Below are 72,089 nucleotides of genomic sequence, written 5' to 3'. Positions count from 1 at the left end.
TGGCAGATTCCTCTACTTCTAATGTTTTCAGGTGCTAGTGCAGCATTTGGAGGTATGAATGGTGCCTTCATTCTTATTTTTATTTTTATCAGGTGCATAGTAGTATAATATAGTTCTTTGCATAGCTAGTGAGAAATTTTCTTTAACTTCTTATTTTGGCTGGAATGGGATTGATTTATGATAAGGAAGCTCTATCACCATTTGATGTGTAACAAGAAGTCGAAGAGAAATATGGGGATCAGGAAAGACAGAAACGTAACCAAAATAAAAATATGATCTACTGCATATAAGCGACTAAAATCGTGCTAAGTAACTATAAGTGTCTCTCCTACTCAAATAAATGGCATTCTTTATTTTCTAGAAAATTAAAGTAAAAGTATGATATTCTTTAAGTATTTCTTATATTCCATCAGAGTTAAATACATAAAAAATGTGATTAATTTATTTAATGTTGAAAATATGCTTCCTTTTGTTCTGCATAGTCCGCCTGATAATGAAAGCTATGAAAATTTGTGGGAATGTCATAGTTCAATGTTTTGCTTTGCAAGGAATCTAGTGGTTTTAGCTGTCAGAAATAGTATTGGAATTTGTAGGGTAACTGAATTAATAATTTTCTTAACACATATGGTGTCTGTTCTGAGTTGTTGCCTTGTATCGTGATCTTACATTGTATAGAAATATGGTGAACTTTTATGGACCATCACCTGGACCTGGACCACCTGGTGATCTAAAATTCTGAGTTAATGGCAAGCTCTCAGTACTTGACAAGCAACATAAGAGTAGGCATAGTTTGCTATCCTCTGTGTGGGTTCCAAATTTCCATGCGAAGTCCACCTGAAAGAAGAGTGGCAGGCAGGACGAGAGCCACCAGGGGATGGGACGGAGTTGACAAGGTTGTCATGTCATTTGGAGGGAGAATAGGTCATAAGCTTATTAGGTGTTATGTCGAATCATCTAAATTGACTACCCTTTTGGGTTGACTGCAAATATCCTTATGTTCTTTAAAGTTCTCCACAACATTCAGCCCATGACACTTGGTATTTAAGGATTGTGAAGGGTCATTGCTTAAACTTGTTTTGGCATTTTGGTGATTTTGTTGTGAAGCATTTCTATCTACTCAGTTGCAATAGATCACTGTTTGTTCAGAAAATGCTGCCTGCTTGTTTTATAATTGATGATGGATGGAGATTCTATATTGAGGGTCTAAGTGGGCTTTTGAAGAATTTTATGCTTAATATTGCTATTATTTCGCCTAATTCTTTCTTTTAAGGAATTTCTTGGGATTCTTTAAATTTTGAAATAATTCCTTCTGGGCCAAAGAAAAGAGAATGGGAAGCCAAAAACTATAATTTAAATCATTTCAGGTTCAACAAGTAATCACTGGTTTTGACCATTGCTATAAATTTCTTGCCCTATAAAACTGTGTAGGTAGATTTGTAGATCTCTGTGTAAAAATTTATTCTATACCATTACGATTTGAGGAATCGATGACCAAGTTACAGTTAAGACAGATATTTCCTTTATTCTTAATTATTCTGGATGATTCCAGAATGTCAGAGCACATGCATTTCTTTCTATTTTTTGACCAATTTTCCTTGCACGACCGCAAATACAGCACATATGGTTTTGAAACTTCATTTATAATACAAGTCATTCTCCTTTTTTTTGATATCATTAGCTTCATCAGTTCTGTTAACAAGCCATCGAGTGGAGTGCTGTTATATTTTTATTTTGAGAAGCTTCAGAGGCTTGACTTGTGCAAAGTTTAAATTGCTTTGTCAAATGTGAATCTGCAGGTTATGCACTTCCAAAGTTTACCCAACTCTCCGTGACTTCATATTATGCTGCCTCCAGTGCCTCACATTATGGGATTTCATTGTTAACTCGAAAAATTGAAGAGGGCCACAATTCTGGAACTTGGCAAGAAAAGCTGAGATGAGTTTCTTTGGGTGCACAGGCTAGAGTGTTTTTCTCATTACTGTAAGCAATGTTATATATGTAATAATCTGTTTATGGTTGTTCTTTATCCAGTTAAATTACATATTTTTGCTTATGCATATCTTTGAATTAGAAAACATGAATATATTTTGTCATGTGATTAGATGATTTATGGTTCTGATTCAACCAATATCTGTGAGTTTAGTGATTAAGTAAAGATTGATGATTGCCTTCTCAGTTGATCAACCAATATCTGTTTTTGTGAAATTGAGATATAGCACGCAATCTTCATTGTCTGACATCTTAGTTGGCGGCTATGTTGATTGCTGATCAGGTTAGATGACCAATTGGTATCCTGCATAACTTTATGGTGCTTGTGTTATAGCCAACATGCTCCAGTGCAAATGTCTGCACGTTTAAAGTATAGATTTGCCTGAATATATCGCTGTTGGTTAAATCTACATTTTAAAATGTGCGTACATCATGTTTATTAATTGTTAATTGTAGACCTATCCCAATAAAGAGTTTTTTTTTGGCCCACCAAAACCTAAAACATGAGTCAAAAGTCAAGTACATAGAGCTAGGGGAAAGCCATTGTTGTAGTCTTTTGTCTGAAATTCTAACGTCTAGGATTATTGGTCCAAGCTGATGGACTAGGCAGGGACCTAACAAACCATTCTATCAAAACTTAGACCTCTTGGGTAACCACGAAATTGGAAAATTGAAAATAATTCAATTTAAACGCAAGAGACGCAGCCATATTGGGGCCCCTGTATGCCCACGTGTATACATAATAAGTTTGACAGGCATGCATTAAAAGAAACTGTTGTGCTGAATGTTAATCCGAGAGGTTGGTTTCTGCTTGCAACTACCTGCTACAAGGCTTCGGCTTCGGCTTTGGGTATGGCTACAGCATATACTGTCAACCTCGTTTTGAAACTTTATAGAGTTGTGGGCCGATGTTTCTTAAATCCCACTGTTCTCTTACTCATTGTGTCAAAAAATTCAAAAAAAGTAAGGAGTTAAAAAAGTGGTCCTAGTGATAATGTGCGTCTACTCTTCATATGTCTTTATTGTTGCCTTCTTTTATCATCTTCTTCATCACATGCCTTCTCTTCTGCATTTACTTGTAGGGTCATTTGATAGCTGGGGTTGATGTTAACACTCAGCTGCATTATTTTCAACGTGAAGGTACCGGATTACTTAGTTCAACTGATAAAATCTTCTGCAAACGACAATGATAAGAATGTGGCTTCGCAGTCATTTGATTTTATTTGCTATAGGACTTTTATTTGATAAAATCTTTTAGAATGGTACAAAAGACCTTTTGGAGTCCAAAAACGAGATCAAAGGTTGAGTTTAATTTTACATGCACTGGAGAATTTGCATTTGTTTTATAAATCTTTTTGTCATAACAATAACATTTTGAGGTTAGAGGTGTCTCTTTCTTCAACAGTTAAATTTACTGAGAAATTTTGTGCATGATTGAGTCACTGGATTGGTACATACAAATGTCTTCATGCACGGGTCAATTTTCGGCCCAAATCTTCATAAATGCTTTATTCTTGTTATTTCCCTTTTGGTGATTTGCAACCACATAAAATGAAATTAATACCTTTCAGGGGTTGCAAATTACTTTACAGTAAAAATTATGTTCTTTTTCCCTTGAGTAAATGTACTCTGTTCGGTGGTGGGCTCACTCTCTCTCTCTCGCTCTCGCTCTCGCTCTCTTTTACTTTCTGCAAATTATTGACCCAAAAATTAAATAAAGTAAACATTTCGTTACTGTGTCTTGTATATGAGACATAATTAGGTAAAAATTCATGGAAAGTTATCTCTCAATGTAGTATATGAGAACCACTATTCCACCTAAACTTATGCTGAATCTGAGAACTCAAATAGTTAAATGGCAATTTATTTTTATGTTCATTTCTCATCTCTGATGTGACTGAAACTTTGCATATTTAAAGATCCGCTGGATCGCATTTACCATATGGTGGTTGATTTGCTTTATAACGCTAAACTAATATTTATATTTCTTTCTGTTTTTGGTTCTTTGCTTCATGGATAGTTGATGCTGCTTGCAATAAAGTTCAATATTCGTCCAGCCTTAAAAGGTTTTTGCACAGGACTTGAATTAATTATCAAAATAATTAATCGGGTTTTGAAGATTACATTCAGCTTTGACTTTGCACAGTTAATTAAAAACTGGCAATCAATTGCAAGAGGAGTTACTTCAACTTATTGAATTGACACCTAATCTATAATTTTGTACTCAAGAAATCTTTATCGCAAGTCAGCTTCCCAAATCTACATTGTCATTTTTTCTGATTTTGTTCTTCAGTTGGCATATCAACACTGTACAAGCAATTGCGGCAACAAGTTTTCAGATCAAGATTTTTTTTTTTTTTAAATATATATATATATATATATAAAGAGTCGTTGATGAACGAAATTAAATTTTCTTTTGACCCATATAAATGAGGTTCGAACCCAAAATCTCTTGTACAACTCAAAAAAATTTTTATCACTTAAATTGAATTGCACTGATAGCTTTTCGTACCATCAAGCTATTGAGGAGATTGGCAGTTTGACTTAGCTTCAACATATACTAAATAGAAGATCATCTTTATGGTGCAAGAGTTTAGTTATGATGAGATCAAATACCTCAGTCAGCGGAGTTGTTTTATATTTTATATAATATTTAAATGACTTTTTAAAAGAATGATTAAAAGTCCGTAGTCCTCATTTTTCATTGTAAAACAGGGATTATTTTACTTTTATGCTTGAGTTAATCAAGCTGTTAATTTGAAGCTGTAAGTAAATTCATATTATAATCATTTCTCCAGAGCCTAAAATATTCAGCTGGAAAGTGTTTAGAGAGTACAATGCATACAGTACCTAACCTCAGTTAAATCAGTTTACTTTTTAAGAGTACTTTTTTATGCAAGCATTGGAATTAATGCATAATAAGTTGGCTTTGGGCATTTTCTAACCATGAGTGAGTACTGCTACTGCATGCACATGTGCATTAGTAGAAAGTGTTTTAGGTACTGCGACGTAGCAGATGCCAATTATTTTTCCCTTGATCGTAGAACTGTAGTGTCCTTTAGAAGCACTCTAAAAGAGACCCAGAAGCGTTTAAAAAGAAGAAAATAATAATAATAATAATAATAATAATAATAATAATAAGCCCTTTTTTCTTTCTTTTTCATATATATAAACCCTAGCTCTGAGTGCAGCAGAACAAGCCAATTTCAACATTTTCTTCTTCAATTAATCAAGCAAGCAACTTATTGCAATGGGGATGACTGGTGAGACAAAACACAAATCCCAACAAGAAGCTGAAGAGCACAATTTTACAAATCTTGTAATTCAGCGCTTTCTGCTCTGGTGTTTTGTTAATAATTCATTGAATGATGTCCATGCACTATCATCTTATGAGAAATAACTCTGACCTCTTTTGCTGTCACAGCAACTGATACATTAGAGAACAAGACATATGCATGGTATCATCTGTACTGTCACTCAAATTTATATTATTCTTTAAATTAAAAAAATAAATAAAGAAAAAGTTTCCACTACTAGTTAGTTAATTAATTAATTAATTATTCACTTAAATTCTCTTTCTATTTTCTCTCACTTTGTAGCAATCACATAAGAGCTAAGGGATAAAGAAAATAAAGGATGGTATCAGTCTATATATATAGCTGTACCAAGTTTCTTGTGTCCCTTCAAATCTCTTATCATAGAGCAAATGAAAGTTTTGGTTCTGTTCCCTTCTTGTGACTCATGACTGAACAAATTGAATATAAATTATCATGTTTCACAAAGGTGAAAAGTAATAATGTGCCTGCATATAAGCATTTAATTATTACTTTAAAAAAAAAAAGTGAAATGTATTTTCTTATCAACCAAAGGACCCACAATTAAGACACACAAGATCAAAGATTGTACGGTTCTCGTGTTGTGGCCATAAAATTGCCAACCTTGTTTCCTCAGCTGCAGGTCTCAATTAAAATTGCCACCTTTGTTTCCAGCTCAATCTTTTAAGTTCATATCAAAGTTATTTAAAGTTTGAATATTGACTACGGATCCAGTAAAACTATATTGTTGACATTATGATGAGTGATCATGTACTGTTATTGATTAACTAATTTTAAATATTATTACAAAACAGTTACAGAATTGTGTCATGGACGTGTTTAGATGCTCACTATATAGTGGGTAAAATTGCCGATTTTTAAAAGTGTTATTACACCATATATATTATAAATAAAAATTAAAAAAATCACATTTTTTTTTTCTTTTTATTTCTCAAAAATATTGGTCGGAACTGAGAATTGGGAAAAAGAGAGAATATACATTAGAGTTTAATGAGCTTATTATATGAATATGTTACCAGAAAATGCCATGGAAATATCATTTTCTTTCTGCAAATTATGCAAAGAAATTAAAAAAGAAACGACGTTAAAAGTTTTCAAACCTTATCACCCCGATCATCATCATCATTTTCAAATTTTCTCTGTGTTGCAGTACTGAATCAAAAACTAAACTCACCTATTTCATCAACCCACCTGTCAATACAATGTAATAGGTGTATGCACACATGTGTAACCTACAGATGCTCATTCCAAGTTTCTAACACATCCAGTTCTCTATATTACATTCCTCGCACGTGTGAACTAAAAATTAACTCTGAAGCAGATCATAGATTTTGCACTGAACCGTATGATCTATCTTAGCTTCTGTGTACAACTCATGGATCTTAAAAGGAAAACAGATTTTTTGCTTTCTGGAAACACAAAATCTGCTTCCAAATTGAAACACTAGCATGATAACAAGTACATATAAAACATACTGAAATTCGATACATTTATATTAAATATCAATGAAAACGGTGGCCTCTCATTTTCCTCAGATTCTCATTCATTAAATTTGATATAATAATAATAATAATAATAATAATAATAATAATAATAATTTTAAAGTAATATTACTATAGGTGTAGATCCAAGCTTACATGGTCTTGCGTGGTTGGTTTTGACTCGTGATAAACAAACCTGCTGCTTTGTGATGAGCTGCTAGAGCCACCACCCCCACCACCACTAACAACAACTTGATGGAGATGGGAAGGTTTCATCAATTCTTGATCAGATGCAAACAATGGCAAAGGATGCTGCATCATCGACCGGTCACGATTAAAACTAGCGTTATGAGTTTGAACGGTGGGGATTCGCCATAACCCTAAAGGGCTACCATTGATGGGAGGAGCAGCCGGTTGATGATGATGAGAGTAAGAGCTGTGATATTGGCTTCCATAAAACCTAGTACTACCACTAGCAGCACTACTAGTACTAGCAGTCCACGAAGGGTAAGTGATATTTGGAGCCGAAGCCGGAGCCGGAGCAGCCGCGGAGCCGAGCCTGGTGTACTTCACAAGGCCGTAGAAATGATGATGAGCATCAGCGAGGGAGTTATGGACCATAGCTGCTGACTGAAGATGGGCGCGCTTTGCGTGTTGGCGCTCTCTTTTGTGTGCGTTTTGATGGCCACCGAGGGCTTGTGAAGTTGGGAAGTTTCTGCAGCAATAATGACACTCAAATCTTCGGTTAGTATCGACATTATTATTGGTTTCATTTTCTTTGATTGCAGCACTACTTTCTTCACTAACAACATTGGCCGTCTCAGCTGATGACTCAGCAGAGCACTCTTCGCCGGCAGTGGCGCCCGTGCCGCCGAATTCGATGCCGAAAAGCCGAATGGCCGACTTTTCTTTAACGGGGGTGCCATGAGGGCGGATAAAGGGGAGTTGAGAGAAAGATTCAACGTTCATGAAGTCATGAGTCTCTTTCTCGGTAGGAGAACTAGTACTCTTGTCCATGGCTGGCACTGGCCGCTGACTAGGGTTAGGGCTTAGCTAGATTGCTAGGTTAAGGTGTGAACCGACGAAGAACTGTGTGCGAAGATTGAATTAAGGAGAGAAAGGGAGAGGAGGAATTAAAATTGGTGGGGGAATGGATAGTGGGGCCTACAAATTAGAGAGAAGGGATGCAGAGGAAGAGGAAGAGGAAGAGGAAGAGGAAGAGGTCTGATTATTCATGGGGGGGATGACCCATAGAGCCTGCTGATGACCCATTATATTATCTGAGAGTGAGAGCTGACAAAGCCACAAGTTCTGCTCAGATTGAGTTTGGCTCATGCCAGTTGAATTGTTTTGGCTTCTTAAACTACCCTACCATCTATGCAGCTTCCTTTTTCAAAAAAATAAATTAAAAAATTAAAAAAATTATATAAATATATATCTTTCTATTTTACTTTTTTTTTCCCCCTCAATTTTGCTATCACAAAATTTTGGGTGCTATTTTGGTGGATATTGGATTAATTGTAACATGCGTATTCATTCTTATTTTTAGATACTTTGTTAAGAGGTACATGTGACAAGAATTTGATAATGAAATTATAGAATGAACGAAATATTTAAGACTGTCTCACCATGCTAAGAATTAGAAAAATCATGTTTATGTACAACTTGAATGGTCTAAATGATATGAGCTTTTATCTGAACAAACTCCAGCTTATGATTGATTAGTACGTTAATCTATTTTGATGATTGACTGGCTTTAAATAAATGGAATATGACCAAATTTTATTGAATAAATATTCTGATAATCCTTCAAAAATCAAGATATTATGAGAATCAAGTGAGCGTAGTTATTTGTATTGAGTGCTACTTGATTCAACTAATAAAATTTTTTATTTATGTTCATAAAATTTCAATTTTGCGCAGAATTGATATGGAGAGGAATGGTTTATGTCGTTGCAATACCAATTAAAACAATCATTACAAGAACTAATTAATTAAAGCACCCATCTAGACATTATCATGTATCATTCGAAAAATTAATTGTACTTTTAATTGTATGATAATAACAAAAACAACATTATTGACATTAATTAACCAAATGATCATACCGTTACTCGTATCGTTAACAAATTTTTTTTTTTTTCCATTTGAAACATTAGATATGATTAAAAGAAATGGAGGATTTTTTTCCTTAATTTTCAGTTTTACTTAAATTTATTTTTTAATTCTTTATTTTTTTAAAAAAAATTTGAACTTGGGTGACCAACCAAATAAAATTACTTGAAAACCATTCAATCTTAGGGCAATATATTAAAATTAATATCAAACAATAAAGACGTGCTAATTATGAGGTCATGAAATGCTTAAGTATTATTAGATAATTCTAGCAAATTATGTAAATTTGTGAGCTATCGACAAATAAATAACGTTATTCTCACACTGTTTTCAAATATTAATGCGGGCAATTTTCTCCTTTATTATGACACAACACAGGTTCTCTCTAGTACTTATTATGGTGTAAGTAGAAGAGCCCGTTATCAATTCAATGAGGTCACAGCTCATAGGAAAGACATTGAACGGCAAAACATTTACATCAATAATAAATAATGTGGCTTAGTTTAGGTGTGGAAATTGAAACTCCCCCACGTCTACATTTTTCATGATTTTATTATATGACTCCTACCCAACATATGTACGTGTATGGGTTTCTATGCAACATAATGACATAATTTTTTTATTTATTTTAGATTTTCACCGTAGTATGATTTTTTTAATTATTTTTTTTATTTTTAATTTATAAGGTGATCAGAGGTGAACAAGATTTAAATCAAAATTTTTAATCCCTTTCTTTACTAAGATTTGGACTTGATGGCCAAACAAAAGACTAAGTGCCAATTGAAATTTTCATTATATATTTACATTTTTATATATTGCTAGTTTACTTTGACCATCATAAAATTTACTTCTGCTCAAAAGTAAATTTGACATGTAAACAACGAATAACTAGCTAATTGAACAAGCAAGACAAGACGTTGAATATAGATAGGTTTGATATATAAGTAACAAAAGTAATGTAGATAAAGTAAGCATAAATGATCAACAATTATTATCATCACAATCATCTCATGATCATCAGCCAAATGTATGCATGCATATTTTATTGTTTTGTTATATGAGAATAAATCCAAAAAGAAGCACCTTTCACGATTTCATATTATCAATTATTAAAATTATTATTTTTTATTTTTGAAAGCGAAGGAGCATAACACTCTTTTTTCTGTAAACATCCGACTTCTTCCTCTCAAACTCTAATAGTTTATGACATGTACTTGTGTCCATCAATCAGCCAACAACCCACGTTAGTTAAAAAGAAAAATGGTAATTTTCTCTCCTTTAATTTCCGAAGGAAATGATCGTGGCTTTGATTTCTCTCTCTCAGGGACCAGGGACCAGGTACCAGTAGTTGGTGTTGGTTCTTTATAGTTGTTGGCTGTTTTATATCTGTTACAGGGATTCTGCAGCAATGTGGTCCTGAAGAAAGTAAAAATGCTAATAGCCATTAGCCGGATTGTTGTACAAATGGAGAAGATACAATTGCAATCATCCTCCATTTCTTTCTCTTAATTCTATGGATAGCTAGCTAACAAAAGTACAACTTACACTCTCTCCTTTTTCTTTTATCCATTGCTTTTATTTCTTTCTTCATCAACATCAAAGAATATAGATTATTAGATTATATATATACAGTATATATATTAGGACAGCCCTTATTTAGTGCAGAAGTACCATGTTTGAGATGCTGATTCGTCACTATACCTACAGTATATGTTCAATTTGAGCTAGAGGGCTATAGCTACAGTATAGTGAATCAATTTATACAACAATATAGAGAAATTAATTATCACTCTTATTATTTAATGTGGTTTAAAAATTCAACATGTACAACAACATAAAGATATAAAAGTAACTGGATAATTTTTCTTTTTGGAGATTTTTGTTGGATCTTTAATCCAACGCTGGGCTTGTATGTGAATAATTATGTGTTGCAGACTGTCATTTAAGGTTAAGGCTAATTAAAAATGATCTATTAAAGTTTTCGGTAATATGCGCTTTAATGTATCTAATATGATGCCTTTAATAGACTTAAGAGTAATCTCTATTTCTATGATGGGTTGTAATAGAAATACCAAAAGATAACATGAAAAGTTGTCTGTATAAATGGTTATGGTCTCCAAGTCACACATATCGTTTTATTCTTTCTGACATCCCATCATTAGAGAGAGCACAGAGAAACTTAAAGGATTATCTAAGAGAACGTGTTGATCTGAAAGACAAATCATACTACTCCAAAGAGCAGTTAAAGCATTATGGATTTAGGTGCACTTTCGTATATTCGTTTGTTGATTCTTAGTGATACAACATAAATGTTTCCTGAATTATAGGTGATGATTTTCACCAAAAGGTTATTATTCTAACAATTTTTGCCTATTTTATAATTCATAATGGCCATTATAATTATCACTTTTATATATCATATTGAACATGAAAATTATCAACTATATACCCTTAAATTATTTTGTTATAAAAAAACACTACAACACTTTCAAGTTGTATTATTCATCTATCCTAAATGTACAATTAGTATCATTCATCAACCAAATCGTTAGTTGCCATTATAAAATTAACAAAATTGTTGCAAATTGACCATTTTTGCCTTGACAATCAATTTAATATAAAAATACAGGGAAATTATCCGTCATACCCTAAGTTTATCCTGTTACACAAAATGTTAGAAATATTTGAATTTATTGGATTTTCCATCCTAAGTTTATAATTTATATCAACCATTCAACAAAAAATTAACATTGTTAGAATATTTATCATAATTTAAGTAAACTGGTCATTTTACCCTTGAATTCAAGAGCATTTTTGACTTTGCACCATAAATAATCAAATAAAATTTATCTTTTTTAATTATGAAATCGAATTTAAGGATTGAATTGATTGGTGTTTATGAATTAGGGTTTAGGCTGACTTGTGGATTCATTTTGATTTTGTAAATTTGTGAAGATAAATTAAGAAGACCAATTAGATTTTTTTTTAGATTAAGGAAAATAGAGTTTTAACTACATTTAATTGTATATTGGTTATAAAAACTATTTTTTTAATATTTAAAACTATTGTCTTGTTTGTTTTTAGCAAGTTAAATGTCTAAATTACCATTATGACATCATTAATTATAATCAACCGTTAATGTTTTGGCGGACAATTGATACAAATTACAAACTTAGAGTGACAAATTGAACAAATTCAAACTTTTGTACTATTTTTAATAACAAGGTTAACTTTAGGTAGATGACCGATAATTTCTCCTTTATTTTTTATTTAGCATGTTATATATCTAAATTATTCTTGGGACATCATCACTTTTTAATGGAAGCTAACAATTTGGCGGATGAATGATACTGATTGTAAATTTAGAGTGGATGAATGATACAACTTAAAAGTATTGTAGTATTTTTTATAAGTGCAACTTAAGGGTGGATAACTAATAATTTCTCTAATGAATATGATTATTTTTATTTATTCTATATTTAGCTTAATGATAACTAAAAAATCTCCCCTCAATCTTGTGAAAATTTGAACCTCGGACCTCTTATTTTTAACTTGATAAATTTACAAACTAACATCCACATCACAATGACTATGATTCTTGTCGTATAGATGTGAAATAATGGTGTTAATTATATTCATTCAGAAGGATCTTCAATATTACATGTGATTTTTATAGACGACAGGATCTATTGATAAAATTCACATTTTATATCCTCCACTTTTATATTAATTTGATAATATTCATACTTTAGTGTTAATTTTCTTCTCAAATATTACGTAGTTAATGCTCTTATTCATTTTTAACTCGAGAAGCATGAAAATATCGAAAGAGCATAAAAATTATCGGTAAGCTTTTCAAGTTAATCATTCTAGAAAAAAGAAGAATAACAATAAATAAAAAGTACATAAGAAAAGAAGTGAAAGACGTGAGAGATAAAAGCATCTATTAACTTGTTGATCAAAAGCAAGTAAAATAATTATTTGTCATGTATGTACAAAAAGGGAATGACATACATTTATATTATGATCAACTCTTTCTTCGTTTCACTTCCTCCAACAACAAACCATTTCAGTAACTTTTTTTTTTCTTTTACCGTTAGGTTAAATGACTCTTTCTTCCAATTTAAGGTACAAGGAACGAGAGAGAAATTTTGAAAGGGATGTAATTCATGGTATCCTCTAGATTTGCATGGGAATTATTTGAAATGGGTAATTTTAATGATTTTTATTTGAAGTAAGCTCTGCAAATTCAGACTGCTTTATTCGTGCATGCTTGACTCGTTTTGCAATTATTCTCGGCCCCAGCAGCCTCACAATTGTTCATAATTCTTCTTCCTTTTTCTTTGCCATCCCAAGACAAGTCACTCTCTCTCTCCCTCTCTCTCATTTAATAATTTCTAGGGCTAGCTTTTTCATTTGAGTGCTTTTCTTATACGACTTGCTCTGAGCCCCATTTGAGCATTTTTTAGTTTTGGATTTAATGGAAGTACTTCTTTGATTGATTGCACCATCTCAGTATACGGTGGCCCCCCTTACCCACCACCATCATCACCCAAATATGCCATTTAAGTTTTCCTTTTATTTTTCTAACATAGTTCGTGCCCTAGTACAGATGAGATCTCTACACGTTTTAAATAATATTATCCAATTATAATATAATATCAAATCATCAGTAGATGATGGCGTCTAATTTTAAATCTGTATTTTATATGTAGATATATATGTTTACTACTTTTTAATTATTTTTTTTATAAACCCTAAGACACTTATTAAAACTCAGAAAGACTGAATTTTAAATTTTAAATTTTAAATTTAAGACTAGACACCATCGTTTAATTATAGTACTATCTATCTAGTATCTTCATACGTGTGTACCTAATAATTTGATACATATATCCTTTTTTTAATATATTTTATAAACCCTAAGAAGACGATAAATAAGAAAGAAACAACAATTGCTATACCTCTTTCATTCATTATTCTTGCAATTGTGAACTCTCTTTATTTGCCATTAAAGTCATATTCACAGAGGTTGTGGGCTGGAAAGGGGACCATTTTAGCTATCAATTACTACTTCAATGCAACTGAACCACTTTATATGCCCATCATAAATTAAGCACTATTTTATCTGATGTGAACCCCAACTTGCTGTTTCTTTTGCCCCATGATGTGGTAACATCCTAAACGCGACGTTTCATAGGCTTTAGATAAACTACCATTTTTCTTCATAATAATAACTAAAAGCTTCTTCTATTTGCTCAAATATGTCATCATATTCTGATGAATTTTGACTCTGTAATAAGAACTTGTTGAATTGTTGATTCTTTTCCGACTTTTACATTAACACAAGTTACAAGTCAATGATAACGTCCACTTTTGGCCGTACTTTTTGTTAATTTTGTGGAGTAATTGTCTAATTCAATAACGCAACACAGTTAATGGTCGGCCAATTCCCCCCCCCCAACACACGCACACATTATGTTTTTACCACATTTCTTTCAAAAATTAGTTGTAAATTTTTTTTTTTAATTTTCCACCATGGTCATTAGGGTTTAAAAGATATCTTGACCCCACTTCACCAATTCATTATTTTGCCATGCATTCATTTTCTTTTTCTATGGTTGGTAATTTTTAAGTTGAAAAAAAAATACTGATTTTATTGAATTAGCGAGTATATACAAAATGCATTTTTTTTTCATTGGCCATTATAAAAATCAATGGCACCCACAAAAATTTGAATGGACAGCAGAGGTGAAGTTAAAGGTGGGCTAACCTAGGCTACAGCCCGGGTTAGCTTTTTGAAAAAAAAAATAATTATAATTTATAAATTTACTTTATTAATATTTATAAAAAATAAAAACAAATCTAATATTTGGTAATATTTTTCTTATTTACATTGTATTTTTATAGTTTTATGGTTAGATTTTTACTTATGTAATGTGTTTAATTTTGTTTGTATTAAACAAATTTTTTGAGAAGTAAATTTTATTTTAAAAAAAAATATAGCCCACCCAAAAAAATGATGCTGGCTTCGCCACTGATGGACAGTGATCATGAAATCACTACGAAGACATTCTAGGAATTGAACAAGTGTCATTAAATGTTAGGTATCTAATAGTATCGGATTCGGATGCCTTCACTCATTTTGAAACTTAAAAGGCATGTGATGTTGCACATGTCCAACGAAAGTCACCATCTTAAGAAACCCTAATTCTCAATCAGCAACACTATTTAAACAAGCTTTTGGTTTGTCTGGTTTGTAATCTTAACATTGCGTCATCTTCCTAATCTGTCTCTCTGTAACTTGATCTACATATATACTGCTGTGTTCTTGCAGCGGCATCGTTTGATGATAATTGTCTGGTTTTGGAATTGGGCACAAAGAGAAGGCAGAAAAGAGTCGCTATCTAGTTGTTCATCATCTGTCTTTCCCTTCACATTAGGTGGCTTGATAGCAACATTGCCTCTCAGAACTAATGTTTTGAGCCTCCCACTTTGCTGTCTCTCTCTCTCTCTCTCTCTTTTCATGTGTGGACCAAATTAGATTGATGTGGAGACTTTCAAAGTTCTTTGTACATGTGTGTGTATAGTGTTACAGTAATACATTTAACAATAGATGATGCTGTTCAATGGTGTAAAATATTCGTATAATAAAAATATAAATTCTTTAAAAATATTATAATTAGTTGACAAATTAGTTAAAAAGATTATTTATAAATTTAAAAGAAGAAAAATAATAGAGTTATAATGGATTACAACCTATCTCTTTCATATTGAGTTCATAAATCTCTCAATTTAATTCAAATTCATCAACTTAATTTTAAAAATTATTTATTGCTTATTAATTAACTGATATTTATTTATTCACTAAAATAAATATTTTAAATCCAATGGTCTAAAAAACCCCATTATTAATTCCATAAAAAATATACAATATCATAAAAAGAATCTTATCAATATTGCTTTTAGTTTTTAAATTTTTTTAAAAATTTCTTTTAAGATTTTTTTATCGTGCCCATAATGAAACATAACCAAAATTTGTTTCCGAACTATAATTTTTATTTGAGCAAATACAAGTTGGCGATTGATTGGTAATAAAATTTGAAAATAATAAATTAAAAAAACTTTGACCGTAAGGAGAGAGCTCTTATCTAATGAAAAATATAGATTAAACAAAAGGTTATTTATACATCATGCATGCGTCATTTGTAACATACGTTGACATGGTTGTGTTGTGTGATACAATTTTGAAGTCCTGTGCCATTAGCACACGTGTCAATTGGCTATTGGTTGGAACTCCGGCGAATCCTGCAGTTGGACTGCAGTAGATTTGAACAAATTAATTTAGAGATGGGGATGTTGCTAGAAGTGAAAGGTTATGATCAGAGTTCAGACATTCTTGTTGGCCCTTTCATCACATGTGCATGACTTCACTTTCTGAGTTACAACTTACAAAACCTAACTTAATGTTTGGTTTTGGAAAAAGATATTTTAAGCAGATGAGAACAGAAAGGAAGAATGTGGATACCAAATTTCCAAATGTGTGCATATTTGCAAGTGGAGCTGAGATTTGAGAGCATAAGAGCCCACCATTTGTTTGCTTTTTGGTTGATAAATGTTGGATTTATTTAAGGGAAAATATCATTTTCCCACCAAGTTATTTTGACATATCAAATCATTACTATGGTTTGTTAAAAAATTTATTTTACCACCAAATGTTTGCTCTATTATCGTTTTACCGCCATTTCATTAGATCATTTAAAAAGTTGTTGATGGTTTGCTGATATCGTAAGGGTATTTAAGGTATTTCTCTTTGAAGTCAAAACATTGTGTTTGTAATGGTAAAATAAATAATAAACAAATTATTAGATAAATAATTAAAAAAAAAAAGAAATTTGCAACCTTAAAAATTGGCCTCTCTCTCTCTCTCTCTCTCACTCCATCTCCGATTTGTCTTTCTCTCACTCGTTGCTAAGGGGCGGAGTTAGTATATTGATTGACTGGGAGCTTATTCAACGATAATATAAAAAAATTTAAAAAGTAATAAATATATAAATTTAAAAGATTTTTCATACTTCAAAATATGTTTACAATTGTCCTTTATGAGTTTTCATACATTGATAACGTTGCATTACAACATCATTATCAATATCATTAAATAAGTTTTTTTTCTATGTGACAACCAAACTATCATTCATCCATTACTCTCTCATTTGGCTTCGTGACCGATTCTTCAAAATGTTCATGGCTGAAAATGCTCTCTCTACACTAATACTAATATTTATGTTTAAAAATTTAATTAATATTGATGTTTTTGGGCTTGATTTTAGTTTGTAAAGTCCATCTCTTTTGATTTGTTTTAAAAATTTAGAGTGTCAGAATTTGAGCGTAATTATGTATTAGGGACTTGAATATAAATTATTGAGGGTTTAAGAAAAATTTATTAGAAATTTTAAGATAATTAAATTAACTATTAAAAGAATTTTTTTTTTCAGTGGGGACTTAAGTCCCCACTGGTCCCAAGGGGAATCCGCCCCTGGCTCTATCCACTATAGTGCCATCATTGGCTCTTTGCCGTCTCCACTGCCGTTTGCTCTCTCCACCGCATGTTATTGATTTCTTTTTTTTTTTTCTGGCTTATTGTCCATTACATTTTTTTCTCTAATTAAATTGTTTTGAGTTGTGATTAATACTTGAATTTAGCATATTATGATTTTATGCTCCAGGGGCAAAATGGACTTTTAACTCATTTTCTGTTAAATATTAACGTACTTTTAACGGAATAATGGTAAAACGATAAAAGAGTAAACATTTTGTGGTAAAATACACTTTTCAGCAAACCATAGTAATGACTTGATAATTCAAAATAACTTTAGTGGGAAAATGATAATTACCCTTTATATAACTCTAACCATTCAGGTTATGAGTCTAAAGTAAAAATAAAAAGTTGTAAGTTTAAAATTTAAGCAATGCCAGAAATCCCAATTATTATTGCTGCAATTTATATGTAAATGTCATATCAGATTAATTATTAATGTTTATTATGAGTCAAATGCTGCAAAAATCGAACAATTAAAATTACACTGTGTTTTTTTTTAACTGTGAATGCTCACAGATTACCTAAATTTATATAGTTTTATTTATTATTTTAACCCCACCAATAAAATACATTTATGCGTAGTTTAGTCCATGTTAGTGTAATTGTTCGATTTTTTATTTTTTTTTTAAATAATTGTTCGACGTTATTTACCCTAAATTTACGTAGACTCATTTTAAAAGTAGAAACACAAATGCACTAGAAAACTGTCATGAGATGACAAAATCTGACATGTCAAATTATAAATCTAACGAATCTGAATGATCATCACCTTTATCTAGATGATAGCCATTCCTCAAGACACACAATAAAATGCAATGGGGCCAGCACATAAACATTAGCATGATGGGATTTATTGGCTTTTCTACTTGTAAAGACCTTAACTGTCAATGTAAGGATGTATATATCTCTTTGAACTCCATAAAAGCTTGGTGGGTTTGATCATTGTTGTCTGGAACTGAAGGTTTATGGACCACATTCGGGCATCTTTTCAGATGTTGCATTAAAAATTTGTGGGGCATTGTGAAATTATGTGACATCTTTGGTCCCTTTCTCTTCTTTTTTATGCAAGTGTTGGATAATTAGTTAATGACATCAATTAGTATCTAGCAAATCGGTTATGGTTCTACTGTTTGGACCATCCTAATAACATTCACATTAATTTCTTGATCAAAAACCCTTCAATTATTCCTAGTTACCTCTCAATCGCTCAGTGCAAAGTAACGAGGCAAATTTATTGTAGAAAGAAACGCTTACAGCCTATAGGGAACATAACTAGTTCGGTAGTTCCTAGCTAGATTTTTATTAGAAAATGAAGTGAAATGGATGTGCAGTTAATAGTTAATTTGACTAAGCTTAATTAACTACTAAATAATTATATACATGCTGCATTTTTATTGTGTTGATGAAGTAAGTATTCAATAATTAATTATAGATATATTTTGATATGCTTTACAAGAATACATGAAACAACTTTAGCAAATTAATAAAGAATATGTACATTATTAAAGAGCATATTATATCTAATTGAACTCATCTCTAATGAAAATTAAAGTTGAGGTTGCTTTCATTTCTTCAAATTAACTCCGGCTTCTTCGTTACACAATTTATGTGGACAAATAAGTTTGCTTGTGTCCATGACATCTAATAATGAAAGAGAGAGAAAATTTGCAAAAGAGATTTATTCAAATTATTATTATTCTTATTATATATATATGATGAGTTCGAAATTAATTTAAATTAAGGGTCTAGTCTTATTGGTATCAGAATTTGGTAGTTGTAAGTTAATGACGATCACATGAATAATGTTTCCCCCACTAAATTCAATGACTGAATTATTGGTCCACACACATCTTTGATTTTCTTTTGTTGATGGTGACATGAGAGACCATGTATATTGATTGATCTCTTATTGTAGACATAGCTTTGAATTTGAAGCAACATTTATTTTCTTAAACATTATATTATAAGTTTCTTTCTTAATTTTGAATGATAAACTATTGACTGACATTTTATTCAAAACTTTATCACATATGTAGTTGCATTTATCATATTAAATAAATTCATTTAGACCCCGTATGTAATAAACTCATTTAAGCTCGTAGCAATATTCTTTCTTACTTTCCTGTATCATAAGTCTTTCTTTCTTTAAATGAATTAAAAAGTTTAGTCCCCCACAAGCCAGTTTTAAATCTAATCAAAAATCGACTTTAATAGTAGTTTCCACTTGTAAATTTATTTCCCAATTTAATCAATTTAAAGTTTATATATTTAATTAATTAATTTTTTTTGGGCTAAAGTTGTTATTTAAATTTAGTACCTTATTTAATAAGAGAAACTTCCTCTAAATAAATTCTCTGGTCCATCACTGCTATTAGTCAAAATGGTGTAAAGAAATTACCCATCCCAACACTTAAAAAGAAAAGTTATTTAAGTAACAGAACTTTCATGAACAATCACTTATTACTTACATAGTTGAATGAATCATTAAAATGAAGATAAGTTTTATGATCGGGCAAGAAAATTTAACATGATTAAATGAGAAATTCTAAATCATAGAAGCAAAAATTTAAAAATATGGTGGATGAGAAATTGTAAGACAAACTTACTCAAAACATTTTAAAAATTAATCTGTGTTTTTTTAGCACTAGATCTGCTTCTCATGTTTAAAATTAAGGCTCCGTTTGGTACAATTTTTCAAATAAAACTTATTTAAGTAGAACTTTTATAAATAAGAGCTTTTACCAAAAAGATTTTAATTATTTGGTTGTCAATAAGAGATTTTATTAAAAATTTATGAAATTACTTTAATAGGTAAGTTTTTTAAAGTCATATTATGAAAAGAATAAAATACGATTGTTAAACAAGTAAATGATATTTTAGATATTTTAACATTTAAAACAAATTCAACCTCTATTCCCAAAAATCTAAAATTTGAGCTTTTACTAGTAGAGGCAAAATAACTTATTTAACCTTCAAAAGCTCTATTAGAAAAACAACCAAACAACAACAAAAATTATTATAAGAGCTTATGAGATTAAATAAACACTTATGTTTATTAAATTAGTTATACCAAACAAGCCTAAAACAAAAACCATATGAAGAAAAAAATGTTGAGTGCTAGAAAGTGTATATTTATAAAGGAGAAAATCGTTATTTTACACTTCAAGTCTCACTAACATCCATACTTTTATGTATTTAAGTCATTTGTGATTTAATTATGTGTGTTTTATTATATTAAGTATTTTATGTATTTTAGGAGACATCATGGCCATTTCACAATGAAGGAGAGATTATATAGCAAAACAGACAACAATTTTAAACTCAGAACAGTCGAAAACCTTAGGAGGAGCATAAAATGATAAACGACATTGTTCACATGTACAATATTGTTCATGACACTGTTCACATATACGGTACGATGATGTGGCACTGACCAATGATGTGGCAGTATTCGATTGGACGAATGATGTGACATTGACTGCTTATATGGTGTTGACTGATGATGTGGCGTTGACCAGTGACGTGACAGTATGTTAGTGGACCGAAAAACGTGCATACGGTACATGCATATACACGAAATGCCAGCCCTAATAATGTGTTATATCCAATTCGAACTTGCCACGTGTCGCAATCCTAAGCATCCAAATTATTTTAATCAAATGGTCATGATTTACTCATTATATCTATAAATAAGGGGCTCCCCCCTAATTTGGCACCCTAAATTCATTTTTGAGCTCTATTTTCTGTAATTCCTTCTTTATCTTGTATTTTCTACGTATTTTAATAATTTTCATTTTACCCATAGTTTACTTATGAGTAACTAATTTTCTTTTAAGTTTGGATTGAAAGTGAAGTCTCAACATGTTCTATGGGCTTAATTTGGTAAATTTACTTTCTCTTCCCCTCTAATTTTTTTGGATGTTTTGACTTTTCATCGACATATAGTAATAATCTTGTTTAGCTATTGTACTAGTATAACCGTCTCCGTAGTGCAAGGTTATTACTATTTGGCACGATAAGCACTTAGCACCATATTTATTGGAGCGAGGTTCATGAGGAGTGGAAACCCTACTCATGATTTAATTGGCACTAATAAGGAATATTAATCTCATGGTGCATGTTGAGTGCAGATCCAGAAACCCAAACGCTTCATTTTAATAGTTTTCGCTTCAACTTATTCTCACCATTCTAATTTAAATTTTAAGATAATTTAAATCATTTTCACCACAAATCCAACCACCCACTTAGAAAATTAACTCTACACGCAATTAAAATCCACCTCCTCGTGGGATCGACACTCGTGACTGTTGATATATTCTACAATAGATTCATGCACTTGCGAGTTCAATAAAATTTACACAACAGAGAGCACCATTCACCACTTTCTTTCTGCATATGTTCACTTCCTACTAAGGACATTCACATACTCAATGTTCCTTTTTGTGACACAATAACACCAGATTTTTCTACTCTTAGACTCTTGTGAACAACACTGAGCCTTACAATAAATGTTCAACATATTGAGTTGCTTAAACAAAAAAAAAAAAATTAATGATTTTTTGTGTTATAATCTGAAAATTTTCTAACATATCGAGTTGTTTTTTTTTTAATGGTTAGATTAACAAATTTTAGAGTTTAAAGGTAAGAGAATTGGACATTAAATTGAGCTTCGTTCGTGCGAGTAAATTTTTTATGATTTACTCAATTTTTCTCTTCTTTTCTCTTTATTTGATGCCGCCTCCAACACAACCCCCTTAACACCTAGACACCAGGACAAAAAGCACAAAACCTTACCACTGCCACCATTTCTCAGCTTTCAACACGCTTGACGCCACCACAAATCAATCGTTTACAAATTCCAAGTCGTTGCCTCTGAAAGTCGACCACCTACAAACCGTAAATGCCACTGCCACCCACAACCTAACTCCAAGCTGCAAGTCCTATTAACTACCTATCAACACTCAGCAACGCCCTAAGCCAAACATAGCCACATCTTTCCCCCAACCACCACTGCGACAGAGGCCCAAAAACAAACAAATTCCAACCGATTTTCATTTTTATTGTTTTAACTTTTCTATAGATTTTTCTTTTTTATTTTTGTTATTCGTAAAATTTGACAGTATCTGATTATCCGATATGAACATGACACAAATAAATAGATATGAGTCATCAAATTTGATACAATTATTAAATGGAACATGTTCCAGTTGACAAGATTTTTTCCGTGTTGGGTGGGGGTTAAGTTTTTGATTTATTTATGCTATTAATGACATAATTATATTTTCTATTCTAAATCAATTTGTAGGTTCTCATCATCAAAACTCAAATATTGAGACATGATTTTTTTTTAAAGATGATTGTATATATGATGTTTTATTTATATAATTTTGAGTAATAATATAGCTACAAACTCTTGTACAAATTTATTTTGTACAAACTGATGTGGTATGATAAAATTGGTTAAATTAAATATCTCTTGACCCACGTGATTTATTTTTATTATTTTGTATTTTCATTCACCCAATAAATTAATGCCAAATCAATTTGTACAAAATAAGTTTGTATAAAAATTTGTGGTTGTATCATCACTCTAATAGTGAAAATGTGTAAAATATTGGTAGACATATATATTTTATAATATCAATATATAATATTAATTTTGTATATATATATATATATATATATATATATATATATATATATTGTGATAGATATGTATATTTTATAACATCAATAAATAATATTATATGTGTGTGTGTGTGTGTGTGTTGTAAATCTCGTTAAATTAAATATCTTTTTTTTTTGTTGGGTTAGGGTCTCAATGTTTGACATGATTTTAAATGGGTTATGTCTAGGTTACCCTGAATTTGACATCATACGAAGTTGACTCAATGACTTATTTTGCCAACTCTAATTATTAGTATTAGTTTTAATGTTAGTAATAGTGTTAGTGTTACTATTAGTGTGTTGCTACTGATGATGCTGCTATTGTTGCCGCCACTGTTGTTTGATTGTTTGCTGCCATTTTAATTGTTATGGTGTCTTTGCTCAAGGAGGTTGTTCTTGGTATCCATAATGTTGCTACAGTGTCCAAATCGAGAAAGTAAACTTGTTTTAGAGTTAGAATTGGCTTTAAAAGTGGTGCTTCAACGACCTGATGGCCTCATAAGAAATTCATTGAGTAGATTATCCAAGTAGTCACCTTGTTTTAGTGTCTCTATGTGGTTTGTTGTGTTTTCTTTTGTAATTTTTTTCGTTTTGTTTTGATGTTTTTTTTCATGTTTGTATTGTGTTGTTGGTGTTTATGTTGTGTTGTTGATGGTAGTATGTGTTGTTACGAACACTGAACTATATCATTTTTCCGATTGGAAAGTGATTTTTATTTACAACAGCTAAGGTAGGTAGGCTAGTCCCTTAAAATTCCCCAGTTTTTCATGAGACTTTAATGTGTGGAGCTTTTTATTTTCCTTTTGGTTTTAGTTCTTAATAGTATTCATAATCATATTTTTTTGTTAGACATTACCCTAATTTAGGCTTGGGGTTCAGACAATGTCCTAATTTATAATACTTAGGGCTTGTTTGAGATTACTTTTGAGAGGTTTAAAAGTGATTTTGAAAATATAAAAGCTAATTTTAGTGTTTGATAAAAAAAAATCACTTCTGTCAAAATCAGCCCCTCCTACAACTGATTCTGAAAAATAGGGAAGAGTAACTTTTAGATTTTGATTTTGAAAATCAATTTTATCCTTTAATACAATTCTATAAAGGGAAAAAGATATTTTCATCCCTAGGGTTTAATGTAATAACCCATTTCATCCCTACTTTTCAAACAATAGCCCAAAATATCCTTCCGTTAACTCACCATCAGTGAAAAACCGTTAACTAGTAATCCATTGAGGGCAAAATATGATTTTTCATTATAGTGATACAAACTATATTAAAATAATTTTTTACACAATTAAATAACACTATAAAGCATGCAAAATTCATTAATATTTTCTTAAATGAAATTAACAATGATATAGTTTAATATAGCCATTGAATAATTTCCATGAGGAACAAACTGTAATTAAAAACTAAAAAATACTACCAATTTTTATGTGCTTGCATGTGCCGAATATCTTCTTTATCTTCAACTCAATTCAAGCCATTTTATAGTATAATTAGAGAGTATACTTATATGAATAAGAAAATTGTGATATTTTTTGTACTTAGATCTAGGGTTTATAGGGCTTTCATACCGTCGAAATAGAAAGAAGTGAAAAAAGAATTGCTTGAAATACAAGTTTTTCATCTTTTTCGGTATTTCCTGTTTAGTGGGATTAGATAAAATTATTTTTAATTATATGTCAACTTTTGTTTATTTTTCTAATTTTCTCTTTGATGGAAAATCATTTTTTACCCTTAATGAATTACTAACAAACAACATTCAACTAACGGTGAGTTAACGGAATGATGTTTTGGACTATTGTTTAAAAAGTGAGGATGAAATAGGGTATTACATGAAACCCTATGGATGAGAATGGCTTTTTCGCTTCTATAAATATCCTTAAAATTATTACCTAAATCCAAAATTATCCTTATTCAAACTGGAAATAAAATCAATATTTTAATAAATTTTTGTTATAATTCATCAATATAAATTTATTAATATCAATTTTGGGGTCAAATTATTATCACTATATTATAAAATGGATTATCAATGGTTTTAGGGGAAAAAAATAAAAAAATTAAAATCAATATATTATAGATTTTATTTTTAGTTAAAATTATTTTAATAAATAATTAAAAATATTCTTTTATCGGTATAAGTAAATTTTATTCTATATTAGGGGTATTTTAGTCATTGGTTTTCTCTCAGTAGTTTAATAGTAAAATTTACTAAACGTCTATAACTACTTTCAAAACTCACAGTACTTCTAAAAATAAAGTTTATCAAACACTTAACTGATTCTCTTCACAGTTAATTATTTCTACAACATAGCTAGTAACAATTATTTTAAAAGCTACAGCATTCCCAAACCGACTCTTAAGCTAAATATAGCCTTATTTTTTAGCGTATTAGGCGATGTATTATTGGTAATTATTGACTATTTAATACTTATTATTATTTTTTTAAAAAAAAAAAAAAGAGAATTGGATATTGAATGAGTGTGCTAAATAGGTGTTTGAAATTTTTTATGTCACGAGTTTTTTTTATAATAAATAAAATTTTTACAATATAAGTACTCGGAATAACTTTTAAAGTATAAATAACTCTATATCTAAAATTAATTTAAATTCTACCCATCTCCTCCTTTTTAATAAGAAATAATAATAGCGAGCGTACTATTTTTATTAGATAATAAAAGTGCTCATGGACCCTAGTGAAAAATTTCCTCGACAAGAGAATCTTTCCTCGACCGGCTAAACATTATTATTGTTTTGGTACAATCTTTTTCTTTTTCGTAAGTTGTATGAACATATACCTAATTGGTAACTGTACAAACTTCTTACACGGAATTATTATTGCACAATTTAGCATTAATTTTTCTTTTTTTTTTATTTTCGTATTTTCTGAAAATGTACGAAACATGAATGACTTGACATTTCTCTCTTGTTTGCAGCGGTACGTTGTTATTATTGGTACTTGGTTCATAATAGAACCCCCACAAATTTAGTTGCATGTGGGCCAAAGTACTTTCTTTGATAATTAACTACCGCTTGCTCTTTATTAGGGTTTCTCATTTTCTTTTGCCTCTTTTGTTTTCAATTTTTGAATGGTCCTCAAAACAAGTACTGCCCAGTGCCCACTCCTTTTTCATATGGCTTGTGAAAAACAAGTACTCTCCTATGTTTATTGTTTGTATCTCCTTTTGTTTGCCCATCTTCGACCACACATATATAAAAAACCTAATTGACTTTTTCTTCTAATGTGTTAAGAGTAGGGGCCCTTGATTTGCCCTGGTTGATGGAAAGCATTGCAACCCCCAAAAGATAAGACATCTAGCATTCATAACTTTGGCCGCGTACCCTTACATTTTGTGTATTATATTACAAATACAAAAAAAAAAAAAAAAAACCAAATTTGTTACATCGAAATTTACATTTTTGACGTTTTATATTTCAAGTTTCATGGTTTAGGCAGTGTGAATCAGATCGTACAAGTTTAGTTTTCTTTATCAAAGTCCGTCAATGCGGTATCTTGATAAATCTGTATATGCTAATACTTTGAATCTAACATATTATGCAACTTTAATTAACTAGTTCTAGATACTTAAGTTAGTAATCCTTTTGACTCATAATACCAATTTTTATGTCAAAGGTTGATATGACTCTAGCCAATTTTTTGATTGATCATTACTAGTGAACTACTTCATCAACTGCAAGTCGAGTGAAATCTCCATATGCGGCCCCCGATTTTGATGTATTAGTTTTGGTTGAGCAATTCCATCGTAATAATTATTTGCTTTCTCTGGGCATTGTAAGATACGTAAGATAACCTAAATTAAGACTTTTGATTGGAAATTTTAACCAATTAATACAAATTAATAATACATTTTCCTTATTTGTCTCTTTCTTAAACCTAAATTAAGACTTTTGATTGGAAATTTTAACCAATTAGTACAAATTAATAATACATTTTCCTTATTTGTCTCTTTCTTAGATAACCCGTAAACAATTCTTCTTGTGTTTGAGTAAACTAAGGTATTAGTTAATTTAGGAAACATTTCATATTCTAGGAAAAAAAAGAGAAAAAAAAATCTATGAGATGATGATCATTTTCGAACTTTTTATAGCTGGAAATCCAACAGGTTCTGATTTTAAGATTTGTTATTTAAAGTAATATTACAACTGCAAACCCTAATTATTTGCTTTGATGGCATGGCTTTGGATGTTTCAAGGTATAAATGGTGAATGATCAAATGTAGATTAAATATATTTCTAACTAGGGAATTGAGTGCTACTTAAACGTTCATATACAATAACAAGGGAAATCTTATTAGGTGATATTAATTATTTCAATCTTTTGGCAATTAACCAAAAAAAAAAAAAATCCTATTATTAACCTAGAGTCCCACTCCCATAGGATTAATTATAAGGACATATGGACAGAAACCAAATATTGATCATGAGACTACAACTCTAGAAAAGGGGAAAAAATGTAATATAGTATATCCTCTATATATTAATAGTATTGAAAACAATAATTAGTTAATCGAATTACAACGTAGTACATTAATCCCGTTGAGATTGGTAAAACCCATTATTTAATCAAGATTTTTATTATAAGTATGGTATAACTTTGTCTTGTCCTTCATCTGAGGATATTTAGTGTAGGGTTGACAAATTAAGGGCTTGATTTGCGCTTTTTCAAACCCAGACCCAAGCTTATTAGATAAGAGTGTAAGGTTGGGCTTGGACATGGTTCATTACGGGTCTTGGCTGGGCTTGGGCTTTTACTCTTTTTTTAATTTTTTTTTAAATTGTTGTAAACTTGAAATGGTTTAATAATAATCAAGTTGTTATAATCAATAATAAATTAAAAAAATATTTCATAATAAAATAATAAATAAATAAAATAAAGTAAATAAAAGTTTAGAGATTTAAATTTTTAATATTAGATTCTCTAATTGAAACACTCTCTTAATTAATTAACACTTAAAAGAGAGTTTAATATTATAATTATAATTTTTTATTCATTATTGACATATAAATTAGGAAATTTAAGCTTACTTTTTTATTTTTCCATTATTTTTCAAATTTAAATTTATTATTATAATTTATAAATTTATTTAAAAAAAAAAAAGAGGACTTGCGACTAATTCAGACTTCTTTTTCTAAATTCTTATTCAAGCCCTCATGTGGGTAGATCGAGTCAAAACTCGTGAGAATGGGCCGGACCAACCCGAATTTTTTTACCATCTCTAATCTAGTGAGCATTATCTTGTGGGTGCAGTTCACTTGTGTTTTAAAGGGGGGTTTAATTGCAAAGTGACGGTTATAAAAGTAAATATAAAAAAAGAAAAAAATTATTATTGTATATACCATTGGAAGTACAGCATCACTCCTATTTATAAGAAAAGTATTGGGCTTAAAGCAATTTAAGTAGCCAACAAGTTGGACTGCTGTAGATAGAGTTAGAAAGATACTGGGGTGAAATAGAAACTCTCTAACAAGCCCATTTTTGTTAGAGTAGACAAACCCACAGATGATAGGCCAATAGCGATTCTATTTTGGGCTTATTTATGATATGGGTCGAGATGCCACAATTACAAAGGGCCCGAACTGCTACGTGGCAGTTTTACGAGTCAGCTGCAAATCCGCAGTTCAAACACGATTTCACAAAGCAAGACTGTTAGGTATACAGAAAACAGCATCGAACTCTCTGATTCCAGTAACAAAATCACAAACGCTTTCTAAATTTCAAAAGCCAAGAATTAATCAAGTCTACGAAATCCCTATATGACCCATTTCCAGGTATTTTAATTGAAATTCTGAAAATCTTTTGGCTGTTAGTTTTGGATTTTTTTTGTTCGGAAGTTTAATGATAATCTGTTAATTTGTGTTACAGTTCTGTTGCAATGAAGGAAAAGAAAACACAGTCTGTGCTTAATCGAATCTTAGTGAATTGTGCTGCCCAGGTTTGTTTTCGCCACGTGGCAGGGAATAAGCTTTTTGAAATCTGCCTAGTGCTGTCTTTGGTTGATGATTATTTTGAAAAAATAAAAAATTAATTCTTTGCAGGCGAAAGAATACGGAGGTTGTGTCGCTGCAAAAGTCCCGGAAGTTGAGTGTGATATGTGCTTGAAACAATTTCTCGCATTAAAGAATTGCATGCAAAATACGGTATCACATTGTGTTTCTTTAATTACAAGATATGTTTTTAGTGTATGGAAGGAGGAATTATCTTGCATTATGCGTGAGAAAGCATGATGCTCACGCGTTTGTACTGTTTTAGAAGATGTTGCTCTTAACATCATGCTTTTTGTTCTTGCTTATTAGCTTCGAGGAAAGGCTTAATCGTCCGCTTCACTTCTGTTAATATCTGGAGGAGTAAACTGATTACGTCGAGTAACTTAGAAACATGTCTGGAAAGGCATCATCAAGTTCGCAGCCTAGTATTGGTTTAAGTGGTTCTGGTGCACTTTCACATGTTTATATACAATACCCGCCTCTGCGTTGCAGCATTCCTGAATCAAGGGGTTTACATTACGATGATGGAACTAAGTTACTCATCCCCTCGACATCGAATCAGGTAAAGTGTTGATTTTGCAATTTAACTTGAATTCGAAGTGCATTTTAGTTATTGTTTAATGAGCATTTATGTTTAATGAGCATTTATTTTGTTATTGCTGTTTGATTAGTTTGTCCTGTTTACTCAACAGATCTTTTCATGGAAAACTGTTCCCTTCAATCCTCTTGCCACTTCTACCTCTGATTCAATACCTGAAGGGCCAATTTTAAGCATTAGATTTTCTCTAGATACAAAGCTTATAGCAATTCAGCGGTCCAGCTCTGAGATACAGTTTTGGATAAGAGAAACTTCAGAAGCTTTTAGCCATAGGTGTAGGTCTGATTCGGAGAATATATTGGGATTTTTCTGGACGGACTGCCCATTGTGTGACTTTGTCGTTGTAAAGAACAGGTAAAGGGAAGTTTCTATGCAGTTTCTGGAATTGTCTAGAAATTTTTTTTTTTTTTTAATTTTTGGGTTGAAATGGTTACATATAGATATGTTTACCAATAATTTGGTGCTAACTTTGTTATGGCGTGTTAGAGGAACAAGTGTCGTGTCTATAAAATTGTTACCCATGTTCTAGGTTGATGCTTACAAGCCATTGGAATGGCTTATTTGTTTATAAGAACACTTCAACGTCTTAATGACTGGGTGATCGCTTACTTTTAATCTTGTAATTGCATTTTGATTTTATCCTAGCCTGACACTCACCTTTCACTAAAATGGAGTCAATTACAGTGGGCTGGACTTGTTTGCTTATGATTCTGTTGCAAAATCACTTGACTTGGTGGAGATGCGGAAATTGAATGTGTGTTGGTATGTCTACACTCATGAAAGTCGATTGGTTCTTCTTGCTTCTGGCATGCAGTGCAGGACTTTCACTGGTTTTCAGGTACGGCCGTCAACTCTGTAATTAGCTCAATTTTGTTTGTACCCTTTCTGATAAAGATTATATCTTTGTTAAGTTATATTTCCATATCAGAGAAAAGGGGCCTGAAAATCGTTTTATGAATACTGTAAACGTCTTCAGTTGTTGTCAAGTTCTTTCATTGGTTTGATGCAGATGTTATTTCTTTGTGCAGCTTTCATCTGCTGGGATAGTTCGCTTGCCAAAGTTTGATATGGCAATGGCTAAGCCTGAGGCTAACAGTAAGCCGGTCCTAGCTGCTGAAGATGTCTATATTGTCACTGTGTAGGTTATTTATGTTTTGTATTTAGTTAATCCCATTCTTTGCTGAGAGCAAATCTTAAGCCTTCTTGATTTTTACAGCTATGGTAGAATATATTGCTTACAAGTTGATAGAGTTGCAATGCTACTCCACTCATATAGATTTTACCGTGATGCTGTCGTACAACAGGTACAGTCTCGCTTAGATTTCTTGTATTCAGAACTTGTGCCTTTCTTCAAGTTGATTATGAGACTTGTTTCTGTGGTAGCGGCTGGTTTTCAATTAATATGCATTTCCTAGGTCTCAGTTACTACGTAAATTTACTTTAAAATCTGCAATTTTGCAATAGATATTATAGGATTTTAAATGTTAATTTGAGGACCTGAAGAGTCTTAGAATTGAAATGTTGGGTGATTGACACTTCTGTGTAAAGTGAATCACGGCCATTAGGCACAAATGGAGCTTATTGATGTCACCAAATTTTGGACAATCCTTGGAATATATTGTCATTTAGACTGTGGGCACTAGGTACAAACTACAAAGCAAACATTCATGTTGAAATCCGTGGATATCTGATCTATTTTTTGTTCCTTCCCTGTTTCCTCATTGTAAGCAAAATTGGAAGACAGTTGAAATTTGTGTAAGAGTAGTAAGTTTTTTGATGCACTTTAATTTATGCCGACATCTCTTTGTTGGGCCACAAATTCTTGCATAATTCAATGTCACATTGTATCTGTTCTGGAATTATTTTTCTCATTTTTCATCTCAATATGTAGGGATCTCTGCCAATTTATTCAAGGAAGATTGCTGTGAGTGTGGTTGATAACGTACTACTCGTTCATCAAATAGATGCGAAGGTTGTTATACTGTATGACATATTTGCAGATTCTCGGGCTCCCATATCTGCTCCACTTCCTCTACAGTCGAGGGGATTCCCGAGGTCTTATTCTTCTTCCTCTCGATCCAGTGGCAAAGATGGTGAATGTTCAGAAGTCAATAATAAGATTGATCATGAAGGAATCATTTATGGAGATAACTGGACTTTTATTGTCCCTGACCTCATTTGCGATGTTTCTAATAATTTTTTGTGGAAGATCCATTTAGATTTAGAGGCAAGTGCAATCAGTTATCTAGTACCTCATTTCTTATTATCAATCAGTTAACTATTGTAAGAATTGCCCCTTTCTTTTCCTGCAGGCGATTGCTGCAAGTAGCTCAGAAACGCCATCCGTATTAGAATTCTTGCAACGGAGAAAACTGGAGGCCATTAAGGTTTAATGCATTTTATGTTTTGATATTTGTTTTGTTTTCTTTTACGTCCCATTCTCCACCTAATGAAAATTAATTACTCTTATTTGTACCACAGCATACTAGGCACATTCATAAATAAGACTGCAATCAATTTCCCATTAAAAATGTAGATCTCGTCATATGAGTGTTAAAAATTTAAAAATATGTTGGTTCTCTGAAGTAATGATACTGGAACTAAGGTACGTATAAAAATGAAATTACGACAAGCATCTGTTGCATCTCATGAAATAATTTTGTTTCCATATGTGATTATAGTGTACTCCTCTAATGTGAATCAATAAGATTAAATTATAATTATATATTATTTCTGCTGTTTCAGGCAAAGCAACTGTGCTTGGGCATAGCACGAACTGTTATTTTAGAACGTAGGCCTGTCTCTATGGTTTCCAAGGCCATAGATGTTTTGGTTTCTTCTTACTCACTCTCACTCAAAACAGGCAGTTATTTTAAGGGAATAAAGACCGAGAGCACTTCTTCAGGGGTGGCAAAAACTAGTGTTGCTAGATCGAACACTGATGTGTCCACCAGTAGAATTGACGGAACATCCATCAGACATGAATCTACTGCTGGAGTTGACAGCGAATATCCCAGTAGAGCTTCAACATTTTCAGCTTCAGAGTCTGAGGAAAATGCCAGCTCGGCACCGTTGAGAACAGACTCTAGAGATCTTCAACTTGGTGGTGGTAAAGTGGATAGAGTAAATCTAACAGGTGCTCATAGTTCTGGGCCAACTGACAATCCTGTTTTTGTCAATATTTCGGAGCAGCAGGACTCTGAACTTACTTCACCAGCAATTTCACCTGATGAGATGTACAAGTTTGTGTTTGCTGCTGTAGAGGAGGAGATGGTGGGTGACCCTTCTTACTTAGTTTCCATCATCGTTGAGTTCCTTTGCAGGTATGTTAACAGTTTCCGGTGATCCAGCTCTTTGAAAATATAGCTAGTCCAAGCATTTTTTTAAAAGTGGTACAGCCATGATGTGCTGCCACTTGCTACCAATATCTTAAGCAAGCTGTGCATTGATGCTGGTGCAAAGTTTGACATTTCATATCAATTAGGTTACTGCTCCTTTTTCCCTTAGGCCATTTTTGTGGTTGGTATCAAGTTTTGGGTGCATTATTTCCAGGATTGATTTGGGTTTTGAATGAGCCTTCATGGATCTATGCTTGTTTTGCCTGCGTACTTTGTGACCGAAACTAATGAACAAGCTTAGGCAAAATCCTAGAGATCATATAACCAATGTTACAGAAAAATTTGAAGAAAAGAGTTAGATTCCCAATGTAAACTAATGCGGAACTATTAAGGGAGGAATAATAAGAGTGCATAAAATTGTCACAAGAATGATTCTGGGCATTGGAGGCATAGGGTTTGAATTTTCTACCATTCAATTTGATTTATTGTTTCTGTACAGCACGAATATGGAGAAGATCAAAGTGCATCCAAATCTTTATGTCTTGGCAATTCAACTTCTGGCCCGCAACGAGCGATATGCAGAGCTGGAATCGTTTGTTACAAACAAGGTTTTAAAGTCTCTCTTCTATTGATGTATATTCCTGGCAATTTACTAAAATAATTTGATTTATGAGGAATCTTTTTTTGCTACAGATTCTTGAACCGTCGAAGGAAGTTGCACTGCAGCTTTTAGAGTCAGGGCGGCAGAATATCCAAACTAGGAAGCTCGGTCTTGAAATGCTAAGACAGCTCTCTCTACATCATGACTATGTGTCGTTACTGGTGCAAGACGGACGTTATAATGAAGCTTTACGTTATGCTCGGAAGTACCAGGTAATTGTAGTTTTACAAAAGTGCCAATTGCTTCTCAAAACTATATAGTTCAATTTATGGTTTTTATTAATAGCTTGAAACTTTCAAAATCTAGGTTATGTTTCTTAGCTTTTACTAAAGAACGAGTCTTTCTCAGGTCACTACTGTCCGGCCCGCATTGTTTCTCCAAGCTGCTTGTTCGTCCAACAACTCACAACATCTGGCTGCAGTTCTGAGATTTTTCTCGGATTTTATCCCTGACTTTCGGACTACTTCAGATTTCACCACTTATTACGGCATTTTGAACGAGATGAACACTTCCGTTGCTGCTACAAGTTTCTGATAACTGAATTCCTCCAACAATAGTGGGAATCATGCTTCCAAGTGCTTGTACCAGCTCTCCAAACAACCCCCCCCCCTTCCTTTTTTTTAATGGTTTCTATCTTTGTACAAGAATTTGTTCTTGTTGAGGTATCCCATGTTAAAATTCCCACAACTATTTGAAAACTGAGATCATCATTGATAAGAGGTGGACCAAAAGCGCTTTTGTATAATTAGATTGCTTTTTACGTTACAATCTAAACAAAATGGTCCCAACTCACGCTTTGATTCTCTTTTATTCTTCTTTTGAGGTAAATATACATTATGAAATCGCATTGACCTTATCAATCATTTCATCAATTCGACAACTGAAGCCACAGTGACCTTAAGTTTTGTTCATTTTTTTTTCAAGCCCACCCCCCCCCCCCCCCCCACCCCCCCACAATTTTGCTAAATAAAAGTATAAATCAACTGACCAAAATGTGTTGCATCTTTGGTTTCTTGGCACTAGTAATCACTAATGATGAAGAAAGAGTTGGTTGTGGGGAGTAGGGCCAGCCATATGATTATTACCATCAATTTATCAAGTTGGTGTAGTACCAACCGCAGCTTAACCTCTTTGGATCTTAAATCTTTAAGCCTGTGATGGTCTGGTTTATTCTTTCTAAACCTGCATTCATGCAAAGTTTTATAATATCTTTTTGTATTATTGATGTTGATTTCTTAATACTCATCAACCACCATGATTGATCTCATTTATGAGAAATAACAAATGAGCTAGCAGAATAATCCTTAGATGCATTTGAGATTAATATGTTGTGCTTCTAATAGCCCATACTTTTTTTTCTTCTTTATATGTATGCGATGATTATGACATTGTAATTAGTTTACTCAATGAAGTGGATAAATTATAACTTTTTGTCTTTGGGTAAATTATTCATTAGGGACTGTACCTCTTGAGTAAAAAGAATGTATTAAATCGTCATTCTCTGCTGATATTGGGACGTGATAATTATTATGATAATCAAACTTTAAATAGTTCTTCAGGACAAAGACGTGTAATTAAATTATTTTATACATAGTGAGAAAAAAAATTATAATCAAGAAAGACTCGATAATGATTACACGATGCTTCCCATCTAATGACATGTTATTGCATACTTAGGCCACCGGAAAAGATAGATGTTAGGTCAACTATAATTAATGAAACAGTTTAATTATTTCATTTTGGTCATTAAGTTATGAATTTCCATTTGTTCTTTTGTTCCGTGATAAGGATGGTTAGATGACTAACAAATTTTATTTACTTGTTAGTGCCTAAATTTTAATAATTAATTAATTAATTGATAAGGAAATCTCATGTTAAAATATATGTAATTACAGGTAAGAATGGTCTATTCATCTGTTGAGCTCCAATTTTTTTAGTGAAACATGTACATCTGCTTAATTCAGTCACAATAATATCTATAATTCAAACTACTGATATTAAATAATAGTTATTATTGCTGTGCTTTACAACTACTCTTTTAAATAAACAAAATAACTTTATTCTTCTGTTATTTTTAAAAGGTTCTTATAAACCATGAGCATTTTTATTCATGTATTAATTAATATTAGGAACCCCCTCTCTTGTCATTTGGATAGGCAAAAGATGTTTTTTGTAGTTTAACTTTATAGTGAGCATATTGGCTAAACATAGCAATAATATTCGTTAGAAGATTTCATAGTTTTTTAATTAAGTGAAAATTAATGCGAGAGAATAAAAATTTTGGTCCCCAAACAGTACCTTTAACATGGGAGATGTTAGAGATATGGAGCTTTAGATCCCTAAAGTAAAAAAGAATAAATTTATAAATAGAATAGTGGGTTAGGGATACCAGTTGACTCCGTAGCTGTAGAGGCATCCACTTTTTGTTGGTTTATAAAAATTAGATTCTCAAAATCCTACTCATGAAAAATAAGAACAAAACAAGAAACAATCAGAGTAGCAGTTACCAGCTAGCGAAGACAGGAGGAAAGGAATCCTTTTTGTTCTAAAATGGCCCTTTTCTTTTTCTATCTGGTGGAAGTGCAAGCAGATAAAAGTTAAAAATTAATTAAAAAAAATTAGGGTTTGTAATATGTTAAGTCTCGAACTTCATTCATCTATCTGCTCAAATTATATAAATGGAATACTTAATAAACATGTTGTGACACTATTTATTCATTTAAAGTGTGAAGTTCATGGAAGGATATCCAATAATGCCAAATTTTCTACCTCACATCACTTTCTACGGTCGCCAAAAATTATTTGACATTAATTTAATAATTTTTATTCTTATTTTATTTTTGTATTTTTAAGGAATGCAACTAATTTAATCTTATTTCAATCTGGAGAACAAACCTCTCTTAATATTTTTCTCTCTTACACTCTTCTAGTCCTTTCAAAATTAATAAAAAAAAATTGACTTATTAATTAAGTGAACAACAAAACTGATTTGATTGTCAACATCAAATTTTAAAATTCATATTGCCCCGTAAAAACTTTGGATAAAGATAAATATAGATAGTGTTTAGGCGAAGGAAATTTGGATTCTATAGCGAGTTTATTCTTTAGAAGAAAAATGTTGCTAAGTTTATTCCCATTTCATTTATGATTATAATAACCTTATCCCAAATAAATAAACTAATTAATAAATAAAATTACCTAAATACCCTAACTTGGTGCAACTTGATAGCTACTCTAATTCTTGAGGAACATTTGAAATGAAGTTTCGGGTTCAGTATATTTGCCAAAAGTAAGGGGTTGAGTGAAAATTTCCCATCGTAAATTGACAGCGAAGCAGTTTTGACACCCGTAAACGAAACGTACAAATTGGCCCCATCGTAAATTAACAGTAAAGCAGTTTTCAGCAGGCAGTAAATGACAAAAATAGTCCGTAAGCCAGAAACACCCACTCTGCTGTTGACACGTAGCAAAATTCAACAGGGACCCACCATGACACGAAAGTCCTGTGACCGTGTTTTTCATCGTGCCCGTAGGGTGCACGCCGTAGCTTGACTGTTAAGTCTGTGCGCTCAAAATTAGCAATAAACAAAATAAATAAATAAAAATTTTCTTGGGAGGAATAATTAATTAATTCAATAAGGTAAAATATCAACAAGATGGTACAATATTTCCGTTTCTGTTGGATAAAAACAGTTTACAACAAAAAAAAATTCACTTATCAACTGCTATTTGTTAGGACTCACACAAAATAATAATAAAAAGAATTTTTGCTTTTATTCACTTGAAGAACACATTGATATTTTAATAAAATAATAAAATCGTGCGTCTTATATTATTACATTATTTTGTACTTATATAATTGAGACACTAAGTAAACTTATATTTTGACTAATGTGACATGATATATAATATGATGTTATTGTAATTATTATGTGTCAATAGTTATTTATTTTAATTGTCTTAAAAGGTAAAACATAAAAGGACAAGTAAAATTCGACTTAAATTTTTAAGTATTTACTTCTTTCAAGATTTAAACCCTGGATGGTTAATCAAATGAAATTGTTTAAAAATTACTTGGGACATGGTTAGGTGGTTTTTTATTTTACAGTAATTTTAAAATAATTTAGGAGTTGTAATGGATTTTTCATTTTTGCATTAAAAAGATTTATTAATAAAAAGCTAAAAACAAAGAAGTAAAAACTGAAAAGTAGTTAAAAGAAAAAACAAAAATAACACGGCCCCACGATTCCCGTCCTATTATTATAGGAAGCACACTGTCACTAACCGGGTTAGGCTGCTAGACTGGCAATTTTTGTTTTTGCATTTTTCCATTTTTTTTGGGGTCTAAAATGGCAAAAAGGTGGGTGAATTGCGAATGAGGCATTTTGCCTTTGACGAAGAAGGGGGCATAGGCAGGGCATAGCATCGCATCGCTTCCAAGGCAAGCAATAATTTAACATCTAATTTTACCAAATGAACAAAAAAAATTCTCTCACTGACTCACTTACTACTAATGAGTGACGATGATGATGTTCTTCTTGTTTTTCTGTTTCCATAGATCTACGCTTCTCTAAACTCCAATCTCCATAAAGATTTTTCATTATATATATATGTGTGTGTATATAAATTCACTCACTCATGCATGCTGCCTCCATTTTATCCACAATGCTTTGATTCTCCTCCTCCTTTCTCCTCTTCTCTCTCTTTCTCTCCAGGTGAGCAACCTCCACAAATATATTTGTTCTTTATTATTTTCCCTTTAAAATTGCGCAAAAAGTCAAAATAGAAAAAAAAAAGTAGCTCCTCAAGTGTATTCAAGTATTCAACTCGGTTGATTGACTGGAGATTTACGCTGAAATTTTTGTTTTCTTTTTAGTTTATTGAATTTTCTCGGTAACCAAACAGAGACTGTAGAATTTGTAGAAGTAAGGAAGTCAACTATAATTAAGCTGAGTGCTTGAAGTTGTTTGTTTGTTTGTTTTTAATTTTCTCGGCTACCAAACAGAGAAGAAGAAAATATCTTAAAAGAGAGAAAGTCAACTCGAAATTAAGCAGAGTGTTTTTATTGCTCTTTTCCTGTCTTATTTCCGCGTGAATTTAGGATAATTGATTTTTTCTTTCTAAAAAATAAATTGTCCTAGAAAATGTCTAGATAAAATTTTTAAAAGATTAATTTCTTTTTGGAATTTGCTGACTGACTCGAAAGCCAATTTAAAGTTTCTGACAGTTATTTTTTGTTTTTAGCGTGTTGAAGAAGAATTGATATGTGAGTAGCAATGTCGTCAAGACGCGGATCGAAATCAAAGAGATTACTCGATTCGAGCAGCTTAAAAGCTGCTAATTCTCCATCTTCTTCAACGACGTCGTCTTCCAAGCGGTTTCTAGAAACGTCTATTGATGGTCAGAGTTCACCTGCTTCTTCATCAGCTCGAAGTAAGCCGCAGTACTACTACACTGAAAATCCATCATCCAAAGAAAATGTTACAGTGACTGTCCGGTTCCGTCCACTAAGGTACATTTACATTTTACTTTCATTTTGTCTAGGTTCGGGTAATAAAGTTATATTTAAGTGCTCTTTTAGTGCACTTCTTCTAGAAGTATTGAAGATTCACTAAAAGTTGGTCACTTTAGCTGTAGTGCTTTAAAAAAATTTTAAAATTACGCAGAAGCACAACAACTAAAACATATACCCTTGGTCATGAACTCTTAAGGATTCATGAACTTATTTCTTTTAATTTACTTTGTTGTATTTTTTTGAAGAGTGCTTGAAAATTGATTGTTGTTATTGCATTCTGTAGTCCTAGGGAGATTCGGCAAGGTGAAGAGATTGCGTGGTACGCAGATGGAGAAACTATTTTGCGGAATGAAGATAATCCATCAATAGCGTATGCCTATGGTAAGTTATTAAATAGTCTTCAGTGGAATTATATTTGCATACTGTGGTTGGCCGCATAACTTGTTGATGAAAAGCTTGAAACATGCTCAAGTGACTCACTCATATGCTCAGATGGAATGTTGTCACTCATATGATCTATATCCCGTTATATAATAGATTTTAGTAGAATTACTGTTTCCACTTTCTTTTTCTGGGAGGAAAACAAATGTGGGAATTATGATATATTTAACTTGTTCATATTTGATTTTAAGTTCATTGTTTTTTCTTAAATGCTTCTAGATCGGGTGTTTGGCCCTACTACCACTACCCGTCACGTGTACGATATTGCTGCGCAGCACGTTGTCAGTGGTGCAATGGATGGCATCAATGGTAATTTATGACAATCCTTATGCTTGGCAAACATATATCTTGCAACTCTTTTTTCAATGAATCTTTCTGAGATTTTTGTTTACCTCATGGAATCATTTTGGGTTCTCTTTTGCCACTGCCTCTCATAGTTAACCAGAAAAATGAAATAATTCAATCACTGACCAGGGGCATGATCAGGAATTCAGATTGGCCTGGGCTAAATTGATTTTGTATTTGTGAATTACTTACCTGCAAGTACTACATGGGGTTATCATCATTAATATTTTATAAAGCAAGACAAAGACACAATGATATGCAATAAAAAATTATCGAATTTGTGACATATGATGCTTCAGAGAGTAGAAATAGCCTTGTACTAAATTGCAAAAAAGTTTTTATAGTCTAGAGAGTATTTGATATCAATAAGTAAAATGCCTGGATAGAGAATCAAAAAGTGAATGAAATTTGTTTTGATACTTTAGAAAGGAAAACATAGTCGTACAATAAATGGAGAGAAAATTGATGACAATTCTTTGTTCTTATGATTTTATAAATAAAGAGCATGGCGAATTGAAGTTGTTTTAATCTTTTTGAGAAGTAAAATATTGAAGCCCAAGAAGTAGAAATGGAAATTGATGATAAATCTTTTGTTTTCTAGGATTTTACTTTGTAGAAAGAGGGCATGGTGAATCGGTTTCATTTTTATCCTTCTAAAAAGTAAATTATTAAGTTCCAGAAAAATGGAATTAAAATTAAAGATTAACTTTTTTTTTTCTTTTTTTCAATAACTGGATTTAATAGGACATTGGATATTGGACTTGTTACTTCATAATTTCCACATTTTTTAAATCTTGTAACTTGTAACTTATGTTATGCCTAAATTTACTAAGGGATTTAAGTGGAACAATGGAGGATGTTATCAAATGAAGAAACTAAATAGAAAAAGATCATCCCAAGGCCTCTTGTAATCAGTTTACATCAAAAAGTAAAATCATTGGACCAAATAAGAATTTTGGCTCTGGTCCACCTCTTCCCCAGTTAGGAAGATAGGTCCATTAAAAACCGTTGCCTAAGGTATAGCATTGCCAGATTTAGCAGTATAAAGGAAGTGATGAAGAAAAAGAGGCAGTTGAATTTTGGTTGGAATAATACACATTTCACAGTATAACTGTAGCCCAAGTACCATCTGGTTTCACCGACCTTTGGCTATCATGTACAGTTCATTAATGGTCATGCCATGACAAGTAGTGTTTGAACAACAAGTTGTTCCTCACTAATGAGCTGGGATCTCTGGATTCAACTTCAAATTGGGTTTTCAGATTAGTCTGCAACTAGCTCTTTACCTGGCGTTAGTTTCTCCTAGAAGGTTGTAGTTTTGTTTATATGCCTGCAAAATGCATTATATCACAATTTATATTATTGTGTTATTCATTGTCATATAAGACTGTAACTAATAAACGCTGGTTCTAGTTTTTTCTTGTGGTAGAAATGTCAATTTAATTGACCAAATTCCAGAGGAACACATCTAGAGCTTCAGGAGTGCAGTTATAAATTTTTTTCCTAGTATTTTTATGTTTTCTGCATACTGGATTGTTGGCATTAGTAGATTGGCACCTAATAGTGAATAGGTTCAAATTTAGAAGCTACCTTCTAACCACTAAGCTTGAGGACAAATGTGGCTGAAGTACCAAGTTGGTTGCTTCTGGCCATATTTTGATATGCTACCTATGCACTTAATCCTTTGCTCTGGCAACAACTGTTGACTGATTGTTGCCAAAGGCCTGAGGTGCGGTGGTTTACATGGGCAAGGAGTAAATACAGTTTTTAAAAGTTTTTGCATTCGTCATTTAGTAATCTTCTAAAATAGTACAAAACTTTACGAAGTATTGACTTGGTGTTTCCCCACCTGAACAGGAACCATATTTGCATATGGTGTGACGAGCAGTGGGAAGACTCACACAATGCATGTAAGAATATACAACGGTTTACCTCTTTGTAAAATATGTTGTTTATCTAGTACACATTTGATTTATCTTCCCCTGATGCATAGTAGAACTGCTTTTTCCTGGTAGAAAATAGGTTTAGGTTGACAGCATTGGTTTATGAGTTGGTAAAGAAAAGTAATTTTTTGCCTGAGTCAACTTTTCAAGTTCCTGCACTGCAGCATCTTTTTTCTACCCTATAAGTCATTGATAAAGTTAAAAGTTACAATTTACATTCTTCTCTGAGCCAAATCTTATGAATGAGTCACTTTTGGTCCTTTGTATTTTAACTTTTTTTAATGTTTGTCTTTGCTTCTTATCATTCTTGAACTCTTGAAAAAATATTCTGTATCAATAGTGCATTTACTGAGAGTGATGTTTGTGCTATATTGAAGGTTATTCTGTTTGTAACCCAGTGCATCAAATCCAAACTGATGCTTACAAACTCAGAACTGCATGTATATGGTACCAACGTTGTTAATGTGACATGTGCTGTTGTTCTCTAAATATTTGTTTGCTAATCATATTCTGATGTGGTGGATAGATTTGTTATGTAGTGTCTAGTGACTTGTCAAGCAATGAGTTTGGCTTTCTCAAAAACATTACCATTGTACTTACATTGCTAACATGTTAATGGCAGGGTGATCAGAGGTCCCCTGGAATTATTCCATTGGCAGTGAAAGATGCTTTTAGTATTATTCAAGAGGTACTTTTAATGGGATACTTACTAGAGAACTTAGTGTATTAGTTTCTTTGTTATAATACTGAAGAAAAAAATTGATTTTTCCTAGACTCCAAATCGAGAATTTCTTCTTCGAGTTTCATACTTGGAGATTTATAATGAGGTGAGCTTCTTCCCTGCTCTGCAATTTACTTGTTTAATAATGGTGCTCATTTTTTGTTACAGCCTTTCAAACAACATAGCTGTCATGATTTGTTACTATCCTTTAAGGTTTCCTACATTTTCAGGTTGTAAATGACTTGTTGAATCCAGCAGGACAGAATTTAAGGATTAGAGAGGATTCTCAGGTACCCATTTATCAGTATCTGATCTGTTTCTATTGGTTACTGTCACCTTGTAACTGCACTATACATCATGACTGGTATTTTCTCATTACCTCTCTCTTTTGCTTTGATATCACATACGATGATTCATACAAAATTCTTTTAACCATAGCAAATTGAAGATGGAAACTTTATCAATTGGATATTCCTGTTGGACTTTAGCTACCAACATCAAGTGGATAATGAACTTGAGACCCAGAAAGGTTTATGGTCATATACCTCCATAGTTAAGCGGTGAAAGTAATTGATTTTATTTGTAAGTCATAGTTAGAGTCCTCAGTACTCCTCTTATCTTTCCTTATCTTTCAAAACATTTATGGGAACCTTACAGAAATTAAAAACTGACACTATGCAATTTGTAAGTGATTACCTTATAAAAGCAGCATGAAGTTAGCTTATCTTGGCCTGGGATTATCATTGAAGTTGCATTAAGGATGAATATACCATGCCCAAGGCTTTAGGAACATGCACGGACTATGCATTGTCGGTCTTCAATAGTGCTCTCATATACTGTTTTTCTTCTAAAAGGATGATGCTTTTTTATTTACTTATCATGCTCATGTATGGAAATATACTTGTCTCGAATTCCTCTGTGATAGAGCCTGTGAAATAAAAAAAATCAACATTACTGAGTTTTCTTTATTTAGTTTATATTTCTGTAACAGAAACATTATTTTATCTAAATCCTGGTTGGCTAGATGTAAGAAAGTGTGTGATTCATTTATGAATTAATTGATGGTTGTAGGGAACCTTTGTTGAAGGTGTAAAGGAAGAAGTTGTGTTATCCCCTGCTCATGCGCTGTCCCTTATTGCAGCTGGAGAAGGTAAATTGCTTTCCTATTTTGTTTTGCCACCGGTGGAAATAGATTGAAATAAAAAAGATAAAATGATTAAACAACAGTGGTGTTGGATCATACTTGGATAGAGTTTCTTGCTCACATACTCAACATTTTAGAAAGCCTATTTTGACAGAACTAGTATCAACAATCTTTTTGAAGTAATTTAATATAGAAAGAGTGGTTTATTTTTCTTGTTATCACAGGTTTATATTGTTAGAGCTGTTTAAATAGCTGGTTACCGTGCATTGTTTACTGGTCATAAATCGCATTCCAGTTAATGTTTTTTTTTCCCTTCTATAATACTGTTTGTGAAATTTGCTTCAGACATAGTGATTAGATGTTGGTTTTTGACAACAGAGCACAGACATGTTGGGTCCACAAATTTCAATTTACTAAGCAGTCGGAGCCATACAATATTTACACTGGTACTCGTGCTTTATAATGCTGGAAGCAGAATGTAAATTTGAATTTTTTGGAATTGCTTTTTCCTATTGCCTTTTTAACTTGCTCATCTCACTAAATGAGACTGTTTGCCTCAAGTGACGGTTACAGACATGGACACACACACGTGCATGCATTCGTTCATCCACCCAACCACTCATATGATCATATCTCTCATCCTAGATGCTCTTCCACAAAAAACGTGGTCCAAAACAGACATATTACATACTATGTCATTCATTTCTTTTCATGTGTGCTAATGTGATGGTCATAATATTGCATCATAGGACCCATGACCCTATTATTTGGCATGATAATATACAGTGTATAGTTTCTGTTGGTCCTCTGTTAGTGGTTCCATCTATTGCCCAACTGTTGTTTTGTGTGGCACGAATGTAGTTAATAATTACAACCACTTATTTATTATCTTAGTCTTCACTTGATTACTCTCCCAGAAGATTCAGAATTTGGCTCAAAGATCCAATACCACATTCTTTATGTGTAAGATATAGTGATATTTCTCCATTTATATAACATCATATTGATTTTCTATGATATAAAACATGTTGTTGAGTCTCTCACCATTTGCATAACCTCGGGTGCTTCCCCTCCCCCCCACCCCCCCAAAATAATCAATTACCATGCAACCCACCCCAATATCTCTCTCCAACATTGGTGCGAGGGTCTTTCACTTCAAGAAATGAAGCCAGCTAGGCTGTCCTCTTGTGGACAAACACCAGGTGTTAAAATCCTTTGTTGTTTTTTGAAAGTTTTTGTAGCATTACATTTGCAAATCAATGGATACCAAAACCTTATCTATCGTTAGGTGAGAATATGTCAAGTCATATTTTTAATCAATATCTACATGATATGGAAGTCCTTTGACTTTGTTTTTAGCTTTTAATTACCTGTAGGACATGATGTTCATGTCTTTTTCCTCAGTGCATTTGCTATTACATGTCAGACAGGGTTATCTTGTTCTTGCTATAGTGTTTTGGGACACTTAATCTACCCTTCACCATTTACCAGTGTGCATATTAAATTACTTATTCCTGTCTTCGTATCAACTAATTTTGTTCCCACTTCTTTCTGTAAAGACAATAGAGAGCAGTCCTTGTGGTGAAAATAGTGCAGGGGAAGCTGTAAATTTATCTCAACTGGTAATTTCTAAGGCCTTGTTCTCAACACTGTCTTTGGTTCATTGTTGGTTACCTTTTAAGTTTCTGGTCTCAATCTGCTCTTAATTTTTAAATAACAGACTCTTGTGTTTCCTTTATTTGTATTGATAGAACATTTTTTTTTTATTTGCCATGTATTCCATTTTCAATGATTTTGTTTAACTTTTCCAAACTTTACTTATACCTGCAGCACCTCATCGATCTGGCAGGTTCTGAGAGCTCAAAGGCAGAAACTACTGGTGTGAGGAGGAAAGAAGGATCTTATATTAATAAAAGCCTGCTAACTCTTGGAACTGTGAGTTCTCTCACATTATTCTTATACAAGCAGTGATGGTGGTTATAATTTCCTTGCTTCCTCTGTGCACTTCTTTTTTTATCTGTAAATCGACTATTGACTGTATACGCATAAACAAATATCCAGACGGACACACAGGGAGATAATAAGTGCACAATTGTTGAATAGTTGGATAAATGCTTTCAACGGTTGAGATTGCGTCTAAATTCGTAATTAACGTAACTTGGTAATGACTTATTAAATGAAATTTCTATCATTTAAAGTAAATTTATTTGATGTCTTAATGGACCATTGATGGTAGTCAATATGCATTACTGTATGAATTTACATTTTTTTTTTGTGGATGTTGCATTTATAAATTTTAATGTAACTATAGCAATTTACCATTCCTCACCGCTGTGTCCTTGTAACTTTGTTGCCACAGAAAGTACTTGGATTTGGAAACAAACAGTCAAGAGTAAATTTAAGTGAGAGACAAAGCCATGGTTGATTGATGCATGTTTCCTTTTTATGACATAAGGATGATTGCGAGGCGTTTTATCAATTCATGGAATTAAAACACTGAATACCTTTGTGCTATGTAACAGTAAAATCAGGTTTTAGATGTCAATATGTTTTTCTGTTTTTTTCATTACACCAAATTGATTGAATTGTGACTTTTTCGTGTTGCTTCCTAACTATCTATAGACGATACCATGCTGTAGCTGATGGTCTTGTATGCATTATCTGAGTTTTGATATTATCATAGAAAATAAACTTACCATGGGATATATATGTTGTAATTGTTGTAGGTTATTTCGAAGTTAACAGATGGGAGGGCCGCTCATATACCATATAGGGACTCTAAATTAACCCGGCTCCTACAATCTTCATTGAGTGGTCATGGCCGTGTATCTGTAAGCACTTTTACATTTATCTACTTTTATCCATTTTAAGAAGACATATGGCATGTATTCTGGGTGAATGCAGAACATATAAATACACATGCAGCCTATTCTTTTGGAAAGTTGTTACTTGTCCATGATATCCTTTGTTCATTGGTCTTCATTGTCTGAAATTTCAGCTCATTTGCACTGTTACTCCTTCGTCGAGTAGTTCTGAAGAAACACATAATACGTTGAAATTTGCTCACCGTGCAAAGCATATTGAAATTCTAGCAGCTCAGAACAAGGTACTTTACCTAAAACGATGGATCTCTGAAATATCTACTCAGTAGATTTTGTGATTAACTAAAATGAAACTGCAGATCATCGATGAGAAATCACTTATTAAGAAGTATCAAAATGAGATACGTCTTTTAAAGGAAGAGTTGGAACAATTGAAGAGGGGTATTGTGACAATTCCTCAACTGACAGATCCTCAACTGACAGATATTGGAGAAGACAATATTGTACTCTTAAAGCAAAAGGTAAGCATACCATTAGATGGGCTTGTTGCTTTTGCTACGGTTGAAAAATTAACTTATTGTTCATTTGCAGTTCAAATCTTGCCTGTTAGGGTACCTAAAAAAATTTCTTGCACAAATCATGGTCTTCTTATTTCATGCTTCCTACAGGGCTTTATATGTTCTATGAAGGGGAGACAATATTAATGAGCTTGAGCAAAAGTAAAATGGTCAAGATGAGTGAAGAATTTTTAAGTTCGTATAATATAATAACTCTCAATTTCTAGTCCTAGTAGAAACTTTTGAATGTCAGGTCTCGTGGACCGTCGGGAGAAAAAGGCCAATTTTCTGCCCTTACCCTTATTTTAAATTGCATTTAATGTCCTAGTTTTTCCTTGTTTCCAAAAAACCTTGTATTATGCTGATTAAGATTCAATGAACTGATGACGACATATCATATGGTGAACATTTGAGAATGTATGAGATATCTGAAAAAGAATGAAATGACGTGTATGACCATTCACTTTGAGTACTGTGATGTGTAAAGCTAGAAGATGGTCAAGTCAAGCTGCAATCAAGATTGGAAGAAGAAGAAGATGCTAAATCGGCTTTGTTGAGCAGAATACAACGATTGACAAAATTAATTTTGGTCTCTTCAAAGGCCTCCCAATCACCGAGAGTACCTCACCGCCCTGGTCCAAGGAGGAGACATTCCTTTGGGGAAGAAGAGGTACCATGATTGGTTTTACCCAAATTGTTTGTTATTTGTACCCTCATATTAGAACTTTAATTTACTTGTAATAATATTAGTGGTTTCATTATGGGCTGGATGGTCAGAGTGCTTATCATAAAAAAGATCTTCTCTCAACTTTAATTGGTCTGATTATAGTTATCTAATGCAAAACTTTGCAGCTTGCATACCTACCACACAGAAGGCGGGATTTAATCTTGGATGACGAAAACATTGACTTGTATGTTTCTCTGGAAGGAAATGCTGAAACTGCAGATGATACAAGTAAGGAGGAGAAAAAGACTCGGAAGCATGGACTGCTAAACTGGTTAAAGTTACGGGTATGTATATTGTGGATTGCTATTTTGTATATGTTATGTATCAGTTTATACCCATTGGCAGTCGACAACTTTCTGAGCAAAGAATAACAATCTTAGGGTTTGATCTGGATCTTTACCCTTTAATCATCCAAAATGATAAACAAAGAGACATTGTTTTTCAGCATCTGCTCTTTATACCACATTCAGCAACCATGTCTAGTGTAGCTTTGCTCTTTACTAGCTGCTGTAAATAAGAAAAAACTGACAACTTGAAATTATTGGTGGCATCCATTAAAAATATAATTTGTTTGTTTCTAGATCCCAACCTGTTCAAATGTAGGTAAAAAGGGATTAAATATGATGAATATATCACATTTTTCTCCTGTTTCTATTTCTTCCTATGGGCCTTCCCTGAGGATGAATCATACACAATTAAGAGCTACAGTTGAGTGCAATTTCCACGGCGATTAATCTAGCTCATACTACTTCGGAATTCCTTAAACAGGAGGAACATGGAAATATTAATGTGCTATTATTTATCATTTTTCCTACCAAATCATCATACCTCTTAAACTTTCCTTTTTTTATAGTGGTAAATTTATGAGTTGTGTCCTATTTCCTAGTCATCCTCCAAGCTTATGTGCGTTTTTAAGTTTGATTTAAATTACTTGTGTTTTTTTTTCTTTTGGGGAATTGTACTTTTCTATTTATTTCATAGGTTTGGAACAAGAACTTGAGGCCAACTTTATTGTCGTTTGTTAATGATCTATGTTCTATTTAGTTGCAATTTGTTATTATCTATTAGCTTAAATTATGTGACCTCAATAGTACTTTGGGTTGAATATGCTCGTGGCACTTTCTTTCTTATATTTCCAGGATTTTTATTTTTTATTTTTTTTAGTTTAGCTAATTTTGAACCTGAAGGAATTTAACTGTTTTTTTATCAGAAACGAGATAGTAGCTTGGGGCCATTGACAAGCACCAGTGACAAATCAAGTGGAATTAAATCTACCAGTACACCTTCAACCCCCCGAGCCGAAAGCATTAATTTTCGTACAGAATCCAGACTTTCTCAATCTTTACTTACAGAAACATCCCCATCAGCGGATCTTCTCTCTGATGCTAGACATGATAGAGGAGTTCCTGAAGACAGTTTCCTTGGACAAGAGACGCCTTCGGTAAGCCTAACTTTGTTTTCGTGCGCTACTTGAGAATTTACCTTGCAGCAGATAGGTCTATGATGTCTTCATTTGAATGCTCAGATATTGTTTTAGTCAAATGAGCAGAATACCTGCACTGCTTTCTTGCAACTTCTACTCATTCATCTATGAAAGGGTCTGAAATACTATTACTCGTCCATTTTTGCTGTGTGTGTGCGATGTCATCACATACACTTGCAACTATATGGCTCCACATGTTATGTCTTTGATAATCTCTGTTTAAGCGTTTTAGTTGTAAAATAAGCAGTGACAATTTTTTCCACATTTTTTGAAAAACCTATCAACATAAGGCGTTACCCCACACACCTGAGTATTATGTGGCTTTGTCTATCTGCATACAAAAATGGGATTAATAAGATTTATCCTGAACCACCTGATCCACATTTTTTGAAAAACCTATCAACACAAGGTGTTACCCCCCATGCCTGAGTATTATGTGGCTTTGTCTATCTGCATACAAAAATGGGATTAATAAGATCTATCCTGAACCACCTGATTCCCATACGTAATGATTCTTGAATCTACTGGTTTGGGTTCAAGCCTTGTTTATTTATTTATGTTTTCAGAAGGATGCGTTATGCATTGTCTACTGTCTAAAGTTCCTCCCATTGGTTGTTGCAGACAAGCATTAAAACAATTGACCAAATTGATCTTCTAAGGGAGCAACAGAAGATTTTGGCCGGAGAAGTGGCACTCCATTCAAGTGCCTTGAAACGACTGTCTGAGGAGGCTGCCAGAAACCCTCAGAAAGAACAACTTCAGGTAATATATTGTTCATGTATCATCTTCATTGCTTACTGCTTTGATGTGCCTGAAATATTCATCATTTTGTCTATTTCATTTAAGGTGGAGATCAAGAAGTTGAGAGATGAAATCAAGGGTAAGAATGACCAAATTGCTTTGCTTGAAAAACAAATTGCTGATTCTATCATGACTTCACACAACACGATGGATAACTCAGAAGTATCTCAAGTAAGTTTAGCTTCCTTTATCAGTGATGTGGGTACTTGCCTCTCATTGAAGTCTGTCTTTATTGCCTTCGTTGTTTCGTGCTGTGCAGTCTTTTGCTGAACTGGCTGCACAATTAAATGAGAAGTCCTTTGAACTTGAGGTGATCAATCTTTCCGTACTTTTTACCGCAAGAATATTGTTTCAGTAGCCATTACACATTATGTTGAGAGTGTGTTTCCACAATTCTACAAATTGAAAATAGAAACTTGTGATTAGATGATAAACTTTATTTCTTCAGACTTTACTGATCGTTTTCATCTGTTGTTTCTTATTTTATCTGACCATTGGAGTTTACTTCGCTTTCCAGGTTAAAGCCGCTGATAACCGTATCATTCAAGAGCAGCTGAATGAGAAGGTGCAAATCTTATCTATCAATGTGTACAAAATCAAATGTATAGATATTACTTCCTTGCTGTGGTGATATGTTGCTGACCAGTTCTAACTTGACATAAACATTCTATCAGATCTGCGAATGCGAAGGATTGCAGGAAACAATTGGCTTCTTAAAGCAACAGCTCAATGATGCACTGGAGTTGAGAAATTTCAGCCCTTTAGCCAGTTATTCACAAAGATTCGCTGAGGCAAAAAGCCTCAATGGAGAACATCAAATCGACAAAGAAATTGCATTGTTGAAAGATATAAATGAAGACTCACGTTTACAAGTGCAGGTATATATCATCTCTTGGCCTGTTCATGATATTTATAAACCGTTTGTTAGTCAGTTGGAGTTGTGCCTGACTATTAATTTTGTGGACTCTGTGTGATTGGCTTGAATTTCATTGATTCATGGTGTTCAAAATTTTAAATTGGCATTTCAATCAACATTGCAGCTAAACTCTTGCCTTTTTTTTTTTTTTTGTTCCCTGAATCAGGCTGCTGAGATTGAAGAATTGAATCGAAAAGTCACTGAACTAACAGAGGCAAAAGAACAACTAGAACTTCGGAACCAGAAATTGTCAGAGGAAAGTTCATATGCGAAAGGACTAGCCTCAGCTGCTGCTGTTGAGCTCAAGGCATTGTCAGAAGAAGTTGCTAAGCTTATGAATCATAAAGAGAGACTAACTGCTGAGCTAGCAGCTGCTAAGAGTTCCCCAACACAGCGCAGAACAAGTGCAGTACGGAATGGCCGCAGAGATGGCCAGATCAAGAGACAAAACCAAGATGGCTCATCCTTGGATCTCAAGAGGGAGTTGGCTCTGAGCCGGGAGAGAGAGGTTTCATATGAAGCTGCTCTTTTGGAAAAGGATCAACAAGAGGCTGAGCTGCAAAGAAAGGTCGAGGAATCCAAAAAAAGAGAAGCTTATCTGGAAAATGAACTGGCTAACATGTGGGTTCTTGTGGCAAAGCTGAAGAAGTCTCATGGAGCCGATACTGATGGTTCCGAGACAACAAGAGAAACTCTGTGAGTCGAATGTATTGGGAATTTAAATTAATGAAATCATATATAGCTGTTTGAATGATCCAGCATCATGACATTGGGCTCCCAGTAGGATTCGCTTAAGAGTGGGTGATGTGTAGAAATTTGTGGTTGGTGTGTATTGGAGTCGGGTTGTGTATTCCAAATGAGGGTTCCTTTTTCATGTTCAGATATGTTCACCAATTGGGTCTTCAATTTTCTGTTTTCTTCGTTTCTTTGTTCATATATTTGTAGAGGCATTTATGCACAAGGCAAAGTTGGCTTCACATGACATGCCCATTACGAATGAACTCGGCATTTAACCCGGACAAAAAAAATATAGGAAAAGGCGTGTGTATACACGTGTGTATTTCTTTTCTTTTCTTTTCTTTTCTTTTTTCAATAGCGTTTAGGAGATGGCGTTTCGTTTGCATAATTTGAGTTGATTTTTGAAAATTGATCGAATCAACGATCGAAAAAAGAGAGGGAAAAGCTTAATTACAAGTTAATTACTAGTTGAGTAGTTATTTTATCTCTGTCCTCGTGCATTAAGAGGTTTTTCTTTCTGGGCCTTGAACTTGCGTAACACTAGATTACGGTCCAAAACGAAAAGAGCTTGGTATCGCCGTTTTGTTGTTGTACACTGCGGGCCAATAATCACCTTTGGAAAAAATGAGAAACCAAATTACATAAACAAATTAATAGTTTTAATATAGCAGCATAGTTATTAACCTTTTTAAATATTATATATACTTTTCTATAAATATTATTGTGGAAATTAATGCGTCATATTATAATTAGTTGAATTAAAAATATGATATGACCAATATGATTTATTTTTATTATACATATTTTCAGTCAATCAATCATATTATACCATGTCAATTTTTACAAATATTTGTGGCTCTAGAATTATTCATTACTCATTAAACAATTTTGTTATATATTTCAAGTCTTAGTTGAGCATTTCAATTTTCTTGTTATATTTCTCAAGTGTTACAATTTATTCTTTCAGTTTTATGTTATAATTTGAATAACATATTGTGTAACTTCAGAAGTTTAACCAAAAAATTAAATATTAAAATTTTGATGGTGAAATTAGAAAATTTACGTGGGTTATCTTCACTTTTGAAAACAGAAATCATATAAATCCAATAAATAGACAAATTTTTTTAAAGAAAAAAGTTGCTGTAATTTGGAATTATCCGAATACGAAAACAGGCTGTTTTAAACAGCCCTCTTTCAGTCTCTTGCTTTGTCTAATTTTCCCCCCATTAAGCCATTAGATTAGATTAATCAGCGGGTAAACAACAAATTTGTCTCTCTCTAGTTTGGCTCAAACCCTAAAGCTGATGACACGTGGCCTTAAAACTGAAAGCCAAAACCCGAAAACGTAACCGAAGTTTACAAAACTTGATGACGTTATTTGAAAATCAATTGTCTCTTTCCCAGTTTAAAAATTAAAAAGAAAAAGAAAATACCAAGTTAAAATCTCAAAACTGTCCCCACGTCACATGTAAATGCAATTACGAACCAACCACTGCTGTGTTGTGTCCACTCACTCACTCTGCTAATTTGCTTTGTTGTCTTGGCATAGAATTTGATGAAACAAGCAAATGGGCCCAACTATTTGAAACACTGCACACAGTGAGAGTAGAGGATCATTCTTCGATTTTTGTGTATAAAATAATCGAAAATGGCTTCAAATTCCTCGAAGTACAACCTTTGTGTACTGCAATATTTTCTCAAAGGCAATAAATGCGTAATTAATTTCTATTTAGTTGCTGGGTTTGTTTAATTATGATAGGTAATTAAGATGATGAGTCGCCAATAAATTTCTTAATTATCACTTACTGTTAATGTCTTGATCTCACAATTGATGATTTGTAATAAGACCGACCACCCACAAGGAAGGTGTAAACATATATAGTTATGCAAATTGATGGTAAGTTGAGTATTTATATTAATTCTTTGTATGCAAATTAACAAGGGATGTAGTGGTTGCTAGTTGGTTAAGAGTTTGTTTGGGATTGAGGTGTTGTAACTTTTAAGTTATAGTTATTGTGGAAAAAAAGTTATAATTATAAAATAAAAGTTAATAGTATATAGTAAATATAATTTTTTTAATAATAATTTTGACAAAATTGTTAAAGATATAATAGATTTTTCATCATACAAGTGAAAAATCATATTAATATAGCTTTCAAGATACATCAGATAGTGTTTACCAAACACTTTAGTGTTGTACCTTTTAAGCTACAGCTGTTTAACCACAATCCCAAACGCATCCTAAATTAGCAAAAATTTCTTATGATGTTGTAAGTGATTTGATGTTCAAATGCCGCTTATGAACGATATATTCATTTTAAATCTAAACGAGGCTATTCATAGTGTAAAAAAGTTTAGGTACACACGCACACACATACAAAAGTGTGTTGTGCTAATTCATTGATTATCAAGAACACAACAAATTTACAGTTTGATGATTGTTCAGAGTTCGTTTAGATCACGACAAATTTATACTTTGATAGTTATTGAAATTCAATTTTCTCATGCAGATATACTAAGAGATCGATCTCAAATCTTTTGAAAATATGATGATGTACCCCTTGCATGCTTTTATACTTACGTATGAATTTGTCGTAAATTTTAACTATAATTGATTCCAAATAATTGAATTATCATTACTTTCCAAATCTTTCACAAAAAGTAGATAACTAATTTTATCTATTATAAAAATGGATATAATTGATTTTTTTCATCATCTTTAAGATTTAAATATCTCAATGTAGATTTGTGGCTAGAAATTATTTTGTGATTTTTGTTGAAGAGATGTATTTGAATCACTACAACCATCTCCATCAATTAATTGAATAAGGATACATGCTTATAAGCAGTAGAACATTGACAATTCGAAAATACGCTTCTGTTGTTGAAAGAAACTTCAAAGAGAAGAATGGTTATTAAGTCTCTTTAATCCTTTTATACCGCAGTATGTTAAACCTAGCTAGAATCTGGTGCCCAATTGAGGCACTCATTTAGTGCCATGCATGCTCTTAAAACATTGACAAAGAAGAATTAGGAAGAATTAAATAACATATACATGCTATAATAATAATCAGAACTTATGTGAAGCTTAATTAACGATAGATAATACAATCTAATTCTTAAACAGAAAATGGAGATTTAGACTAGAGATGCCGTAGCCATCAAAGAAGGGCCAATATTACTAATATATTCATATCACTCTTCTTCTTCATCATAGCTGGCTTAGTTGGAGCTCTTTGGGCCTTAATAACGCAGTACTTACTATCACTAGTTATTGTAAGAGAGGGAACTTAATTTACACCATAAATCCTTCTGTAGGTTACTACAATGTTTGGAACTAAAGTTTTATTGTGACATGAAATAATACAATCAACTATGGCAAAAAATTGAGGGCTCATTCATTTCCTTCAACATCTGCTTTGTTGTATGTGACATATATATTTATATATATAGAGCAAGCAACATTGAAAATTTGTGTCTCAAAGATCGTAAAATTTTGATTTTGAGTTGCACAATCATTAATTTAACTACCAAATTAATAAACGAAACACCATTCAATTACTTATAAATTTCTTGCATCAAATGGGAGAAAACATTTCTTTGATTTGAAGACTCATAATTAAAAGAACTGACCACAACTCCAACTTCTAAAGAACACACCATTGAAGAAGACCCTTCATAAAGACAACGACAACTCAAACCCTAGACTCCATTACAACAGAAACTTAAAAATTATTCAAAGCTCACTCCCTATCCCACCAAGAAACGCAGAGCTGGATATGAATAATCGATTTCTTGGTTCCAAACTCGATTGTTTTGTTGGGGATGATAAAGTTTTTGATAGTGCGCAACAGAAGGAAAATTAATTATTGTGACTCAAAAACTAAAACTATCAGAGGGCAGTAGAGATTCTTCTCCCAGAGATTTAAATTCAAAACCCTAGTTTCAACTCCAAGTCCACCTTCTCGTTGTTTTCAGAGCAAAGCTTCAACTCCAAGTCCAGATCATCATTCTTTGCCCCTGAAACCCTAGACACAAGATCCAGGGTCACCTCCCAAGACGAGGCTGAAGCTTCGGCGTTATCCCTTACAACATACATAGGGCTCCATTCTCCTAGTAAATCTTTTGTGCAAAGCTCCTGCTCCTGCTGCGGCTCCGGCAGTGACTGTGGCTTTAGCTTTGGCTGCTGTTGCGGATCAAATTTCTCAAGAACCGGGGCCTCCTTAGGAGTGCTAGTTTTGGCCTTTGGCTTGGCCAGAGGAGCTTTGGCTTTTTGCTTATTAATAGTCACAGGTACAGCAGGTTCTTTTCCTTTTGCATTGATGTTGGTCTGAGCCACCTTGGCCACCTTTGCCGGATTCTGACGAGACCCGGTTCCTTCCTTGGGTGCAGCTACAGGCTCAGCTGATGAAGGTGGCCCATTTACCTCATCTATATCATCATCTGAAGGAATGTGGTGGATTAGGACTGCACCTAACACTGCACCATATGGTTTCAGCCTCATTTCTCTTGCTAGTCGATGATTGTTCTGATGGCTACATCGAGCACGGTTGGTTTTGAATCGTCTTGAACAGTTTTTGCATTTGTAATGAGCAGGGTTTGGAACAGCAGCAGCTGGCGTTGATTTGCTTTCAGCTGATAATGAGCTTGAATCTCCTTGCACCATGATGAATGATGAGCAAAAGAAAGGAGAGAAAGAGAGAAAAAGGCCTGGATGCTGAAATTTTGACGATGAAAACAAGAAAGTGTTTTGAGAGAGAGAAGGTGATGGTGATGAGATGGAATCCAAGTGAAAGCCCTCTATTTAAAGATAATTTTGGACTTCAAAATGGGTTTAATTACATTGAAAATTTGTTTTGTAAATAAATGTGACAGATATGCTTTCCTTAGTAGAACCATTTTTATGTATTTTACTATAAAGTATGTCTCACATAAAAACCATCCACAATATTTCCCCAGTGCATGTGCCCAACATGTTTTGAAATGAGATTTCATGCTATAGACATACGCCATTTAGTTTTATTTTAACAATAACAAAGTTGTCCTAATGTAGACGACCAACACATTTTGAAATGTAACTTTAGGCTATAGAATATATCGTTTAGTTATATTTTAAAACTACATTTTAGCCAACAACACTATTTAATCTCAAATTAATTTAAATTTTAAAATTTACTCACGTCCGCACTAAATAGAGACTCTAGAAATAGAGACTCTAGAAATTATACCTACATAGTTACTCATATATATGTAAATATTACTCATTTAAGAATTTATAAGTAAAATTAATAAAAGTATGTAAGTGTAAGTGTAACACACTTTAAATGCCATTTATGGTAATTATTTTATAGCAATTAGACTCCTTATAAGTGGATAAACATAAGAGTTGGGTTTAGGGTTTCAACTTTTAAACCAGAGGTGTCACCAAAGTTCTATAGTCAGCAATTTTGGATGTTTGTATACTTTTGCCATCATCCAACAATGTTTGTATCATTATTCGGGATTTCTAAGTATAGCATCCTTCTCTTGTAAAGCCAACTGATGTATTCGTTGTCAGGACGTGCTCACAAACAAATAAATTTAAATTTATGTATCGTTAAAATAATTTTATTCACCATTTTAATAATTTTTCATCATTAAAATATCTGTCAATAAATTTACTCAAGAAAAAAAAAAAAAGAGAGAAAGAAAAAACCGTTCAAAGCTTTTTATGTATCGTTTTACTAATTTATTAGAACGATTTTCGGATTAGTTTATGCGCGTTTCAGATTTGTTTCAATAATAGGATGAATGTTTATTATGGTTGGCATATGAAAGCATAATAATATGTAGTTTCTTTTTCTTTTGTATTTGTTAATATTTCGGTCCGAAGCCAATTGGCGATGGATCGTGAATAGTTTTATTTAAGCATAATAAAATTGAATTGGTTGATGGATATATATAGTTGATGAGAATAATTAAGATAAAATGATTGAATTAATTTTACCACACATTGCTACATAATTCTATGACAAAAATGATATTTGGCTTCTACGACAAAAATAAATATGAAAGAGTAGGAAGCAAGCTGTTCAACTCTGTTAGTTTATGAAAAATGATAAACATATATAACAAGCTTAAGCCAGCATATATATTTAAGCTTGTTTGTCCCCATTTTCTGTGCGTTTATTATCTCTTCTAATTAGAACAGTTCTACGTCTTGAAACTAAATTTAGAGTGCACTTTTTTTCTTACATAACGGAGAGGTGCTTAACGTCTGTAGAGGGACAAGATTCATCATAATAGTAATGAAAAATTATAATTCATCACAAGTATATCCGATGGCTTAATTTATAATAAAAAATTAATTAATGAGCTAAGAGTAGTCCCAAGGTTATATATTCAATTCGAGAAATTATTACAATCAACTAATGTTGGATTGTCTCTTTAATATGTACATACATACTCACATCATGATTAGACTCGCGCGTGGATATCACTCATACTCCTAATTCATATACTTGACTCGCCCAAGAAATATTCTGATCAACTTATGTGAAATTATTTCCTTAAAATATGTGATTAGGGAATCACCTAAATTACATTGCTGTCTGGATTAAATAACATATCAGAAAATCCATCGATCTTGAACAAGAAAAAGCTAGCTTCTGATGAATTGTTAATGAAACACAAATATATATACGCTGGTTAACTTCATAAGTATATATTTCAAAGTATGTAAATCTAATTATATCAAAATAGGCTTCATCAATTGGGAACTTCGAAACACTTTTTTTTTTTTTAAGGGTGTCTCCTAATTAATTGGTAACTAATAATAATTATTTTAATTATACGGAAGTCGGACCAATATCTATACTTATTTGGAAAATTCAAGACAAATAAATCTATTGACTCGAAGAATCTTTACTGATTATTCTAGAAGGTTAGATATCAATCAAACTACTGGTAATTAAAGTGAAAAAGGAAACTAAAACAAAATTACAAAACTACTACTAGCTTTTATATATCGATAAGTTATATTACAGTTACATGTCTACATATATAACACCAAAAGCAAGACTTCACTCCCTTTACAAGAACAACAAAAAGGTTACAACAAAGCAAAGCCAACATAAAGAAACCAGAAGAACAAAATGAAACTAAGACTATATATATCCTATATAGACGTTAAAGTTTCTTAATTAAAACATATTTTAATTTCTACAAAGCTTTTTTTTTTTCCATTTTTTCTCATCAAAGCTTCAAAGTTAAGTCCAAGTCTGTCCCGAAAGCTGCATCCGCTGGAAACTGCACGAGCCAGCCACCTTGTTCCTGATCAGCAACACCCATGAAGTCCCTCATCATCACATCACAGCCGCCGCCCCCGCCGCCACCACTCATTACATAATTATTACAATAATTAACATCATTAATATTATTAGGGTAACAATAGTAACAATAACAATTCTCATGATGAGAATTATTATTACCAGCTGCAACAGTACCGCTACCCATGAGGTACTGATCATGGTTGGCCCAGAAATCAATCATCTGGATAGGAGGCGAAGGAGGAGAAAGGTTATCATCATTAGGGCATGGAATCTGCTGCTTCGTTAGGCGCTCCTCCAAACGCTCCTTCCTGTGGGCATTTTGGTGTCCTCCCAAAGCCTGAGTCGTTGGAAAACACTTTGAGCATCGAGAGCAAACGAAAGGGTTTCGCTCTTTGTTGTGCAAGCCGCTTGAACTACGCCTATTTGATGAGCTCCGATCAGCGGCCCTGAATTTGATTGTGTGCATGATAATTTATTATAATAATAATATCCGAATGAAATGAAAACTAAAAAGAGTTGAAAATTGATAGATGAGAGCCAGAGCTGATGAATTAGTTTCAAATCCAAAAAATAGAGATACTTTATGGGTAAAAGAAAGAAAAAAAAAATGTTATCCATTTGACTGAGAGTGAGATCGTGAATTTAATGAAAACGTGGGGGAAATGAGAATCTGCTTTGATACAAAATTGCATGCAGTTGTTATGCGGAAAACAGACACCTGGTTTGATGAGTAAGACAGAGTAACTAGCTTAGGGTTTTTCCTTTTTTCTTTTTCTTTTTTTCAAAAACAGAGAGCCCCAAATGGAGCATTTTGATTCAATGAAATGCATCACCCATGGTTACTTACGTAAATTTGCACTGTTTCTTTGTATGTATTTTTTTCCTTTTAGAAATTTTTTAAAAATTTCAGCATGTGTGTTTCAATTATTTTCCTCACCGACAGACAAGCTTCGTTGATATATGCATGAAAAAAGGATTTTATGTTTAAAAAATCTGGATACAAATACAGGGGAAAAATTGTGTATGTTGGAAGATTTTTGTGTTATTGACGTTTTTGTAATATTTAATGAAGAAAATAATCTAAAATAGCTGGATTAAATATATTGAGACTTAATAAATTGAGTTTGTTATAATATTTAATGGAGAATTTTTTTTTTATCTCTACAATAAAATTTCCCTATTGAAGTTTAATTAGTTTACAAAAGCACAAATCTTCTTATTATAAAATTATTTCTGAGGGCTCTTCTCAGTTTTTATTTCCATACTGATTGCCAAACTTCGAGACCTGCATTGAGGCCTCAGACTATCGATCAAGTTAGTGTTTTATTTAAGTAGAATATGAAAGAAAATGAGAGAATTTGAATTAGAAGTATTTGAATAAATCAGTAAAGGATTTCATATGAATTCAAGATATAATAGAAAACACTATATTTGCACTTAGGTTTTTTTACGGAAAATAATTGTTTTCGCTTTAGTCCTTTCCTAATTGCGCGAATCTCTCACAGTGTCACTTAGGTTTAAGTGAATCACGTGTTTTCCTGGTTATTGCACGTGACCTAATTACCACGTACTCTCAATTTTCTTCCCGCCTTCCATAGTTTAAAAAAGAAGATACTCTAACATTTGAAACTATTGGTACATGTGGCAGAGTATCATTGCCCAAAAGGCTAAAACGAAGCCTGTCTGAAGATCAACCATTTGCATAGGTGGAAATACAATATCCATTTGAGAGATTAGTAATTTTTTCTTGTCGAAATTAATGTCTCATTTATCTCTTTATTATTTTCATAATATCCAAAATTGTCATAGATACCAAGAAAAATACAGGAAGAGAGGAGTAAATATCATTTACTTGATAATTTATATTACAAATATATAATATATACTTATTATAAGAAAAATATATAAATATATAAAAAAGTACAAAAAAGATATCTTATTGTTAATTTTTTTATTTGCACATAACATATATTTCTTATTTTTAGTACTTAAATTTCTTAAATTTTCATTTATATGATTTATTTAATTTAATAATAAATAAAAATAAAAATATATTTAAAATAAAGGTAATACTATAAGATTATGTTGCTAGGTGAGTAATTAACTATTATAAATATAGTAAAGGATTAGTGGTATATATTGGCTTCAGGAGGGGGGAAACTGACAATCTCCTTGTCCATACCCGTTGCATCATGCTCATGATAAGCAAATGTTGAACAAACAAAGATTGGTCAAAGTGTTGCATAGTTGCCTTTTTTTTATTTTATAGGCCAATCTTATAATGTTGTATGCAATCTTAGAAGATGTAAGAAAGTAAAAAAGATATCTTTTAATACCCCAGGTTATCCCATAACAAATACATTTTTTAGAAACTTATGTGGGATTTGTTCTTTTGTTTAAAATAAAAAAGATAGTGATTTGGTTAAAGTCTAAAATGTACAAATAACATTATTTTTAATATTTAAATATGTGTTGAAAAATACTATTTTTTTAAGTGCTCTAATTATTAGAGCTATCGATAAAGGGATAAAACCTCATTTAGTTCCTATATATATTATAATGTTAGTGCTCATTTAGTTCCTATATTTTTAAAAATACCTCGAAATATCATGCCGTTGAACTATTGATACCATGTCATTACATTTTGTTCCTTTGACTTGCTTTTACAATATTACCCTCTTACAATAGTGTTTTTTTAAGGACATTAATAAAATGAAAAAAATTGAATTACGAATTTAACTCCAAAAAATAAACTAAAAATAAAAAGAACATATATTAGTTTTTGTGGAAGCACATGTATGTGTAAAAACCTTAATCTTGTAAAAAAATTAAATTGCCAATTTTTTTGGATATTAAAAAAAAGTTAATACGTTAACTCCTCAGCAAAGTATTGTACAAAAATTAATATATATTTTATTTGTTCCTATTTTACTTTTTGGAGTTAAATTGGTAATTCAATTTTTTTCCTTTTATTAATGTAAAAAAAAATTATTGTAAGAGAGTAATATTATAAAAATAAGTCAAAATGAAAAAACAGTAATGACATAGATGTCAATAGTTTAATAGTAGAGATGTTTTTAAAAATCTAGAGACTAAATAAGCACTAAACTCAACATATAGTGATTAAACGAGTTTATCCATCGATAAAGTTATTTCCAAGTTGTATCATTGATTGAATATATAAAAACAATACTCTTTTGATTTTTAGCTTAACTACTTTTGAATTTTTTAAAAAATGGGTTACGTATGTATAAAAGAAAAAATAATTTGGTATGTGTATGATATATAGAAGATATATAAATTAATTTTAATGGAGTATTTTTTAGAGAATTCAGTCTTAAATAATACATTAAGAATTCAAACTTCGGCAACTATACCATCCACGACATCATGGGGTTCTAATGGCTGAGTATTAGATACCAAATCCATTAAATTTCATTGCCATGGCATGCCAACACAAATAGACCACCTAACAAAACGTTCGCCAAAAATCATCAAAACGAAAAAGAAATATTGATGTGAAACGATAGTATCTTAAGAATCGGGTCACTCTACAATATTAAAATCAATATGATATAGAATGTTGTTTTGTTAGAACTATAGCGAGATTAAGTTTCATCACTATCAGGATAACTTAATTAGGTCGTACTGCACGAGCATATACACCACATTGATCCTGGAACAAAAATAGTATCATCAAATGGATGCTTTGAGATTGTCGACCTAAGACTCACTCTATATTACTACAATTTAAAAAAAAAAAAAAAGAATTTGATATAGGAACTAGGAACTAAGAACTTGGAAAGAATTATAACAAAGTTACACCATTTGTAATAATAGTATCATAAATATACTGATACTATCAACTAAAACTCATTGCGTGCGAGGTTGTTGGGTTTATAGCAGCGCAATGATAGATTAGCTCTTAATATAGTTCGAGTTTTCATTAGAACTTTTTCTCATAGGAAAATTATTAGACATCTCTCAAAACATTGTTAGCGAGAATAAATTTTCTACTTATACTCGGTAGAATTAATTACGAATTATGTTGTAAATAAATGTATTTACATTTCTAACGTATGTCCAAATAATAATAAATTTGTCTATTAACAAAATAAAAAAATAAAAAAAAATCGTTGCATGTAGTCCACGTTACGCTTGGATTATATGTACAAGCATAAAACACGTGACTGGTAGACAATCATGTGACCCACAAATCAACGGTTACTTTTGCAATTTGCATGATGGTGGACCCATTCTGAAATAGCAGTTGGTTTCTTTTTTCCAGCGAGAATAGATTTAGAGTCCTTTTCTTTTCTTTTTTGTCCTTTTTAGTCAAACATATTTCGAGTCTCTGGGTTGCAATATGAGTAAAATTAGGTATTTTAAAATTTAAGTTTTTTTTTTAATTTTTAATTTTAATTATGTAGCATTCATTTAGTAGATAGTGGTTAAGTAAGTTTTTTAGCTATGAAATTCATTATTCAATAAATGAGTCACATATATCATTAGGACTAAAATTAAGACTCAATTATTAGATCCCTACCATTATTATTAGCAATATATAGGACAAAAACAAAATGAATTTAAGAGTGATATCATCATTTATGGTTATTTATTTCAATACTTAAATACAAAATCTCAAGCAGTTTTAAACTTAAATAAAGATAGTCTTTTTTTTTTTCTTCTTCTTCTATCTTTCTCAAAAAGTTACTCGACCGAATGGGGTTCTTAGTTTTGTTGTTCAATGAGAGAGAACCAGACAAATTTACCATGCAGGGTAGGGTACTAGCTGGCCTTGCCACGTCCCCTAACACTTGGACATATAGAAGAGGATGGCTTTTCATACCTAGATTGAGAAAGAGAGCTAAATTTGTGCTAAAATTACATTAAAATGATTCTTAACGTATCACAAACATAAAATAATAAAATCCGTTATTGACATGAACTCTCATGCATGATCTATTAAGTATCATATTCTAGGTGGCTTTTAAATGATAGTATATAATTAGATTTAATTTCTTTTTATATTTTAATTATATTTATTAATTATCAATCATTTTCATCAATATTGTTTAAAGTACATATCAAGAGAGCTAGAATCTTGATATATTATATATTTTTTCATTTCATGTCTCAAATTATAGATTATGTTACAGATTACATTCTCAAATTATTAAAACTTATACACGTAATAGAAACTCCAACAATGTAACATCACACTTTGAGAATTGCGCTAAAATATGCCCAATAATATAAAAATATTCTCAAATTACTTGACTATCCATTTTTCATATACATCTTTAAAGGGTTAAGAAAATATAAAGTGTCTTTGAGTTAGAATTGGGGATATTATCATAGTACTACCTCATATTTTTTTAGCAATTATCTTTTTTCACTTAATATTTCAGTATTTATTATTGTACAACCAAGCCATTAAAATTAACAAAGCTTTTTTTTATAGAAATTATAGTAATAGTCTATTTTACAGCTAAATTGTGTAAACGTAATTTAGCCCTCTAAATTAAAAAATATTAAATTAATTATACACAAAGAAATAATAGTGTTATTAATTGATTATTTTATTTATCTAAACTAATTCATTGATAAAATTGTAAATATTATACTTTATAAAATTCCTAAACTACTCCGACGACATTAGCAATTTATTAATGGAGTTAATAGTTTAGTAGTAAAATGATAAAAGCTAAAATGTTTAGTGGAAAAAAACAATTATTAGAAAACTTTTATGGTAAAATGACTATATCTCTTATAATTGTTCACGTTACAAGTTCTCATTCGATTTACTTAACCTTAACCGACCATAGTTGTAATTACTATATACAATAGAATTTTCCAATGATTCCTATGAATTAAACGTATTTCCTCTCTCAACTTAATTAATTGCTACACTAGTTTGCATCTTTATCTCGAAATTTATAATCTAAAATTCTCCCAATTGATTGATTATCTCATTTGTACTTGACTTTTCCATTCATGGTTTTAATTGTCTGGATATCAATGTAGTTAATCGCTTACGCAAATTCCATTCAGTTTAGGGGCTAAAACGCAGTTAAATGATGGGCCCCTAGTCACATGCAGACAGCAGATTACTGCAGGGTGGACATGTTATGACCATAGTCGGATAGTCCATAAGCAAAATATCATCGCGATCCAGGTGTGAATGGCCTGCAGTGACTGTCCGGAACCAAATCATCAACTATGAAACGACCGTTTTTCTAACTCATAAACTTGTGGACGACAAGTCATTTTTTATGTTTTCAGAAACAATCGGCTGGCGTAAGCTTTTACTTCGAAGTAACAAATGCAGGGGCAGGGCACGCCGTTTATATCTAGACGACTGATCAATCTATTAATTACAATAAAGACGTCATGTCGCCTAGCGATTTGAAGAAACGAACGCCAATCTCCCTGGACAAAAACTGGCAGTCGAAGGCGCTGCATGTCACTAATCCAACGTTGCATCAAATGAAGCATCAGATTCACCAAAATATAGATTGATTGTCAATCACAAGTTCCATTTTGTTTGCACATTCCAATTTACTCAAGCTGCTGAGTGGCAGTTGAAGCTTCTTCACTTCTGTTATTTTCCCCAACTACTGAATTCCAATCAAGCAATCCCAGATCAAAATGATGCGGCACAAGTGTTAAGTTTCTGTTGTACTCTCACTCTAACACATTACTATTAAAACATTTGTTGCTCAATTGTTATCTGAAAAAATTAACCACTATTATTTGTTACACACATCAAAATTATTGATATAAACTTGAGATTACAGATATGGAAGCAATAGGAAACACAAGAGTCACATGTTTCAGCATTATCAATACAAGTATAGGGAAGCAATGCGTGTGAATAATTAAACTGTTATGCATTATTTGATGAATGATCAACTTTTACCATAACAAATGGTAGGATCGTCGAGCCATGGATTTCACAAATAAAAAATCAAAGATCTTCCAAAAAGATAAGTTCTATTTTCTCTCATATGATAGAACACAAAATCAGTTCCAAAGAAGAAGCAATGTTGAGTGATGCACACATATAGATAGACCATAAATTTCAATATTAGCTGATCTTAGTTCTTAGAAACCAAAATCGAATTCTGTCGTGTCATTAGCCTGCAGTCAAACTACTAAAATATCATAGCAAAGTCTCCCGGTTCACTGATGAGGATGTATGCAGCCGTTAAGTAGCATATGTAGAATAACATCAACTAAAAGCACTATTAGTTCAATAGAAGTCCAACTGGGAATCAGCCATGAGACAAGTTCTCTTTTTCATAATTTCATCCAGCTTTACTCCACTTTGATGAATAATCCCTAGCTTGAATGGAAACACGCCCAAAAGCAGTATGCAAGCATCCTATTGCCTATAGCAGAATACCCAAAAAAAGAAAAAGTGCAGAGTTAAAAGAAAATGTTTATGGCACACCCACAAGAAAAGACATTTATAAATTCAAACTTCAACAATGCAATTCTACACTTCTATGAAGTTATGCATGCATGCTTCTTCTAGAATCATATCAACAATGATATGTGCTGCAGAATAGAATAAAATTTTGATCCCTACATGCTTATGATCAAAACATCATTAACAATATACAAAATCACGTTACGCCTCCAATCCATCAATTAGCTAACAGAATTACAAATCATACCATCAAATCATCAACAAACAGCACTAAATACTAAACAAACCTACTAAATCAGAATCCGAAACCCATTCCACCATCATGACCAAACAATCTAAAAATTGGAACAAACCCAATTGCTCATGAACATTCCCATGCTTTACAAAGAATATGTTTTAGCAAGTTATTCACAATGAGTATGATAACATACTATTATTGATGGATTAGTGGAATTTTTCATAATCTTAGTCCTACCTAGCTTGTAAAGGCGCTACGCCAGGTGTACAATAAAAATGGTATACGGTTAAGATCATGAGAGAATTGTGATCCATTGTCGAGTCAACTAAAACCAAAAAGACCTTGAAACACCAATTTGCTGACATAAATCAAAAACCAATTCAAATGGATCCCAAGTCTAGACTGCAATTCCCATCATATCAAATCAAATTGATGCTAGTTGATCCCATTAAACCATCCAATATAATTAAACATTCAGAAAGCAACCCATATCACAATTATGAAGACGATTGATTAGACTAATTAAACAAAATCATACAACTGAAAATCCCACTGCTTCATACAACACTAATTATTAATACTAAAAACTAGCAAAATTAGAACATAGACAGTGGCTCAACCTCCAAAAAATAAGAAAAAATAAAAAACGAACCCGATCAATTGGTCTTGGGATCAGGCATCGGGAACAATCCACCACCAGCAGCGGCGCCACGTGGTGGAGAAAACCCTAGAAACTTCTGTAAATTAGTCCGAATACTAATAGAGCACAAAAAATACAAAAACGCCATCGAACAATCCGTCGCATCGTCGCCCTGCAACCCGCGATGGCTCATCTTCATGACAATCCCAAAGGGCTTGAACGGTAATTTCGCAACAACTTTCCCTTCGAACAAGGAATTCAAGAGGCCGAACACGACGAACAGAACGAGGGCGACAACGGCGCCGGATTTGAACTTGAACAAGGACAAGTCGCGGCTGGATTCTTTGAGGCTGGTCTCGACGCGGTCGATCTTTTTGGTCTTGGACTTCTTGGTGGAGATTTTAGCTGGGTTTTCGATTTTCATCTCATGATGCTATTGATGTTTGCTAACAGAAAATGAAAAGGTAAAATCCAACTCTCTGTCCACCAAGTGAAAAATAAAACCATCGCATTGAGTAGCAAGAAATATGATTAAAATGCAAAATCATTCTTGGCATAAGGCACTGGAGCATAGATTGATAAGTAAATCATCGCCATTGCTGCAATTTTTGCGAAGCAATTCTCTGCACTCTGTCGCTCGTACTGCTTTTGGCTTTTGGTTTGACGATCTATCTTCCTGCACATCCTCCAGCCAGCTTAAAAAACAATAATAATATTAGTGTAATAACATTAGTATCCCTGATATTTAATAAAAATACAAATAATTATATAGTTTCTAAGAATATTTAATATGGATCCCCATTAGACGTTAGTATAAGTGTCATTACAGACTAATCATACTATAAAGCAAAGAGTACAAAACAAAAATTTCGAGCTAGCTAAACGTTTTCCATATATTAACAGAGGAGATGCAAGTATATTTACAAGATCCTTTAAAAATAATTGTTATGATGTTACATGTGAAAAATAAGGCATTACGCTTCATGCTATGAATGTCATGTAAAAATATATCTCGTGCCATATACTTTATATCATATAACTAATCATGCGATAAGATATGCTTCTCATGTAGTTTATATGAACCCAAGCCTCTCCTTTGATGTTCACTGCGAGGAGTATGATGTGAAAGGTAAGAGATTCTGTTCAAGATGACCACTTGGGAGATTTGCAGGCTCATGTATGATTTATTAGATAATGAAGTTAGAACGAACTTGGGTTATAATAATCTATTAGAAGAATTTATTTAGTAGATTATTTAATGGTGAATTCAAAATATCATTTACAATTATTTATATCATTAATTTATATATCTTTAAACTAAGAATTGTACTATAATTACTATATACAATAATTAGATTAGACAATTATTGTCATGAAATCCAATCAATAACTTACTATTAGTATATCTAATGATACGCTAGCTTATCTTAAAAGAAAGTTTAAGTACAAACAAATTATGCGACTTTAGGCTATAAAAGTAGAGGTAACATGCATTACAGAAGAAGAGAATTTAATCATGTAAAGTGAGCAATATAATTAAAAAAAGAGAAATATAATAATTAGACTAGCCCTTTGTTATACTCTCATGCTATATTCCTCATCCTTTATTACATATTTTTCTATGGTTTTATTTCTTGTGTTTTCTGTAATCTATGTTTTAATTCGCGATTTTATGAAAGATAGGGAGCGGACAGTTATTATACGAAAAAAAGGGTATCGAAGTCAAATAACGGCGAAAAGGTCGCGAGTCCAAACAGGCCGGGCGTTCCGAATTTGTGATCTCGTCGGACTCTGTTTTACGTACTCATCAATGTTTTGTGGGCCGGGTCCAATACAGCCATCAAGATTTGTAGGCTTTGATGGATGAAATCGAGTCTCGGGCTCACAATTAAAACTTGTGGTTTCATTTCACCCCATAACTTCCTTTAACCGCCATTACTCCCTTCAAACAAGCCCAACAACGTTAATTAACCTCATCCTTTTAACGTTGAATTTTAATTTTAATTTTAATTTGAAACATTTAATTAAATTAAAATTTAAAACATTATTAACTACAACTGAGCCCAGCAGGTTGGCTTGTTTATAGACGCCCACAAGTTCAGCTTGTTACAAGGTAAATGGAGAATTTCTCTATATAATAAACCAGTCCAATTATTTTTTTATGTGGGATTTGGACCATTTGGAATACCAGTTCTTCTATTATTTATAAATCACAAGAAGCAACGGGTGCGGCAATTGTCTTTGTCCGTGACTGTTACTGGCACTGCTTAAACACGTTGATTTATTTATTTATTTATTTTTTTTTTAATGTATGTTTTCATTAAACCCATGCGTCATCATGCAATGCAAAAAAATATGTATAGTACAAACGCTATTCAACTCTTTATTTAAAGAGAGCCGATAGTATTTGACTACACATATAAAGTTTTATATTTTAGGTTTTGATTCTAATAAAAATAATCTCACAATCGGTGTGTGCTTTTTATCGGGTGCTATGAATATGACTAAAAGACAGGTTATGGATCGTATTTTTGTTAACTCAATTTTATATCGTGTTAAATTTAAGTTGACTCAAACACGATTCATTTTATAATCGTGCTAAAATATTAAAACCTAAACCTAACGGAGAAAATAAATGTCAACCCGACAGTTACCAATTTAATAATCCAATAATTATGTGATCTAACATAACATAACCCAATAGTCCGTTTAATACTTATTTAATACATTTTAATCAAACATTAAACACTTATTTGACACAAATTAGACTCCTTTATACCTAAATAATATTATGTACTGATAATATAATATATATATATATCCACAAAAGTATAATACATTTATATCATTAAAGTCTTAAATCTATGTAGAATTTTACAAATTGAAACGCCATAAAAATGTTCATCCTTTACTAAAAAAAAAAAAAGAGAATTATTTCTAACATTTGAGTTTTGATGACAGGATTTTATAAATTAATTTAAAATTAAAAATATAAGTATATTTTAATATAATATATTTAATAATTATATCATTAATCAGATAAACAATTAAGAAGTTAAACCCTAACCTAATATAAAAAAATCATATTTACCCAAAATAAATTTACCTAATAATCAAAGTCCTAATTTTTAAGATCCACGCTAATCTATTTGTATCATGTTCTTATTGAATGAATCGTGTTAAATATTGCTAGGTGTGGCTGCGATGACTCTTGGTGGTTACAAGTCTAGAAAGAGTAATGAATGAATGAACCATTGGGGAGTAAAATAATGATGGCTATGACCGACACCCTTTGAGAGTTGGTACGCTTAAATGAAATCGTGCCATTATTTTTCTCAATGCCCAATGGATGATAATAGACACTTGAACTGACAAAGCTCAAATTTTGCTACGAGGGTCAATTGCTTGCCAGCGAAGCCAACAGCTGTTGTACGTATTTTAGATAATCAATGAGTTTGTAAAATAGGTATGAAATCCAACAGCTGTTCAATCCAACACAGTTATTGCATTTATGATACGTGACAGGAATTATGGTCATTATTACGTGATAATAACTTAGCGGCCTTTGAATGTTCGTCTCAAGTTCATAGTGTTACGTACATGTAATAAGTCTGGTTAATCGACAATTTTAACACTTGGAAGTTAGAAGATCAGTCTCCTGTCAATTTTATTTGACTATTTTCTTCTTATATTATTAAATCTACTGTATTAAGTGGTCCAACTAAAAGAGTTGGAATTCAATTTTTCTTCTATTTTTCTTTTTCTTTCACCACATTGCTTAAGCACAATTTTAGTCAGTATTATTGACAGGGAATTACAAAATAATACTAAATGTCGTTTGTGATTATACATCATTATCATCAGACATGTCCAGTAACTACCAACTTGATGTCTGGTAATAAAATAAAACAGAAGGAAGTAAGATATGTTTGTCTCAAGGCCATGTTATGCATTCTTTGAAAATAAATAAATAAATAAGCTAGCATATAGCATCACGCTCAAGATAGGCGTGGCATGCCAAGGAATTTTTATTGTTTTGATACATGTGGTGATGTATTGTCAAGAAAACGAAAGTGCTTCCTCTTGAGTTAGAGTGAAAGTGAAAGTGTTTCTGTGAATCATATTTCAGTTTGTGTTTGAAGGGTTTTTGTTAGTTTTTAGATTTTTGTTTCTGTATTTTGAGTTTAATGGAGGGTGGTGGTGAGGGTGACGATCACATGAGAGTGCCATTGCTGTTGAGTGAAGATGGTGGCAAGATTAATGAGTATGGGCGAGAAAGGTGCTGCAGGAACTCAGTTGCTTCATTGAAATGCGACTTCTTCTCCAAATTGCCTGAAAAAGTTCGTTCTGGGCTTGATCCTGAGACCCCTTTTCATCTTGACCTTTCTAAAACCACTGGCTTGATTGAAGGTACCAAAAACAGTCTATTCCTTTGTCTTTGATGTTTAGTTTCTCCTTCTTATTTTTTTTCATTTTTTTTAAACACCCCCCCCCCCCCCCCCCCAGCAAATTATTTTCATT

The 72,089-nt window shown here is 32.3% G+C and overlaps 7 protein-coding genes across 10 annotated transcripts in view; 4 read left to right on the top strand and 3 right to left on the bottom strand.

Annotated features, from left to right (window-relative positions):
• LOC18038811 overlaps window positions 1-3,334 on the top strand; it is a 4,451-nt gene extending 1,117 nt beyond the window's left edge. The window contains exons 4-6 of one of the 2 annotated variants that reach the window (XM_024182053.1): window positions 7-52; window positions 1,797-1,980; window positions 3,072-3,334. In XM_024182053.1, the coding sequence (XP_024037821.1) occupies window positions 7-52; window positions 1,797-1,939 (189 nt within the window). In that variant the 3' untranslated portion in view covers window positions 1,940-1,980; window positions 3,072-3,334. Of the gene's footprint in view, window positions 1-6; window positions 53-1,796; window positions 2,107-3,071 lie in introns of those variants that run through there. The other variant, XM_006429861.2, reaches the window with a different exon arrangement.
• A 3,546-nt stretch (window positions 3,335-6,880) lies between these two features.
• On the bottom strand, window positions 6,881-8,112 carry LOC18039279 (zinc finger protein 8). Its single transcript, XM_006429858.2, has one exon. The coding sequence runs from the start codon at window positions 7,820-7,822 to the stop codon at window positions 6,938-6,940; it is 885 nt and encodes a 294-aa protein (XP_006429921.1). The 5' UTR covers window positions 7,823-8,112; the 3' UTR covers window positions 6,881-6,937.
• A 20,709-nt stretch (window positions 8,113-28,821) lies between these two features.
• On the top strand, window positions 28,822-34,713 carry LOC18039616 (regulator of MON1-CCZ1 complex). Its single transcript, XM_024181957.1, has 14 exons — window positions 28,822-28,979; window positions 29,074-29,143; window positions 29,247-29,348; window positions 29,505-29,757; window positions 29,888-30,147; window positions 30,478-30,631; window positions 30,822-30,931; window positions 31,010-31,097; window positions 31,685-32,020; window positions 32,106-32,180; window positions 32,539-33,116; window positions 33,631-33,739; window positions 33,825-34,004; window positions 34,141-34,713. The coding sequence occupies exons 4-14, from the start codon at window positions 29,587-29,589 to the stop codon at window positions 34,324-34,326; spliced, it is 2,247 nt and encodes a 748-aa protein (XP_024037725.1). The 5' UTR covers window positions 28,822-28,979; window positions 29,074-29,143; window positions 29,247-29,348; window positions 29,505-29,586; the 3' UTR covers window positions 34,327-34,713.
• A 3,399-nt stretch (window positions 34,714-38,112) lies between these two features.
• On the top strand, window positions 38,113-52,271 carry LOC18039615 (kinesin-like protein KIN-7K, chloroplastic). Of its 3 annotated transcripts, none has more exons than XM_006429856.2 (24): window positions 38,113-38,233; window positions 39,037-39,304; window positions 39,591-39,688; window positions 39,968-40,057; window positions 41,951-42,003; window positions 42,659-42,724; window positions 42,810-42,863; window positions 42,988-43,047; window positions 43,829-43,907; window positions 44,280-44,347; window positions 45,461-45,523; window positions 45,732-45,836; window positions 46,628-46,732; window positions 46,900-47,007; window positions 47,083-47,244; window positions 47,768-47,950; window positions 48,133-48,291; window positions 49,218-49,448; window positions 50,112-50,252; window positions 50,337-50,462; window positions 50,551-50,601; window positions 50,809-50,856; window positions 50,966-51,169; window positions 51,374-52,271. In XM_006429856.2, the coding sequence occupies exons 2-24, from the start codon at window positions 39,069-39,071 to the stop codon at window positions 51,905-51,907; spliced, it is 3,024 nt and encodes a 1,007-aa protein (XP_006429919.1). In that variant the 5' UTR covers window positions 38,113-38,233; window positions 39,037-39,068; the 3' UTR covers window positions 51,908-52,271. The 3 variants fall into 3 exon arrangements, with proteins under 3 accessions (XP_006429919.1, XP_024037577.1, XP_024037576.1); XM_024181808.1 differs by lacking the exon at window positions 38,113-38,233 and adding an exon at window positions 38,245-38,507; XM_024181809.1 differs by lacking the exon at window positions 50,551-50,601.
• Window positions 52,272-59,178: 6,907 nt separating this feature from the next.
• Window positions 59,179-59,721, bottom strand: LOC112097399 (zinc finger protein AZF2-like). Its single transcript, XM_024182615.1, has one exon. It carries the CDS (start codon window positions 59,719-59,721, stop codon window positions 59,179-59,181), a length of 543 nt encoding a protein of 180 aa, XP_024038383.1.
• A 6,408-nt stretch (window positions 59,722-66,129) lies between these two features.
• On the bottom strand, window positions 66,130-67,992 carry LOC18039221 (calcium load-activated calcium channel). The gene is made up of 2 exons (XM_006429855.2): window positions 67,581-67,992; window positions 66,130-66,649 (listed from the first exon to the last, which is right to left on the bottom strand). The coding sequence occupies exon 1, from the start codon at window positions 67,990-67,992 to the stop codon at window positions 67,585-67,587; it is 408 nt and encodes a 135-aa protein (XP_006429918.1). The 3' UTR covers window positions 66,130-66,649; window positions 67,581-67,584.
• A 3,390-nt stretch (window positions 67,993-71,382) lies between these two features.
• The window catches only part of LOC18038532 (metal tolerance protein 4), a 3,653-nt gene continuing 2,946 nt past the window's right edge, over window positions 71,383-72,089 (top strand). The window contains exon 1 of the mRNA XM_006429854.2: window positions 71,383-71,978. Coding sequence (XP_006429917.1) covers window positions 71,756-71,978 — 223 coding nt within the window. The 5' untranslated portion in view covers window positions 71,383-71,755. The remainder of the gene's footprint in view (window positions 71,979-72,089) is intronic.

This window comes from Citrus clementina, unplaced genomic scaffold (genome assembly GCF_000493195.1).
Source record: "Citrus clementina cultivar Clemenules unplaced genomic scaffold, Citrus_clementina_v1.0 scaffold_6, whole genome shotgun sequence".
Lineage (NCBI taxonomy): Eukaryota > Viridiplantae > Streptophyta > Magnoliopsida > Sapindales > Rutaceae > Citrus > Citrus x clementina.
This window is presented reverse-complemented; position numbering and strand designations above follow the sequence as displayed.

Excerpts from the sequence above, each read along its gene's own strand:
- LOC18039279 (XM_006429858.2), bottom strand. The coding sequence starts at position 7,822 with ATGGACAAGAGTACTAGTTCTCCTACCGAGAAAGAGACTCATGACTTC.
- LOC18039616 (XM_024181957.1), top strand. The coding sequence starts at position 29,587 with ATGTCTGGAAAGGCATCATCAAGTTCGCAGCCTAGTATTGGTTTAAGT. Across the intron at positions 30,148-30,477 it reads TTTGTCGTTGTAAAGAACAG|TGGGCTGGACTTGTTTGCTT; the intron begins GTAAAGGGAAGT and ends AGTCAATTACAG. Across the intron at positions 31,098-31,684 it reads GTGATGCTGTCGTACAACAG|GGATCTCTGCCAATTTATTC; the intron begins GTACAGTCTCGC and ends CTCAATATGTAG.
- LOC18039615 (XM_006429856.2), top strand. The coding sequence starts at position 39,069 with ATGTCGTCAAGACGCGGATCGAAATCAAAGAGATTACTCGATTCGAGC. Across the intron at positions 43,908-44,279 it reads CCTTATTGCAGCTGGAGAAG|AGCACAGACATGTTGGGTCC; the intron begins GTAAATTGCTTT and ends TTTTGACAACAG. Across the intron at positions 46,733-46,899 it reads GTGGTCATGGCCGTGTATCT|CTCATTTGCACTGTTACTCC; the intron begins GTAAGCACTTTT and ends CTGAAATTTCAG.
- LOC112097399 (XM_024182615.1), bottom strand. The coding sequence starts at position 59,721 with ATGCACACAATCAAATTCAGGGCCGCTGATCGGAGCTCATCAAATAGG.
- LOC18039221 (XM_006429855.2), bottom strand. The coding sequence starts at position 67,992 with ATGAAAATCGAAAACCCAGCTAAAATCTCCACCAAGAAGTCCAAGACC.